Source organism: Pelecanus crispus, chromosome Z (genome assembly GCF_030463565.1).
Source record: "Pelecanus crispus isolate bPelCri1 chromosome Z, bPelCri1.pri, whole genome shotgun sequence".
Lineage (NCBI taxonomy): Eukaryota > Metazoa > Chordata > Aves > Pelecaniformes > Pelecanidae > Pelecanus > Pelecanus crispus.
Genome location: NC_134676.1, coordinates 54,328,083 through 54,389,030, shown reverse-complemented (window position 1 = coordinate 54,389,030; position 60,948 = coordinate 54,328,083). Strand labels below are relative to the sequence as shown.

General features: G+C 45.7%; 1 protein-coding gene across 4 annotated transcripts; it reads left to right on the top strand.

Moving 5' to 3' along the window:
- Positions 1 to 1,032: 1,032 nt before the first annotated feature.
- FKTN (fukutin) lies at positions 1,033 to 21,613 on the top strand. 4 transcript variants are annotated; one of them, XM_075725847.1, is made up of 10 exons: positions 1,033 to 1,050; positions 1,282 to 1,463; positions 2,776 to 2,835; positions 6,241 to 6,444; positions 7,953 to 8,230; positions 9,698 to 9,830; positions 11,487 to 11,616; positions 12,766 to 12,899; positions 13,828 to 13,955; positions 19,066 to 21,613. In XM_075725847.1, the coding sequence occupies exons 2-10, from the start codon at positions 1,359 to 1,361 to the stop codon at positions 19,277 to 19,279; spliced, it is 1,386 nt and encodes a 461-aa protein (XP_075581962.1). In that variant the 5' UTR covers positions 1,033 to 1,050; positions 1,282 to 1,358; the 3' UTR covers positions 19,280 to 21,613. The 4 variants fall into 4 exon arrangements, with proteins under 4 accessions (XP_075581962.1, XP_075581965.1, XP_075581963.1 ...); XM_075725850.1 differs by having other exon boundaries at positions 13,828 to 13,999; positions 19,066 to 19,103; XM_075725848.1 differs by lacking the exon at positions 2,776 to 2,835.
- The last annotated feature ends 39,335 nt before the right edge of the window (positions 21,614 to 60,948 follow it).

Below are 60,948 nucleotides of genomic sequence, written 5' to 3'. Positions count from 1 at the left end.
TTTGAAGGTCTGTATTTTTGCCCTGTAGTTAACACTAAGAATAATATGCCTGCTGACTTTAATACTCCCTGAGCCTCTCTGCTCTGGAATTGATGCTCTTTGGTGGCTAGACAGGAGTTTTCTTCTGTATGACCAAAATGAGATTTCTTTTTTTTTTTTAAATACTGATTACTGGTATTCTTTCAGAGTTAAAATAGCTTCAAAATATCTTGTGAGGAACTGAAGGTTTTCCTTGAGTTCTTAATATATCAGAAAACCGTAGCTTTCATTGTTCCTATGGAAGGCTGTATGAACTGCAGCAAGGGATGTTAATTTCAGAAAGGATGATTTGAAAGCATCCAAGGTGTAGGTGCTTCTCCAAATACCAAATACGGATGGCAGACAGGTTTATTTCTATAGCCACCCTCTAAGCAGAAAAAGTAGAGGCTAATGTACAAATCCCGTTTCCTCCCCCCCGGCACTCTCCCACGTTACTGCCGTTTCATATTAAGACTGGGGAAACGAACTGGTTCCCCCGGGAAGAACATGCGACTCGGCGATATTTTAGCCTGGTAAGGACCGCAGGTTACGAACGCGACAGGCAAGGGCAGCCAGTTCCCTGGGCCGCTGCCGCCCGCCGCCGCCTCGGCGGGACTCGAGCAGCCCGGACGCCGCGGGAGGGGAAGCCTGGGCGCGGGCACCCGCCGCCACCACGCCGGGCGGAGCAGGGCCGAGCCCCCGCCGCCTGCCCCGGCGCAGCGCTCCCCGCCGGAGGAGGCCTCTCGCTGGCCGCGCTGGGCTGCCTTGGAGCCCGCGGAGTGTTTCGGTGTCTTTGACTTGTGTGCGACGCGAGCTTTTTGTATTAATACAGAAATCTGAACTCTGACGTGCCTAAGTTTCCCTCATTTTATCTTCCTGCGGGGCGGGGTTGGGCCGCGGGGGGCGGGGGGGGCGGGGCGGCAGGCCTGAGGCCCGGCGCCGGGGCGGGCTCGGCTCGGCTCCCGCCGCGCATGCGCGCACGGCGGCGGGCGGTGCTTTACGGCTGCCGGCTGGCAGGGAGCTGCGCGGCGGGTGAGGGCGGCCGGGCCGGCGGGGGCCTGCGGTGCTCCAGCGCCGCGGCCGGCGGGGGGGGAGCGGGGGGAGCCGGGCGGGGCGGGTGGCGACGCCTGGGGGCCCCCGCCGCGGGTCCGCAGGGCTCCCGCGGGCCGCCGCGGCGTGCGGTTCGGGCCTGCTGGCTGCAGCTGGCGGCGCGGCCTGCTGGGCGCCCCGCTCAGCGCCCCGTTTTCCTCCGCCGGCGCGCAGGGAGGAGCTGGGAGAGCGGAGAGGATGAGCGACGCCGCGCTGCTTCCAGGCGGTGATCGATAGCGGACCAAAGACTAATGCAGAAAATCAATAAGAACGTGGTCCTGGCGCTCCTTTCTCTGACCAGCCTGGTTTTCCTCCTCTTCCAGCTGTACTATTACAAGTTCTACCTATCGCAGAAGGTAAGAGCGAGCTGTCCTGCACGGGCTTGCTTTTGTAGAATAACCGAGTGTAGCGCCTGCTCTCTTCAGAGTCCTTTAGCAGCATTAATGCCACCCTCAAGCTGCCCTCATGTGGTTAGCCATTCCTCTAATATTGACATGAAGCAGCTAGGTAGCCCGAGCACGTTTCTGGTGGCAGGGGTGCAGTCAAATTTCAGTTGTCAGACTGATTTTTCGAGTCATTATGTCAGCCAGAGGGATCTCATTAATTCTAAAATGGGGTGCCGTTCGGTGTTCTCAGCTGCGGGTTTGAGCCACCCAAGACTTTTAATCCTCACAGGCCTTCCTACTCTTGTTAAGTGACAGTGAAGTCTAATCAAGCCCTATCTTAGGGCTTTTCTGAAGAAACGAGGAAGGCAGCATTTACTGGCTGGAGGTTTTTCAACAGTGGTGTGTTTAAAAGAAAACCCAGCTTTTTCTGCAGTTGTCTTAGTGCTTTGTGATTCAGTGTTCACAATTTGCTAGATGTTATAGATTAAATCCTGCTTTTATACCACCTGTGGAATGTTTAGCTGGGTGTGATTTTCTGTAATGGAAAAAGAGACAAATGTTACTATAAATTAAATACTCTGGTTTTTTGATGGCTTCATAGTTTACAGTTGCAATGCAGATTCAACAAAGGAACTCCTTGCAACTGTATGCCTTCATTTTATTTCTACAGAAGAACCGTGTAGGTATCATTTTTCCTGAGTTTGTTTTCTTTTGGTGAGGACATTCTTAATAAATGCACGCGGTCTTAGTGCTAGGTGGTTCCATGACCTTGGACTTCTTTCTCATAATTTCTGATTGTAAACAACAAGGCTGTGAATGAGAAATTCTTCATACTTTTGAAAAGCTGAAAGCTGAGCCACTAACCGCCTTGGCTTTATGATACAAATACACTCTCTTTCACATTCAATTATCTAGGATTATATATGGAGAGGCTGAGGCATAGTCCTGCTATCTTTTCCCCAGTGGTATTTGCCTAACAGTATTTGTGTTTGTCATCTTCCTATTTTACATTTACTGGCACATTGACTTAGAAACCTGATATGCAATACTTGCATGTCTGTAAGTCCCCAGGGCTTAGGTTGTCCTTCTAAATATCCTAAGCCAGAGCAGTTGTTTATGACTTCACATTCAGTACTGTAGTTGAGTGACCAGAGGCATAATTATAAAGTGCTAACTGGATAAATGCCCCTGAATGTCCTGTTAAGAAATCCTAAGCAGGGATTCAACTGAAACTTACTTTTTTTTCCTTTTCTTCCTCCCTCCCCTTCTTTGGTTTTGATAGAATGGAGCAGTTTTTTCAAAAGTCAGAGGAAGCCAGTCAGGCCAAGACAGCACTAGATGGGTATGTACAACATCATCGGTCCATACAGTTCTTCTGCAAGTCTCAGAGAACTCAAAGGAACTGCAAACTTGGGGTCCGGTTCTCTTTCCTCTTTACTGGGGATTTTCTAGTATTAAGGACGAAGAGATAACTTTTTTCACTGCGTAAAGTTATGAAGTGTTTCAAACCATCAGTTTAAAATGGAGTTGAGAAACAGTTACAGCTTAGCAGCCTTTGCCTGTGCAGTCCTTAGTACTGTTGTTAATATTTTAAGCAGCAAAACTTGTTCTTTCTGATATAGAAGTTTTGATCCAGGCTTTGTGTTCTTTCAGACTGAGTATTGAAAAGGTTGGCTTATTTGACATGCAGCTTCTTTGATAGTCAGTAGCATAGTAAAAGGATTGGCTGCAGGTCTCGGGTCACAGAATACCTCTTTGCTTGCTCCAGTTGTTTAACGTGCTGCTCAGTGTTTTGTGTTACTTGTTTATGCTGGGTCATAAAGCTCTTCACAAGCAGGAAAATGTTACATTTCAACATTCACCAGTTGCTGCATTCCAGTGTTCAGGAGCAGTGTTAGGAGTGCCATTAGATACTTGAAATGGGGTTATTTTTTTGTTGTATCTTACTTAAGGTTTGCTGGATTGAGTGCAACCAAAACATCATGTTGGCCTCAGGGAATCAGAAGGTCAGTTATGATATTTGTAGTTAGCATTTGTTTGGAAACACTTTTACAGAAGTCTTTTGTTAACAGATCTCCCAGCGGAAGGACAGCACAGATGGTTAAAGAGAACGATTCCCTGGGAGCTGGCTGCTGTTCGCTTTGGATGCAATATGATAATGTTGCTAGTTAGCAAAATAGCCATTTAAATGCCTTGTTTCTGCTGAGCAAGAGGAAAGGTGCTCTGGTTAGGAGCTGTTCCTGGGAATAATCCAAACCAACTGCTCTGTGGACTGCTTGCTTGCACCAGGAATGTCTCACTATTCTTTGAGGTGGCACCCCTTGGAACTACCTACTAGGTGTTAGGTGACATGGTCACAGTGGGCTTCGAATCTGCCAGTCTGTGGACAGAGTTCTCATTAAGCTTTAACTTGATCTTACGGGATCATTAGTAACAAAGCAGAATGCTCCATGGTCCTGCTAGGGACCTGTTGCACTCCAAGCTTTCTTCAGAGTCCCTGCGTGATGAGTCCAAAATGATCTGTTTGAATGCATTTCTCTTAGCTGCTTGGCATCATTGCCGTCTCTTTCTACCAATTATTTAAGTTTCAACTAAAAACATCTCTTTCCCTGGAGAAATGTGTTGTGGTTTAACCCCAGCTGGCAACCAAGCACCACACAGCCACTTGCTCATTCACCCCCAGTGGGATGGGGAGAGAATCAGAAAGCAAAACTGAAAAAATTTGTGGATAGAGATAAAGACAGTTCAATAGGTAAAGCAAAAGCCGCACACACAAGCAAAGCAAAACAAGGAATTCATTCACTACTTCCCATCAGCAGGCAGGTGTTCAGCCATCTCCAGGAAAGCAGGGCTCCATCATGTGTAACAGTTACTTGGGAAGGCAAACACTGTAACTCTGAAGGTTCCCCCCTTCCTTCCTCTTCCCCAGCTTTATATACTGAGCATGATGTCATATGGTATGAAATATCCCTTTGGTCAGTTGGGGTCAGCTGTCCCAGCTGTGTCCCCTCCCAGCTTCTTGTGCACCCCCAGCCTGCTCACTGGTGGGGTGTTGTGAGAAGCAGAAAAGGCCTTGACTCTGTAAGCACTGCTTAGCAGTAGCGAAAACATCTCTGTATTGTCAATGTTGTTTTCAGCAGAAATCCAAAACATAGCCCCATACTAGCTACTATGAAGAAAATTAACTCTATCCCAGCCAAAACCAGCACCAAGTGACAGGGGGGAAAAATTTTTGCACAGATGTGCTTCCTGTTCATCAGTCTGATTTGCTAGTTTAGTTACGGAAATGATGCTAGCACATTGCTTACCTTTCAGCTTCATATAGTTGAAATCACTTAAGAGGGTGGCCTTGCCTCTGCCCATACAGCACAGGTAGTTCTGCTGCCTAAATTCTGTTTGTTCATCCACATTCTGTGTTCATGTTTTTACACCTTTCTGAAGCTGAAGCCCGTGCTATAATTGGAGGTTGGCCTGTGGAGTCTGGTTGAACAGACTCAGCAGCTGGATAGGAGGAAGGAGCTTCAGCTAGAAAACCAGGGTCAGCTTGCTCAGCAGATAGCTTGGGCATTAGGCCATTGTTTTCCATTATCACACCTCTTCTAGAAACCTTGAGATGCAACAGACATAAAGCCTGACAGTGCTGTTCTAAGCAAATTTTTTTTCTGAGTAGAACAGTACTTTAAGTCACTAAATTTAACTGTTATAGTTAAATACATCGGCTACATTTTTAATAGCATGGTGGTTATGATTGCTGTAAATCTTCTGTGTGCCATGGACATTTAAATGCACTTGATTAAAATTCTGCACTGAGTCAAGTTAATAAATCCTCTCACCAGGCACAGGACCTTCTTACTGCAGCTTTTAACCCCTTATGCAATGTTGTTGTGGTTGAGTGCCCCAGGTATACTAGTATCCAAAGACTGGATAGCACTCACTTCCTACCTTCTCAGTGAATCAGCCTTCGTATACAGCAGACATTATGCCTGAGGTTTGGGGATGTGGGTCAAAAGCCTTGCTAAAGTGAAGGTATGAACAGTGTCCATTGCTCTAGCCTTGCCCACAGACTTCTTCAAAGGGAGTCAATGTGATTAGGTACATTTTGCCTTTGGCTGGCTCTCCCAATCGCATCCTTGGATATGACTTTCCCAGGGCCTTTTGCTCCAGAAGCTTCCTGGGGACTGAGATTAAGGTGACCAGAGTTCCCCAGAACCTCCTTTTTGAAGATGGCATGAGATTTATCTTTTCTCAGATTGGAGGAACAGCTCCTGACCACCGTGGCCTTTCAAGGTGTTGCAGAGCCACCTCGGAATGACATCAGCCAGCTTCCTGAGCAACCACACGTGCATCGCATCTGATGCTATAATCTCTAGTTTATTCAAGTGCTTTCCAACTCAGTCTAGAGCTGGAAAGAAGCTAGAGTTTAGCCTAGAGTCCATTCTCAAGTCTAGCACTCTAGAGTTAAGTGCTTTAACTTGTAGAAAGTTGTAATCGAAGCTGAAAGATTTTTCCTGTAGTCTTAGAGACCTGGAAAGCCTGAGAACAGCCTGTTCTTGTGAAACAGAAGATTTCTATTTCCACAATTGTTCATGGAAGTAAAGTAAACACTCAAAAAATGTATTGGGAAATAAGATTTCCTTCTGTCAGTGGGTTGGGTTTTTTTTCCTTCTGTCAAAGACTTTTAATGTATTAACCTTTGTATGCTTAAAGATGGTGTTTGTAACTTCTAATTTTATCCTCTGTCAAACAGCACGTGGTTAGGAAGTTCCTAGGCTTAATATCCAGTCACAATATACCAGTGTATTTGATTGATCCTTTGATTCTGGGACTGGTTGATAAAGACATTGAACAGATCAGAAGTTCTCCTGATGGTCCTAGTCCGGAATGCAAGTACTTTTGTGCTCCAAGAGACTTTACTACGTTTGCACTACTGGACAAAACATGGAAACATGAAGTAAGTGCCTTTTCTTCAGTTCGCCTTTGTGTATTGTAATGCATTCAACTCTTCTGTGATTTTGTGACATAATGCTTTCATGTTTGTATTAAGGCCTCTGAACTCAGTGTATGGAAATCTCGTAAAGATACTGGTAGAGGAAACTTTTTTTTTTTAAAGTAAAAGATATCCAGGCACTAGCCTGGACTCATTAAGAGTCATTTACAGATAACTAAAAGTTTTTAGAAGCGGTCTGCAATATTCATAAACACTTATAGTAAGAGGCCACACCAAAAAGTAAAAGAAAGTGGTCTGTTACAAAGGAAGAAGGAAAACCTTAAATCTGTAATGTCAGTACAGCTGTAATAAATCTCGAGTTTGGGTATTTGTCAGGGAGGAAATGCAGGTATTGATGTGACAAGGCTAGAAAGATTATCATAGTCCTCTGCTTTACATGTCTTTTAGTATATCCTTGTACTTAATACCATTTTATTTTGTCACTTAGTGTATTGGTATCTCTGCTTTTCTTCGGTGTTCTGAGATTTTTAAATGGATGTATTAAAAATAGAGGTGTAGCATGTGATGAAGGACAAAATGGAATCCAACATTATTTCATCAATTAAGTGCCATCTGGAAATATTTATTAGATTAATTTATACAGACTAAAGATACCAGTGACAAACAGCTTTTTTCTTTTTTTTTTTTTTTTTAAAGAAAAAGCAGGAGACATTAAAATGGTCTGTGACTATTTTACTGAAGGAGTCCCACTCAAGTGAAGAGTAGTGGCACTCTGGGTCTGCTCAGGCAGTTGTTTTACCCATAGCTGTAAAGGACTTAAAGAAACTGAGAATAAGGTTGTGTGGCAGCACACTAACATAAATCCATCTCCCCATTCCATTGTGGCTCATTGATAATATCTGTAGCATCCCAAGGAGAAACTGATACACCTGTATAAAACACTTCAAAGGGAGTAATTGAAAGGGTCATCAGATGCTGATTGGTTCTTTTCTTACCAGCCAGAATTTCATTCCCTTTTCCTGTGGAAATACGAAAGCCTGTTACCTAGTGCAACATTCAGTGTTTGGTGAGATTTAGACAACTGTTTATGTACATAATAAAAGAAGATTTTGCAGTCATTGTTTTTGTATTAGTGGCATCATTATTCAAGGACTTATGAATGCCATGTTCAGCACAAGAATAACTTTAGAGAACAGTTTGAGGGTGCAGAGAAGGGTGCTATGGCAAGGAGCAAGCCTAGTCTAAGTGTGGCTTACAACATTTATTTGTTGTTTTATTGAGTAGTTTGAGGGACAAAATTTAAGAGAAGGAAATACAGTGGCTGGAATTGCTTGTGGTTTTTGATCTTTAAGGTCTTAGAAATTTTTGAGTAGTTTGTACTTAAGTCTGATTAGAAAATGAAAATTGGGAATAAAGTTGGTTAATAATAAGCATTTAACATTTAATTTTGGCTTCTCTCATCTTTAGCTTCTCTCTCTCTGTTTTTTTCTGTCTCTCCCTCTCATTTTTAGGTGGGTCTTTTTAGAACTGCTGAGAAAATGGGGTTCCAGTGGCTAAAGATTATAAACAAGGACCCCCGCTTGGACGGGATGGATGACCTGTCTGGGATCGAAATTCCCTTGCACTACATATTTAAACTGGCATCTCATGCCATCCACCTGGTGGTCTTCTATGAGAGGAGTGGTAATTATCTCTGGCATGGCCCCCTGAGGCTCAAGCAACATATGGACAGAAAGTTTGTGCCTTTCCGGAAGCTCCACTTTGGTCGCTACCCTGGAGCATATGAAAAGTGAGTTCAAAACAGAGGAGGCAAAAAGCCATAATGGCACTTCCAAAATAACTTCTTTATCCTGTATATAAAATTACTCTCTTTCCTAAAGTCAGGCTGTAAAATTTAGCTCATGTACAGTTTAGCCCTCAAAGTGCAGGTAAATTAAGGTATGAAGGTAAATCCAATTCTGTTTACCTGAAAACAAGAGGTTCCCACCATTTATAAACTAAGAACTACATTTTAGAGGAAGTTGCTGTGTAGCCAGGTCAAAGCAGGCAGAAAGATGAGAGAAGAAGAAATAGTCATGGCTGAGGTTGAACGTAGCAGAGGATCTTCTGCTACAGTCAGTGGTTTACAATTAATATATTTAAAAGTTTGAAATCTGTTGATAGCCATCTGTGCTGTCAGCACAGGGGTAAAGTAGAAGTGGGAAGAGACTTAGTGCTAGCTGATACATATTTGGTGTTCTTTCTATAACAATATGTGCCCAAAAATTGAATACAGATACGGAACATTAAATGAAAAGGGGAAGCAACAGAAATCCATTCAGTAATAGTCCAAAGAATCAGTGTTAAAGAACATGAATAAAGAGGTGACGTTGGTACTGCAAAGACATGTGCCAACCCTTGCATCTAACCCGTGCTCTTAACATGCTCGGGGAACTCCTTTCTTGCATAACTGTTTGAAATGGTGATGTTATTTTTCCATAGTCTTATGCTTAAATGTTGCATTACATTGGTGAAGGTACTGTAAATGTCTGCCTTTTCTTACAATGCTTTCAGTAGCAATATTTTAGGAAATACAGATCATGGCAAATCTTGTCACTATTTTCAAAACCAAGCACATACCAATAGCCTTCCAGAACAGTGTTCCTGTAGGGTATGTGTATATGTCATAAATCAGACAAAAACAGCCAAACATTTCACAGGTCAAAGTCAATCTGTTTAACATTTTCCTTAAAATTGACACCGTTCGTTCTTCCTTTTAAAACATGGAATCTGTACTGGTTATGTGCCTAAACATTTGAAATCCACTGTGTAAGCTGTTAAGTATCACATTTAATTCACTGTGGCAGCTGAACAGTTTTTAAATTTTAAATGTAAATAGCCTCAAAGTACAGGGTAAAATTTGGTTCTTAAGTGCATCCCATACCTTAGACAACCAAATAAATAGCCTGAATTTTCAAATGCACTGAACAACAGCTCTGGACAAATTCAGTGCAAGTCATGAGTCAGTAGAGGAATCGGCGATCTGACAAACTAACCTATAGGCATCAAATTTCTTTTTTAAACAGAATTTTGAAAGGTATGGGGAATTTGTTGAAGCTCTTGTTGCTCTTCTTTTATAATCAATTTTGGGTGTATTTGGACAGAGGAATCACTGCCACTAGTATGCATTAAGATTTTAACCTGAGCTAGAGGAAAAAGTGGGTTGTAATTTGTAAAGGAATTGTATGGGTAATGTATCATCTTTCTTTCCCTCCAGGCCAGAACTTCTGCTTGTTTCCATTGATGACTTAAAAGTTCAAATTCCAAAAAATCCATCCAGTTTTCTAGAGGAGGTGTCACGCTCTAGATTTCTTGAATGTAGGTACAGAGAAGCTCGGGCTTTCTTTCAGGTTAGTGGTAAACAGGTGGTGTCTCTGAGATGTAATGTACGGTTTCACTGATTGACCCAAACCTACGAACAGTTCATTGGTTTTTACCTAGATGGGACTGTTTGCATACATAAAGCTAAATACAGCCTCTGAGACTAAATCCACAGAGTTTAGTAAGTGGTAATAAAACTAAAACTTGAACTGAAAATCACGGTCTGTCTTTTTTACTTGTGAGCACATTTTTTCTATTTTCCAAAACTTTGAAAAGAAGAGGTAACCAACATGTCCATAGTTCTCACACGTTGTTACTGTTAAATAGATTTCATGTAAATAAGATCTTGTGTCTCTTTGTGGTTGAAAATTTTCCTTATGGCAATTCTCAAAGTTCTGAGTAATATTTCATTTTATATTCTTTTGAAACGTGTGCTGCAGTTCCATGTTCCTAGTTTGGTTTATTTGAAATGGTATATTAATTCTGAAATGACTTCATTGCTTTTTGACCATGTAAGCTAATGTTTTCACCACTTTTTAGAGCATTATTTTTAGAATATTGCTACCTGATTTAGCAGATGGTAAAAAACTTTCTGCTGCACTACAGGGAGCATTTTGTCCTAACTTGAAAAGGGCCAAGATACAAAGTGGTCAAGAGTTACCATAATTAAGGCTGTGTAGTCAGAATCAGGTCACTGAACTTGAGCCATCTCTGATTTCACGGAAGGGGAAAGAAGGAGGACAATAGAGGTTCCGTTCTTCAGACATTTGAGGTCTTGGGGAAGGGACTTCTCAGGGAAGGGAAGACCATCCTTGTTCAGTCTAGTAGGCCATAAGCTCCCCGTTACGTGTAGCAGGACGGTTACTGTACCCAGGAGTACCTGTGTGTTGTCACTTGACCTGTAAAGGACAGAAATTGTAAGCATGCTCCACTTCAGCACTAAAACCTCCAGGCAGTAATTACCACAGGCGGAGAAAATGTGCCTCAGAAGGTATATTGAACTTTGCTGGAGCTTTAATACTGAAATAAGCAGCTGGCATCTGTTTTGAAAAGTAAGTATTCGTTTCAACTGTTTGTTGCCCAAGAGCTCTTAATGAAATCAGTCGTGAAGCTGAGTGGTGCGTTGTTCCTCTGTTTGATTTGGTAATGTTTGCCCAGCCTGCCGTGTTTTGGCTTTGCATTACAGAAGATCTTGCCACAGTTGTACCTGGAAGATGGGCATGATTTTCTGTTCACGTTGTTTCTGCTCTATGGCAGAAATTGTCAACATCCAGTTGTAACTCTTGGTGGCGCCAAATAAACTAATGTGCTGGAAGTAACGCTGATTCTGTCCCTGTTTTCCCGCTGGACTGTGGGTATTGGCTTCAGTGTGTGCAGAACTAGGGTTCATCTGTGTTGTTGCCAAGTGCTGAAAGTCGGTGTTTAATACATGTACTCTTACTCTGTTTTAGTGTGACTTTACATTCTGCTAGTTCAGAAAAACTGAAGATTGATGTTTCAGAGTTTAAATTTTAACTTGTCATTCTAGTGCATGTTCTCAAACTGGGCTGTATATGTGAAAACAGATACCACCCAGATATTAGTTAAGTAAATTTTTAAAGGTCATTTTTTCTTATGACACTGAAAAATGAAGGGACAAGTTTGCTCTCTGACAATAGCTTGCTTATTCTTCCTTTGCCTTCCAGCTGTATCCTGATGATGCCTCTCTTGATGCAGTGGAGTTCAGAAAAAAAGCAAAATCCTTGCTCCATCTGGCTGCCCTGACACTGAATAACTTAGGAGTAAAGTTCTGGCTGAGCAGTGGAACATGCCTTGGTAAAACATTTGTGTTATGTTGCATTTTTAAACTCATCTGAAATTTTAAACATTTCATCCTGTATTGCTTGTGGTGTCAGCTGAGGTTAGCAGCTAAATGTACTGGGTTGGAAGGTAATATGTGGCATGAGCTGTATTGAAATAGGCCTTTTTGCTCCTGACAAAATGCTTTTTCTTTAGAAGCTTGAGCCTTGGAGATGCTGAGCAAATTTCCAGTGAAGCATTTAATGTTGTTAGCAATTATCGGTGTTGTGTTGATCACTGCTTAGAAAGTAATCAGCAGTTCCCTTAATTGTGTGGCTTAGAATTGACTGAAATGCTAGTTGGAAATGCCAGTGATGGGCACATATTTCTGTTGTCCATGTAGACTCTAACCTGACTTCCCATGCAATTTGGTACTTATCATTGACTTTTAAAATATAGTTTACATTTATTTATTTATTTATTTTAAAACACATCCTTCTAATAAAATGTCAGCCTATTAGAATAGGTACTGCAAGTTTTCAATTCTGCTGAAGATGGAAGTAGTATCTTATCACTGGTGAAGATTCTTTTATTATTGAAATAGAGTTTGAAAACTCATGTGTGTGCACATTCAACTTGGTTTTGTTTAGTCCTAAGGAATACAATTTTCTGAATGAAGTTACTAAAAGCTGCTTTAATGAAACAGACAAAAGGATGTCCCATTTCTTGTCTTACTGTTTTGCAGTGGTGCTTGAAAGATGACTAACATCTCAGATACTATTTAAAATAATAGTTTCAAATTAAAGGCACAGCTGTAGCCCTGTAACTGTTCATTGCTGATTAGATTTGGGCCCAGATAAAGAATGTTTTTTCTTTAAAGACATTTAGATTAGGAAACTGAAGATTTTTTTTATCTTTGAAAGAGTGAGTGTTTTCTCTCGCATTCTTGGCTTTCTGGAGGAAAAAGCTGGCTATAAGTGCAGTAATATTTGTTTTCTTCGATGTGGTTCATTTCATACTAGCGAAAGGCAGAAGTCTTGCTTATAGCCTCATTCGAAGATCTCTGTGTGGTGACCTTATGGCAGTTCATTTTTATGTTGCTTTTGCTTTATTGATATATTTCTTACGTTCTGGAATTAACTACTTTGTTTTTTTCCTTTTTTTTTTTTTTCCCCTCCCCCTCAGGCTGGTATAGGCAGTGCAATGTCATTCCTCACAGCAAAGATGTGGATTTGGGAGTCTTTATAAGGGACTACAAAGCAGATATCATTCCAGCCTTTCAGAAAGCAGGGTTACCACTGAAGCACAAATTTGGCAAGGTACATAGACAGTGAAAAATCTGCTTCATATGTCTTTCTGCAGGTTCATAAGTTTGAGTACAGCTGCAGATCACTTGTGTAGAACTGGGTTTCTGAAGTCGCCTTGACAGACATTTGCTCATCAGGGTTTTACCTAAATGTATAATCTTGCTGATTTTTGTGTGTTCTCTTGGCCAGTGTGTGAGAAAATACAGCTCAAAATGAAGCTCTTAATAGCTTTAGCCCTATTTGGGGAGTCTGAATTCCCCCTCAGAAGAAGGTTTTAGTAAGTTTTAAAGGAGCCTAATCTGTGTCAGTCGTGCTAGGGAAACTTAAGAATCAAGACAGAATTTAGTCTTTGAAATTGAATGGCCCTCATCATATGGGATAATTGGTGATAGCTCTGAGATTACCTGTAACCCTGTATGTAAAACTAGCAGAGAGGGAAGGATGGCTTGAGGTGGGCACTGGGCTTGTTCATTATTAGCTTATGTGGATCTTTATTTAGCTTTTTCAGAGTGTAGGCTGCAGAATAGTGGAGAGAAGAAACAAAATTACAGGAATATAAAGGTTCAGCCACAGTTCAAGGTGATATATCATTACTGGTGCTAGTGAGTGTTTTATCACAGAGGAAGTCTGTTAAATGAAGACACTTACTAATCATGTGTTTATTCACTGAGATTATGTTGCTTGTGGCAGAGGACAAGGAGATGGTGCCGAAGCTTTTGGGGCTAAAGGGAGGAAAGAGAAGGTAGTCCCACTGAGGTGCAGAAAATTTCCAGTGTTCTCAAGGCATCAAGAGAGAAATTGCAGACTTAGTGTATTTTCTTCAGTTAGGATATGAGACACTCTGCATACCTGACCAAAAGAAATTTGTTTTCTGAAATCTGCTGACATAAGTAGCTTTGTATTTTTATGAGTATATACAGTGTGTATTTTTGTCTTGCAGGTAGAAGACAGCTTGGAACTCTCTTTCCAGGGAGATGATGATGTGAAACTTGATATTTTTTTCTTCTATGAAGAGGATGACCACATATGGAATGGAGGAACTCAGGCCAAGTCCGGCAAGAAATTTAAGTATGAACTGGATTTGTACCTCTAATAGGAAAGAAATTGAAAAAGTTAGTGTTTAGTGTTGGCATTTTGTATGTTGTGTGTTGTTGCCTGGCAAAGTCCGTGCTCTTTGTGAGAAAGGCAGTTATCAGAGGAGAATCAGTGGAGATTTTGCACTTTGAGACCGGAGGAGTAGAAAGAGAACAGTACTAGGCCTTGCTAGAGAGGTGCTGGGCTTGTCAAATGTCAATTCGCCTGTGAAATCGAAAGCAGTGCTGGCATGTCATGTATCAAGCAGATCTTATCTGGACTGTGACAAGCTCTGAAATAAAGAACTGAAATGAGAAAGAAGTCTCTAAAACTCTGTTGCACAAAGTAATTTTGCAGTAAAAAATGAATCCTTAGGCATCTGTCTCGATGATGGAGCGTTATGGCAGAATGCCTCAACTGTCCTTGCAAAGTAAACTCCATAGTTTTGGATTTTGTGGTAATGATTTGGAATACTTTATTGACTGTAATGTTGTGACAGCAATGTAGATGACTACTGCAGACCTTGTTGTTGTTCATGTTCTGAAAATGAAATTTTAAATAGGATCTCACATTTCTTGCTTCACACCTTTCAGTATTAAATCAGCAAATAAATACAACAGCTTTCTAATCTACTTAGCAAACTGAATATAGGTTTTGATAATTAGATTTGTTTCTTTCCATCACCCACCTTAACTCAGAAAGAGACAGTTGCAGACTAGTTGAAAACCTTGTTGACTTCTATAGGATTTCATTATCTTTCATATTTTGCCTGAACTGTATTTGCTTATATTTAGCTAATGCGAACTTAGTAAACACAGTCATCCAGGTGGTGATAATGTCTGAGTCCTTGTCTTAGTTATCTTTGTTCTGAAATGATAAACAAAGATTGGGAAAGATATTTTGATGACCAGAGTCAAAAGGGACACTTAGAAATAGACTAACGGAAGAGTACTCGGAATATTCCCGCAGAAAATGTATGTTGCAGAGTGTTTTTCTTAGAATACAGGAACAATTTTATAGTTTTCCAAAGCAGGCTTAATGTCTATTTTTCCATAGAAGATTTTGGAAGATTTGCTGTGATGCATTCTGAGGAGGAAGCTGACCGATAAATTCCTTCCCTTTTCTTGGTGCTTCTGTTGTGTCTAAATTGCAGTCGCTGTTTCCATGCCCGTGGAGATGACATGCTCTTTCAAAATTCCGTTGTAGCATCAGAGCTTGGATACTTGAGAGCTGTTTTTTTTTCTGTCTTTGATGTGACTGGTCCAATGCATGAGAATAGAAGGTTGATGTGAACCTGTGCTATGCTTCAGGCCCATATCATAGGATATCACAGCTCTTTTGGAACTCCAGCTTTCATAAAACGCTTTCCTTTTCTTGTAGGCTAGTACTTATTTTTGGTGGTAATTTTTTTCCAAGCTTACAAACATGGCTTTCCAGTTCAATAAGAACAAATTTGCTTTTACATAGTAGCATAAGGAAGCCTCTAATTCTGAACTGGTGGTTCTTAGGCATAGTTTACTGTGCTTAATCTGTACAGAAAAGGAGCAAGAAAACTGCTTGTTTACCATTATAAAGGCCCAAGTCCTGACAGAACATGGCTGTTCAGAATGCTTAGCCAAATAATTCCAGATATGTGTTATTCCAAATACATTCTCAGAAAGAGAAAAAAGGTCACAGCTTTGTAGCTGTGAGATGTGGTGATTTAGTATGCTTGATCTGAATGCCTGCAACACAGAATGACCCTTGATTTTGCTTAGTCTTCAGCCCGTTCAGAATTATGGGGGAAGGTGAGGTGAGGAAGTCAGTCAAAAGAGAAGTGATTGTTTGATCATGCTGAATCCTAAATCCACTAACAATTTTAAAGGAATCTCACCAGCTGTTTATGTGGTGTCAGAAGAGAGATTGGTTGCTACTAGCTCATCACAGACAAGGGTGGGAGTTCTATTCCAAGATATTTGTATTTTTAAAAATGAAGGGTAAAAGGCATTTTCTTCAGAAAGCTAAATATTTGCACAGGCATACTTTCTATACACCTTGCTAAATAAAAGTATGAAGAATGAAAGTATTTCTCATTTAGTCTCTAAAATATTTTTAATTTTTAGTCTCTGTTTCCTTGGAGAGCTGGTTTCTAAACCTTACAAGTCTGGCTGTATGGTTTGCATTTTCATGTACACAAATACTTCCTCAACATTGCAGACACAAGCAAGCATGTACATCCTTCTTATCTTATCTTGGAGTTACAGCAATTGAGACCTATTTGTTTACAACATTAATGCTAGACAGTTGCAGTCTTCAACAGAGTATTTACAAAAACTGAATCTGGGAGTCAAATATATACTGTATGATTTAATCCTTAAAATGAGTTAATTCTGTAGGTTCTTAACGTAAGGGACTTTGTGTAAGCTTAAGATCTTTTCAGCACTTTTATGTCCAAAGATGATGAGACTGAAATCAGAAGAAAAAAAATGGTGAGCAGTATACAAGAATACATAGCCTTATCCCAGCCACTTGGAATAAACAAACAATGAGCAAGGATTCCAGCAGTGTGAAGCATCACTGAAAGCTACATTATTCGTCAGTGAATGTAAACATTTGATTTTAATTAATAGTTAAATAATTATTTTGGTGAAATTTCCAACTGACTTTTTAATTTGCAGATTAGTTTGTTTAAACTACGCATTGGTTCTCCTTAGAATTATTATTCAGAGTTCACTTCCTGGATTTCAGTGGTTTGCTGATAGCTTTTACATATGCATGCCCACTGCAGTTCTGATAGATGAATGATTTCCTGGGTTAGTAACAGCTAAATACCTATTTGATGATTATAGCTCCACTAATAAAGTTTGTTTACCTTGGTTTTGCCTTGGTAGCTGGCATTTTTTTGCTTTTTGGTTTAGTTTAGAGCTAATCAGTAGTCTCTGGATATATGTCCAAAAGCGCTTGATCACTTTTTTCTCTCCTTCTATTTAAGGCATAAAAGGAAGGTTGTGCAGTTGGCAGCCGGTCACGAGTGGTGTTCCCCACGGCTCTATTTTGGGGCCAGCCTTGTTTAATATCTTTTATCGATGATCTGGATGAGGGGATTGAGTGCACCCTCAGTAACTTTGCAGATGACACCAAGTTGGGTGGGAGTGTCGATCTGCTGGAGGGTCGATGGCCCAGCAGAGGCCTGGACAGGCTGGATTGATGTCCGCGGCCAGCTGTATGAGGTTTAACAAGGCCAAGTGCCCGGTCCTGCACTTGGGTCACAACAACCCTGTGCAACACTACAGGCTTGGGGAAGAGTGGCTGGAAAGCTGCCTGGCCGAAAAGGACCTGGGGGTGCTGGTTGACAGCCAGCTGAACATGAGCCAGCAGCGTGCCCAGGTGTCCAAGAAGGCCAACAGCATCCTGGCTTGTATCAGGAATAGTGTGGCCAGCAGGAGCAGGGAGGTGATTGTCCCCCTGTACTCGGCGCTGTTGAGGCCACACCTGGAATACCGTGTCCAGTTTTGGGCCCCTTGGTGCAAGAAAGACATTGAGGTGCTGGAGCGTGTCCAGAGAAGGGCAACAAAGCTGATGAAGGGTCTGGAGCACAGGTCTTATGAGGAGCGGCTGAGGGAACTGGGATTATTTAGCCTAGAGAAGAGGAGGCTGAGGGGAGACCTTATCGCTCTCTACAACTACCTGAAAGGAGGTTGTAGTGAGGTGGGTGTTGGTCTCTTCTCCCATGTAGTTAGCGATAGGACGAGAGGAAATGGGCTTAAGCTGCACCAGGGGAGGTTTAGGTTGGATATTAGGAAAAATTTCTTCACGGAAAGGGTGGTCAAGCATTGGAACAGGCTGCCCAGGGAGGTGGTGGAGTCACCATCCCTGGAGGTGTTAAAAAAATGGGTAGATGTGGCACTTCAGGACATGGTTTAATCTAGTCTACCCTTGATTGGTTTTGTGTGGACTTGGTAGTGTAGGTTAATGGTTGGACTGGATGATCTTAAAGGTCTTTTCCAACCTAAACGATTCTATGATTCTATAAGGTTGTTTTATTTTCTGAAACTGTTCAGCGTTTAGAAATAAAATTAATTTTATGCTTAGAGGAACACATGGGGTTTCTGATTCATGCAAATGCACATACTTAGTGTCGGACTTGATGATCTTAAAGGTCTTTTCCAGCCTAAATGAATCTATGATTCTATGATCTTTTAACCTTCTTTTTCAAAAGGTCTAAGTGCTTATGGTTTCATTTTAACCTGTGAAAAGGAATTTTAAGATCACTTCTTTTCTGTGGACGAATTCACAGCTTCAGAAGTGGGAGCGATCCTCTGCAGCAATAGTATATAGTCGTTGGTATTTACTTGTTTAACACATCAACTCACACTGGGCTCCTATAGGATGTCGTTCTGATCAAACTGTGAAATTTACCTGTGAACTTCCACTGTTGTAAGCATACTTATAGGTAGGGCTTATGTTGGCTCTTCTACAGAAAAAAACAGATACAGAACAGGGTCGGTTTGGTAGAATAAAATAATTTTGAAATTTGAATGGGCCGAGACAGTTTCAGAAAGTACAGGGTGGCAGCTGTATCTTAATTCTTTGCAGCTGTTCCAAGTCTGGCACCACGTCTAAACATGGGCAGTGAATGGGGAATAGCATGCTGTGTTTGGTAAGATTGAAGAAAGGTAAAAACTTGTTTTTGGTAAAAAAGGTCTGACTCATAATAGCATATTTAATGCTGCTTTTCTCAAAATCTCCCCTACCAAATAACATGTATCATCCTCTTGACACCCTTCTAAATGAGTAACTGTTAAATCCAGTTTGTGAGTGAAAAAGTAGAGACAGGGACTAAGTTATTTCCTACAGGTGGCAGAATGATATGGGAATTAGCAGCAAAAGAATTAGAATGCTCCTTCCTAAGAACATGTGGCAAATGTTAACCAGTTACTGTTGATAATTACACACCTGTCCAGTATGTAAATATTATTTCATAGATAGAAAGCTATGAAATAAGGAAAAAATGTTTATAAATGTAACATGGCCACTTGCTGCAGTTGCTTACTTTCTCCGTGAACTTATTTAGAGGTGTATTTCAGTCTTCTGCCAGTGACAATGTTCTTTTGTTATGATGCAGGTATCTCTTTCCAAAGTTTACTCTGTGTTGGACTGAATTTGTAGAACTCAAGGTGCATGTGCCCTGTGAAACCCGTCAGTATGTTGAAGCCAACTATGGCCCAGACTGGAAGGTGCCTGTGAAGACATGGGACTGGAAGAGCTCACCATCCAATGTGCAGTACAATGGTGTCTGGCCTGTTGATGAATGGGATGATGTCATTCAAATCTACTGACCACCTGACTGCTAATAGAGCATGCCTGCTATCCTTGAAACTCAGTTTGTAATCCCCTATTTCCCAAAGGCATCAAGATCCGTTCCTTTTGTAACTTCTCATCTGTTTCCTAAGGAGACATTTACCTTTTTTTGCTTAACAGCTATTTTTTTTCACCTTCATCATGTGTTTTCCAGGTAGTTAAAGGAAAAGATTAAAGGCAGGATGTGGCACCTGAAGAGAAGGGAAGCTGAAAGAAAATCTGCACAAAGGTAATAGAGAAGAAATGTTGCAGTAAACTTATGGGCAGTTGACTATTTAAATGTAAACAGTGGCCAGGTGGCTTAGACTTTCCTGGGATCATCAAAACCTTTGGGACTGTTCACTTCTCAAGCTTAAGAGAGGAATAAGATGGAAAAATCCCAAAGAACTTCCTCTTTTTTCAGAGGAGATCCTGTGAATATTCAACTTTTGAACACCAGAGGTATGAGTACCTCAAATGTGCTTGATTTGAGACTGATACATCCCTACAGTATGTAACAGGTTGCTCTTGGGAGTGGAATCTTTCTATTACACAGAACCTGTGTGACCCACCTGCTTTACATGTAGGAGGTATTGGGTAACAGTGTAGTACTAAATGAATGGAAGGAGAAACTATCCACATCAGAGATATTCCAATAACGGTTGCGTTTTTTTGTGCACTAACCACTGCATGCAGTTATGACAGGGAAAGTTACCTGCTTTTTTTTTTTTCTTTTCTTTTTTTTCTTTTTTAAGAACATGAGGGTGTATGCTACAGGGATGTCTTTCTCATGGAAAAATAAATATTCTGGTTTTGATGTCCCAATTAGTGTGTCCTCCATGTAAAAGTTTTGGCTAGATTTTAGAAAATTATAGCTATCCCTGCTTTCTTACAAGTAGATAGAAATGGGGGTATTCTTAGTTTTCTGTTTAACATGGGCTCACAGAGCAGAGATCTCAGAGAATCGCAGCTCTTTTCTCCAAGTGTAAGCAGAAGTGTGTACAAATACCAACTGTTCCATCAAATTTGTAATGGCATAATTGCAAGTGAAGTGTTAGTGTAACATTAGGCTTTGGATGGGAAGAACATGGAAGCCTGACAGCCCTCTCCTCCTGCTTCTGCTTGTGCTTTTGGTCAATGAAGTAAGCTTTCTTCTTCAGTATTTTGGAGAGGAATAATAGCTTTCATATGAGCGTGTGTGTCCAAGTTTGTTCATTCCAGTCCTGCTGTGCAGGGAAGACAAGGGCACTAGAGCTGCTAGCGAGTTACAACTGTAATATAGGGTACAGACCCAGGAGTATGTGTGAACCAGTGTCGAGGTACTGAATGGAGCTGATCTTGACTTGCAACAAACCTGTATCCGTTCTTTCCTGTCTAAAGCAGAAGGGCTGTCTGTGGGTTGCAGCTTTTCCACCTTTCACTGGGTGGAGGTGGGTTGAGTCTGTGGTTTGTGTTCTGTTGATCTGCAGTTTTCGTCTGTGTATTCAAAGGTGTACAGTTCTGGAGAGATGAAATAGGTACTGCCGTGCGGTGGTTTTACTACTGTATCATTCCGGGTGCACTCTGGGGCTTCCCTGCTGTTTTTGTCTTGGAGTGTGCTGCATGCTTTTTCCTGCCAGTCCTCTCAGTTCCAGCAGTCTCCTGCCACTGAGGCACTGGCATAAATTATTCAGCTTCTGGCAACAACTTGTCATGCTGGCTCTTCAGTTGGAACGGTAACTTTGTTAGCTTTGCCTAATTAAGAAGAGACATATGTAAAATCCTGCTAATGCCATTTACTCGGTAAAGTAAACATTACATCATACGGGATAATTTCTCAGGTAGAATTTTTTGTATTTTTTCCTTAAAATGAAAAAAGCCAATGTCCTTATGGTTTTCGTGTTCAGAACTCCTGTCATGAACCTCTTTGTTTAATAATGTACAATATGCCTGTAAGTTTTTCAAATGTGATAGATGTTTAAGAGTGAAAGAAAAGATACTATCAGAAAATTATAATCCTGTCAAATTTTTGACTTTGTATTTGTAGATGGAAAGACTGATGGAAACAAATGCATGTCCCTGAAAGGAAGGATGTCTTAAATAGTTGATTATACCTGTACATTTATTCTTCAGGTTAAAATATTTTCTCTTCAGAAGATGCAAGTGTACATTTAATACTGATTAAAGGGAGAGTCTAATTTGCAACTCAAGATGTTGTTTCATCCTTTGTTTTGTCATCTTGGGCCACATTTCACACACTTCATTGCAGTTACTGTGACATAACGCAAAGAGAAGAATTTTGACCTGTTTCTTATGCTGCTTATTGACTGTCTATCTTGAGCTTTTATTTTTTAATAAAGATACTTGACACAACAAAGACGCTTGGAATAAAGCAGGTGCCCATATGTGGAAAAAAGGATCCTGCAATTGCACAAACGCATTGGCCTTCTGCACGTCTCCTGTCATGCTTTGTGCAGTGCCCTGACTGCAGATTTCCCGCTTGTAGATTGCGTCCCAAGGAGCAGTGCAAACTTCATAGAGCTGGTGCTCTTTGAAGGCACCCTGTGAGGCTGAAGCCTTACCATTCCCCATGAAATCACCCAGATTTAGGCATTTGTTTCCTGTTAGGTTCTCCTGAATTGCCTCATCTGAAATGGATTCTTAATTCTGTGTTACCTTCCTAACTTACTACCTACCTTCATTTTGAAAGTGCTCTGGAGAGGAGGGAAATTTCTAAATTCTCTTCATGGCATGCATTTAAGGTCTTAAGCAGCAACATGCAAAGGACCTTGACTTTCATGTAGCAAACAAAGCACATTACATATGTGTAACTTAGAAATAGCAGGGCCTATTCAAGGAATACCCATTACCCAAAAAGAGCGTAGCAAGATGTTCAAAGCTCTGGAATAACTGCAAAGAAAGATTGAAGAAATAGGTTTGCCTGAGGAGAAAGGGCCATAAAGAGCCATTTTCAAAAGCCATAAAAGATGGTTACAAAAAGGAAGGGATATATGTGCTCCCTGTCCATGACTGGTAGGAAATAGAAGTAAATGGAAGGGATGCAAATTGAGGTTGCCTGCATAAAATACTGGAGTATTTTGCATGTGGAAATGTGTGAATCTGTTGACTTCTGGGGGTCTCCGAGAACAGGCAAATGTCAGCCACGACTGACTCTACTGAAGGATTGACTGTAATTAATCGTATTTTCCAGCTGGAGGGAGTTCCTATTTTCCATGATTCTGTAGCAGTTTTCAATAGCTTTCTGCTTTTACAAAATGGAAATAGGAATCATCGTTTGTATATGAGCTTAAGAAAGGTTATATTTCTAGAATCAGATACTAGAGCTCATACTGGGAGTGATGGTGAATTGCCACCCCACTGTGGAAATGATAGGAAACTGCAGGATCTTGAACACTTGAAAAATGTGATCATTTACAACAAGAGCGCAATGCAGCTCTTCCGAAGGGTATGTCTGAGCCAAACTGAGGTTGTGGAACAATCTTGTAACTCCTGCACAGAACAGACAATGCTTGGCCATGCAGGGTAGTGAGCATCTGAGGGAGATGCCCACACTTTTGATCTGTCCAGAAGGAATCTTCTGATAGAAGAAAGGCCTGTTCTACCTGTCTGGGGTATGTTCCACCCCACTCTTCTTTTAAAGTCAGAAATGAAAGGTAGAAAAAACTGATGGTACAGAGGAGAGAGTCCTAAAAATATGGTTGAGTCTTTCTCTGCTGTTCAAATGAAAAAGAAGTAGCTGATCTTGTTATGCCCTTTCCCTTGAAACAGCATCTGGGAGGTGCTGGTTTCCAGTGTTAAAAACAGTTTGCATCCTTCGCTGCTTTAGAATTCTCTCCCCTTGTCGTAAGTCTTAAAGTCTGTCAACTCAAAACAGTCTCTGCTTTGCACTGTCAGAATTGTTTCTTTTGCACAGATGAATGAAATGTTACAAGAGTAACATCTGTGTAATAATACAGACACCTTCCTTCCTTCCAAGGACTGGCTTGTCACGGTGCAATGACTTTCAAGGAACTTAGTTCTGTTCTTTATTACCTATTGGCAGAATTCTCTGAGTTCACACAGCAGTTCAAGAAATTCAGGGGCAGCTCTCTCAGTCTTTAGGCTTATTTTCTTTCTCTTCATGTAATTCTGCTGCACTATGTATTGCAGAACAAAATGTGGGAACTTGGGAAACTGCATGCAAGCACATTAAAGACTATCTAGCACTTGTATTTAATGATCTATATCCTCTGTTTTGGTAAATAGGCACCAGCAGCCATTTACATTATCAAATCTTGCTTAAATAGCATTAGATTGTCTAATGGTGAGTTCTCTACTGAGGCTAGTTTTATACATAAATGTCCTTTGATTTAGAATGCAGCAGAGTGTGTGAGTTATGAGCTGAATAAGTCTTATCAAATCCAAGTCACTGCTGTAATTAAGGGGCATGGGTGAGAGCTGTCACCTTGAAAGAAGGAAGGGACAATGAAAGTTTTGTTCTTAAAGGAGGGAAACTAACACTGTTGTGGCTGCCCCTGTTTTCCTGAAATAAATCTTTCCTGCAGCTTAAAAGAGAAGTCACATATTTTATCCAGAATTCACTAGGTGAAATGTCAGGCCTGGTGCTTTGCAGGTCGTACTGAGTGCTTGTAACATTCTTCTTTCAGCCCTAAAACTTCTGAATACCTTCTTTTATCATCAAAGTAATTAGCTTGAATGTTAGTGGGTACAATGTAACTGTATTTCAGACAATAGGACATTGGTGCCACTCAGGGCAGTAATATGTCTTGCACAGTACCATACTGTGTAAAGATATTCAGGTTAGTCCTGAAACAAAGCAATTTAGAGCTATGGTTGGTAACAAGCTGAATACATAGTAATGTAGGATGATGTTCAGACCAAAGGAAATGAAGTGGGATGTAGAAAGAGTGCTAGCATCTGCAGGAAGAGTGAAATGAAACTTTTGTTACTATGCTCAGCATTTCAGCTGGTGTATAGAGATCAGTGCAGGCCCTAACCTGTTAAGGTGGTGGGCCAGTTGAGGAGTGTCGAGAGGAAAATAGTAGGCTACAGAAAACACCTACAAGGAAATGTTGAAAGAACTGGGGTTGTTTAGGCTGAGAAGATGTGGCAGGTACTCCATCCTGTTCACTTTGTTGATAATGCAAGAATGAAGAAGCTTATATTTCATCAAGGAAGATCAGACTGGACTGTAGGGAAGGTTTTTGGAATTTAAGGAGAGGGGAATAGTTTGGAGAAGGGTGTAGTATCTCTATCCCTGGAGGCCTTCAAGAATGTGGTTGGTCAGTAAATATCTGGAAGAAACAATGTGACCGCATGTCTTCTTGCCATTACCTGGAAGAGGGCCCGGCTGAGTTTAGGAAATTATTTTCTTATTTCTTTGTTTTCTTTTGATTTCTTTATTTTCTTACTTTTTGGGTTTTTTTTCTGGCATCTAAACAGTATTTGACCTGTACAATTCAGCCTGCTGAGGGCCCTGGTGGAACATCTTTATCTCATGAGATATGGATAGTGTTATCAGGCTAGGGGTGCTATTCTCAGAAGTTTAGTTTGCTGTCCTAAGAGTGATTAATAGTGCTTATTTCAGGAAGTCCAGGTTTGCCAGGCTGGGGTAAAAGGTTACAGGTTGATACGGATCTCTAACTTGAGACAGAATCCCAGAATCATACAGTGGTGTAGGTTGGATGGGACCTCTGGAGGTCATCTGGTCCAGCCTCCTTGCTCCAGCAGGGCCACATACTGCTGGTTGCCCAGGACTGTGTCCAGGTGGCTTTTGAATATTTCCGAGGATGGAGACTCCACAGCCTCTCTGGGCAACCTATACCAGTGCTCCATCACCCTCACAATGAAGAAGTGTTTCCTGATGTTCAAGAGGAACCTCCTGTGTTTCAGTTTTTGCCCATTGCCTCTTGTCTTGTCAGCAGGCACCACTGGAAACAACCTGGCTCCTTCCTTGCACCCTCCCTTCAAGTGTTTATATACATTGATGAGATCTCCCCTGAGCCTTTGGTCAGAAGAGGAAGGTTAAAGAAAATGTACCCCCCGATAAGTCATAGAATCGTAGAACCATAGAATGGTTTGGGTTGGAAGGGACGTTAAAGATCATCTAGTCCCAACCCCCCCCTGCCATGGGCAGGGACACCTTCCACTAGACCAGGTTGCTCAAAGTCCCATCCAAGCTGACTTGAACACTTCCAAGGACAGGGCATCCACAACTTCTCTGGGCAACCTGTTCCAGTGCCTCACCATGCTCATAGTAAAGAATTTCTTCCAAATATCTAATCTACCATCTTTCAGTTTAAAACTGTTATCCCTCATCCTATAACTACACTCCCTGACAGAGTGTCCCTCCCCATCTTTCCTGTAGGCCCCCTTTAAGTATTAAAAGGCCACAATAAGGTCTCCAGGCTGAACAACGCCAACTCTCTCAGCCTGTCCTCATAGGAGAGGTGCTCCAGCCCCCTGATTGTCTTCGTGGCCCTCCTCTGGGCCCACTCCAACAGGTCCATATCTTCCTTATGCTGGGGGCCCCAGAGCTGGATGCAGTACTCCAGGTGGCATCTCACCAGAGTGGAGTAGTGGGGCAGAATCACCTCCCTCGACCTGCTGGCCACGCTTCTTTTGATGCAGCCCAGGATACGGTTGGTTTTCTGGGCTGCGAGTGCACATTGCCAGCTCATGTCCAGCTTTTCATCCACCAGTACCGTCAAGTCCTTCTCTGCAGGGCTGCTCTCAATATACTCATTGGTCAGCCTGTATGCATGTTTGGGATTGCCCTGACCCAGGTGCAGGACCTTGTACTTGGCCTTGTTGAAATTCATGAGATTCACATGGGCCCACCTCTCTAGCCTGTCAGGGTTCCTCTGAACAGCATCCCTTCCATCTAGAGTATCAACCACAACACTCAGCTTGGTGTCATCTGCAAACTTGCTGAGGGTGCACTCAATCCCACTGTCTGTGTTCCCAACAAAGATGTTGAACAATACTGGTCCCAATACAGGCCCCTGAGGGACACCACTCATCACTGGTCTCCACCCAGACAGAGATTAAGCCATTGACTTCAACTCTTGGAGTGCAACCATCCAGCCAATTCCTTATTCACTGAGTGGTCCACCCATCAAATCCATGCCTCTTCATTCTCCCAGTCCTTGCCTTTGTGTTCTGTGAACTGGGTGGCATGGCTAGAGCACTTGCCAGTGAAGACTGAGGGAAAGAAGTTGTGGAGTAGAATCATAGAATCATAGAATCGTTTAGGTTGGAAAAGACCCTTAAGATCATCCAGTCCAACCATTAACCTAACACTACCAAGTCCACCACTAAACCAATTAAGGGTAGAGTAGCAACCCCATGCCTCCTGGCTTGGTGGCTGGATCATTTATAATGAAAGTAAAAACTCATTAAGATTGGAAAGGATCTCTAAGATCATCATTCCAGTCATCAACCCAACACCACCATGCCCACTAAACCACGTCACAAAGTGCCACATCTACCCGTTTTTTGAACACTTCCAGGGATGGTGACTCCACCACCTCCTCCTTGTTGGCTGTAGCCAGGTCTCCCATTTTGCTCATTGGGGGGGGTATAGTTTCTTTCATCTTCCTTTGTTGTCCTATGTACCTGAAGAAACCCTTCTTGTTATTTTTTACATACCGAGCCAAGTTCAGCTCCAGCTGTACCTTGGCTTTCCTGATTCCCTCCCTGCACTCCCCCACCATATGCCTATAATCTCCCCAGGATGCATATCCCTGCCTCCACTGCCTATGCATTTTGGTTTTGTGTTTTAGGTTGGCTAAGAGGTCTTGACTTAGCCAAGCTGGTCTCCTGCTTCTGCTGCCTGACTTCTTGCATATTGGGATTGAGAGCTCTTGTGCCCTAAGAAAAATGACTTTAAATATCTCCCAGCTCTTGTTCGCTCCTTTATCTCTGAGGGCAGTCTCCCAAGGGATCCCATGCCACTAGTGCCCTAAAGAGCTGAAAGTTTGCCTTTCTGAGGTTTAGGGTCCTGACTCTACTTTTTACCCATCCTGTACCCCTCAGGATTGACAATTCCAGGGCATGATTGTTGCAGCCCAGGCTACCTCCAATCTTTACCTCTCTGGTAAGTTCTTCCACATTAGTGAGCAACAGGTCCAGTAGTGCCTCTCCTCTGGTCAGGCTCTCCATCACTTGTACAAGGAGGTTGTCCTCGGTGCACTCCAGTAGTTTCCTGGACTTCTTGCAGTTAGCCATGCTGCTTTTCCAGCAGATGTCTGGGTGGTTGAGGTCCCTTATCAGGATCAGGGCCTGTGAACATGATGCTTCCTGCAGTGGAACAAAGAACTCTTCACTGACCTCCTCTTCTTGATCAGGTGGCCTGTAGTAGAACCAAACACAAAGTTTCCTTTGTTGGCTTGGTCTCAAATTTTCACCCATAAGCTCTCAACCTGGGCGTTACTGTTCTTCAAAGACTGCTGTGTGTGCAGTCAATCCTGCTTTTGGCATAGAAAGCAACTCCCCCACCTCTGCTTCCTTCCCTGTCCATTCTTAATAGTTTATAGCCATCAATCACAGCACTCCAATTGTGTGATTCATCACACCAGGTTTCTGTAGTAGCAGTCAGGTCATAGTTTTCCATCTAGGCAGTGCCTGTGGGCTCCTTCTGTTTGTTTCCCATGCTGCGTGCATTGGTACAGAGGCACCTCAGCTGGGCTATTGACTGCATCACCTTTTTAGGGGAGTTTGCTCTAATTTGCTTGAGGCAATTCACAGGTGTTTCCCTGTTGCTTCCTAATGCCTCAGTAGCCCCTGGCTCCTCTCTAGTGCTTAGAACTCCATCCCTTTCCCCCACTAAATCTAGTTTAAAGCTCTCTTCATAAGAATAGCCAGCTTGTTGCCCAGGTCACTCTTGCACCACATGGTCAGTTGATCCTTGTCAGCTGTCAACAGGCTTGGTTTCTCAAAGGTGTGCTCAAGATTGTAGAAGCTGAGACCTTGAGCATGGCACCAGCTAAGCAGCCAGTCATTAGTCTGTTCAATTTGACTCCTTTTCTTGAACCTCCTTCTCTTGAACCTCCTTCTCCGACAGGGTGGATAGAGGAGAACATCACCTGTGCTCCCAGTCCATTGAACATTGTTCCAAAGAACATTAGGTCTCTTGATATTTCTGAGTTGCCTCGTTGCAGCATCATTCGACCCTACTTGGAATAGTAGGAACGGGTGATAGTCCACAGGCTTTACTGGGCTTGGCAGCCGCTCTGTGACATCATGGATGTGAGCTCCTAGAAGGCAGCAAACTTCTCTAGAGGTATTGTCTGGATGACAAATGGGTGCCTTGGTGCCTCTCAGCAAGAAGTTTCCAATAACTAACACCCTACATACTTTTCTGGTGGCAACGGTTCTAATACGAGGGGGTGGTTGGACCAGCTTTGCACGGTTGGCCTTTCCTGGGTCTTGCACTTTACTCATGCCCTCTTCATTCTTCAGCCCCAGGGCATCATATCTGTTACATAGGGGCCCTTCTGGGGGAAGGGAAAGATTCCTCCTCCTGCCTCAAGCAGAGACAAGAGTCCAGTCTCTGTCTTGTTATTTGAGTCTGTCAGCACAGCATTGGAAGCAAGCTTACCTTCCCTTTGCAAAAACTTAAGGCTGTCGCTCAGCCTGTGACAGCGCATAGTGCCATGCATTGATCTCTCACTTGGATTCCTGGATACTGTGCTGCCTGTTAAGCTCCTCTTGTAACATGGCTAATTGCTTGAAGAGTACATCCAGCTGTGCACAGTTGCACCCATGACATCCACCTCTGTCTTTGGACTCCGAGAAGACTTCCGGGTTCTGGAATGCCATGCAACTTTGGGTCTGGGCAGATCTTTCAGTTCTTGGGATCAGTCTAGGTGTAGGTGTCCACATAGGGAGGTTTTATCACTTCCATCTGGGTTTCAGCCACAGCTATGTAGTTGCGGCAGGTGGACACCATTTCGTTTCGGCAGGAGGCTGCCTCTCTTTGGCTCCCAGAATAATAAATGAAACAGTGGATGGTGATAACAGACATGGAGAAGGCTGAGGTACTCAAGAACTTTTTTGCCTCAGGTTTCAATGGTTCTCTCTCTTCCCACCTCTCTTGTGTCCCTGAATCTCAAGGCAGGGGCTGGGGGAATGAAGTCCCTCCCATCATACAAGAAGGTCAGGTCTGAGATCATCTGAGGAACCTGAAGGTAGACAAGTCCATGGGACCTGATGAGATACATCCCAGGGTCCTGATGGAATGGAGAGATGTAGTCGCTAAGCTGATCTCCATCATATTTGAAAGGTGGTGGCAGTCAGGCAAAGTCCGCAGCAACTGGAAGAAGGGAAAGATCATGCCCATTTTTACAAAGGGTAAAAAGGAGGCCTCCAAGAACTACCAACCAGTCAGCATCACCTCTGTGCCTGGTAAGATCATGGAGCACATCCTCCTGGAAGACACCAAAAATGGAAGACAGGAACGTGATTAGAGACAGCCAACGTGGCTTCACCAAAGGCAATTCGTGCCTGACTAAACTGGTGGCCTTCTATGCTGGAGTGACTGCGTTGGTGGATAAAAGAAGAGCACCTGATGGCATCTATCTTGACTTCTGTGAGACTTTTGATAGGGTCCCCCCCAACATCCTTGTCGCTAAATTGGAGAGCTAGGGGTTTGATGGGTGGACTGTGGGAAGTATAATGAATTGGCAGGATGGCTACATCCAGAGAGCTGCAGTCAACAGCTCAAGGTCCAAATTGAGGTCAGCAACAAGTGGTGTCCCTCAGGGGTCAGTACTGGGACTGGGACTGTTCAGTATCTTAATTAAGGACATTGACCATGGGATTGAGGTCACCCTCAGCAAGTTTGCAGGTGAGACCGAGCTGAGTGGTGCAGCTGATACACTTGAGGGAAGGGATACCATCTAGAGGGACCTTGACAGATTTGAGAAGTGGACCAAAGTGAACCTCATGAAGTTCAACAAGGCCAAGTGCAAGGCCAAGGTTCTGCACCCGAGTGGGGGCAATCCTCAATATCAGTACAGCCTGGGGGTCTGTATTTAAACCAAGAGAGGGTAGATCTAGATCAGATATAAGGAAGAAATTCTTTCTTATGAGGGTGGTGAGACACCAGAACAGGTTGCCCAGAGAAGTTGTGGATGCCCCATCCTTGGACCACGTGCAAGGTCAGGTTGGACAGGGCTTTGAGCAATCTGATCTAGTGGAAAAGGTCCCTGCCCATGGCCAGAGGGTTCATCTTTAGGTTCATCTTTAGATCATCTTTAAAGGTCCCTTCCAACCCAAGCCCATTCTATGGTTCTGTGATTCTATGATGTTGTGGTTCTGTGAATGCTGCACCAGAGCCTGCTCAAGGCACTTGGAGTGATGAGGACAGGAGGGGAGGGGGGGGGGGAGGGGAAGGGGGGAGGGGAGGGGGGGAGGGGAGGAGAGGAGAGGAGAGGGGAGGGGGGGGGGGGGGGGAGGGGAGGGGAGGGGAGGGGAGTGCCCTGAAGTGGGTCTGGACAGCATATTGGTCCCTCAGTTCCCTGCAGGAGGGAATCACCCACCACAATTACCCTCCTTTTTTTCTTAACACGGGCAGTTGTAATGCGTGGGGCTGACTGACTTGCCCTAGGCAGCCCCCTGGATGGACCTTCACCTACCTCCTCACTTGCATGGCCCTCAAGTTCCAGAGCCCCATATCTGTTGTGTAAGGGCAACTGGGAAGGTGAGGGAGGCTGGGAGGAGAATCACCTGACACCCCGGGTAGGGACCTGTTTCCATTCCCCCCAGTCTCTTAGGTCCCCTCCTTCTGCTTGCTGGCAAGAGGGCAGGGGATCCTCGGCTCCTTGTGGGGCCTCCATCTGCTGCCTTGGCCCCAGGGACGGTAGGGCACGGCTCCACCAGTCTATCTCCCTCTCACACTCCCTGATACTCCTCAGCCTTTCCACTTCCTCCTTCAGCTCTGCCACCAGGCTGAGCAGATCATCTCTCTGGTCACACCAAAGACATTTGCCATCTCCGCTGCCCTCCAGGACAAGCGACAGGCTCAGGCACGCCCTGCAGCTGGAGACCTGGACGGCTGCATGTTTGTGTGGGAGCTCCGTCTGGGTAGCTGCATTCCTTCTGGAGGTGGCTTTCGGGCGAGTGGTAACCACAGCTGCCAGGTCCTCTCCTGGGAGGGCGATGACCACTGCCTGAGTTTCCCTCTTGAGCTAGGAGCAGGGGGACTTGGCCTTCCCCATATACCCTGCCTGCACGAACTGTCGGGACAGTGCTGCCTTTCCAGGAGGTAGATGCCCATTTCTGCACAGACCCTGGGCGTTATTCAGTTATCACACAGCAATTCAGATTAAGTCCCTCTCCAGTCCACCCTGGATTGTGAGTCCCAGGGGAAAGGCAGAGACACAAATACAAACTATTAACAACACAAGCTCTTCTACATTTTGACAGCCAGCACAATTACAAAGTCACTTAATGCGTGTAATCTGTTGTTTCCAGCTGCCATTGCTGCACACACTTTTATTAGGATTCGTTGGCAAAAAGACCTTAGCAAGGCAGAAAGTACTCTGGTAAGGCTTAGCATTTCTTAGTGTTGGCCTTCACACTAAGCGAAGGTACTACAAGAGGACAACATACTGAAGAGGTGCTTGATATTGAAGATCCCTTGGATTACTAACAGAATGAAACAGGATTTGGCCTGAATGAAAATTTGGCTTGCTGGGCTGCCACGTATAAAGAAAATAGACCACTATGAAAAAAATGGACCACTTAGGATGGCTTTACAGAGTAAGACAGCCGCCATCTTATAGCTGGGTAAGGTGAAATGAAATATAATGGGACACTCTCAAAGCTCACTTCTTGTTTGAGAGTTTTCTTTTTTTAAGTGTTACAAAATTTTTCCTTTTCACTGTAAGAAATAAAGGTGATAGAAACAGTGCATGTGAGTTTTTACTGTATAGCTCTGTATGAAATGAACTTGAAATAGACTACTTGACTGACATACGATTAGTGCTGTTTGCTGTCTACTCCTTGGGCCATTCCTTTTGTGGTGATGGGTGCAGCTAAGGGAGAGAAGCATTATAATGGGACTTGAGTTTTAGCTGGCACTGATAAAAAAGCCCCACAAGCACAGAACATTTTGGAGGATGGAGGCTTGAAACGGGTATCAAGGCACTCTGAACTAGGTGATGTCAAACTCAAGTGTCGGCCATGGCTTTACACAGCTTTAGGTGGCCTTCATCTGTGTGTGAAAGATTTGCTCCAGGTGCTGGAGGCAAGCGACAGCAGAAGCAGGTGGGATCCCCTCAAAAAATCTGTGCCCTTCTGCATCAAGTACACCATTTTATCTAAGGCATAGGTCTCTTGGCCTTGACTATAAACATTTCCAGGATCTTGGATACTGGCTTTGTCCCAAGGATCAGGCTCTACACTCCTTCAACACTACAGTCAGGGCCCTGAGTCCACCAGCAGCCTCTAATTCCCATGCTTCGCCTACAGCTGCCTGAGGAATGTGGATGGAACTGGCTGGGGAAACAAGCCGTCGTACTCTCCTCTTCCCTCTGGTGTCTCCAAGCCCGACGCTGCACCAGGATGGCCTCTTTCGGACAGACCTTGGGAAGGGAGAAAAGCGAGAGCAGAACGGTCTTTCTCTCAATTTGTGATCTCGAGCAACGTAGGCGAGGCAGAAAGGGTAGTCGAGACCCTAAAGCTCAGGAAAGCAAACTTCCAGTTGTTCAAGGCACTGGCGGATGGGACCCCCTGGGAAGCTGCCCTCTGGGATGAAGGAGCAGAAGAGAGCCGGCAGCTCTCTAAAAGCTCTTTTCTCTTCAGAGCACAACAACTCTCGCTTGCCATGGGCAAGAAGTGGGGCAAGGAAGGCGGGAGACCCGCATGGCCGAGTAAGGACCTCCTGGTCAAACTGAACCGCAAGAGGGAAATGCACAGGCCGTGGAAGCTGGGACACGCATCCTGGGAAGAATAGAGGGATGCTGCCCGGGAGCGCAGGCATGGGATGAGGAAAGCTAGGGCGCAGCTGGAGCTGAATTCGGTAAGGGACGTGAAGAATAATAAAGAATGCGAAGAATATCCCTGCGTTATCCTAATGCCTTGCTCCGTCCCTGACCCACAACGCTCGCTCTCTGCGAGCTGCAAAAGGCCATCCACGCCAGGCCTCCACGCAGACCTCCCGGAAGCACTTGTAACACCCGCCGATCACACCGGGGTGGGGTTTGCCCAAAGAACAGCAGCTCCGCCTATACCAGAGCACCCCTGAGGAAGCGGCTGGTGCAAGGCATTGCCGCCTTTTGCCGGGGGAACGGAAGCAGAGAGGCCTGTGGCTCTGCTCCTCCATGGGCCTGAGCCTCGTCCGGTCTCCTGCCCCCAGGGGTTCCTCTGCCCTGCGGCGTAACAGGACCCACAGCGGGTGCACCCCGTCCCCGGAGTCCCATAGCCCAGGAACATGGCACTGCCGGACCGCAGGCTCTGTGCCAAGTTTGCAAGGCTTCTGGGCGGAGGAGGTAGTAGGGCCCAGCGGACACGTGAGGCAAGGGTGGGCGAAGCACCAGGAGACGGGGGAGAAGGCAGCACGGGCAGGGATAGCAACGCCACCGAGATTGATCGTAGTACTGAGACTTTTTCTGCTGTTTCCACGCCTTTATTTTCTTTTCTTGTGCAATACAGCGATGTAGGGGCCCGGGATCTCTTGCAGAGCAGCTGCTGGCCCAGACAGAGGTGGTTTAGGCGGCCCCTGAGGCAGCCTCCCAGTGTCACGGATGGCATCAGCGGCGTCGCTTCTTGGGGGGCTGGGAGGAGTCCTCAGGGCTGCTGGCCCTCCTCTTTGGGGCTCGCCGGGGCCTGCCAGGGGAGCGTTGGCTGTGCCAGCTGGCAGGAGAGGGCCCGGGCACCGGCTTCTCTGGGTCCTTGCGGGGGTCTTCTTGCTCCCCACGGAGGCCTGGGCTGTGGGCAGGAGGCCCCCCTCGGGAGGCAGCGGGGCCGGGGGCAGCTGCGGGGCTGCGCTCCCGCTCCTCGGCACCACGGGCGTCCCCCAGTCCCATCCACCCTAGGGCCTCCCAGCTGCACCAGCGCTCGATGATGTCAATCAGCCGGCGCACAAAGCTCCTCGTGTACCTGCCCAGGGCCTCCCGCAGCCGCCGGAACAGGTTGTCCTCATCCAGGCCAAAGAGCTGCAGGCTGGAGAGGATGAGCCTCTGTGCGGCTGCCGCTGCTGCTGCTGCTGCTTCCCGGGCAGTCTCAAAGATCAGCCCCAGCTCCAGCTGCAGCCAGGGCAGCAGGGGCTGGAGCAGAGCTGGGTCCTCCACCTGGAACGCCCAGACGCGGGGATGGAGGCTGCCCACGACAAGAGGCCTGGGCACCAGCCCCGCCGCTGACGGCTGGGACGATGCAGGGCCATGGTTATCGTGGGCGGCTGGGTGTGCAGGAGCTCCTCCTGTCGGGTAGGCGACGACCGACGGTGCCGCAGGAGGGGTGAGGACGTGCTCCTCAAAGTCGTCGTCCCCCCGCACCGAGTGCACGATGGAGGTCAGCCTCCTCTTGCAGAGGGGGCACTCGGGCTTGCTCTCAACCCACTGCAGGATGCAGCTGTAGCAGAATCGGTGGAGGCATGGCAGTACGTAGCTGGCCTCGTCCCAGCTCTCCAGGCATATTGCACAGGGGTTCTCCAGCTCCGCGGCCATGCTGTGCACGTGCTGCGGTGGGCTGGGGGGAGCTGGCGATGTCGAGATGCTCCCTCTCAGGGGTGATGCAGCAGCGGGTGTTGAGCTAGAAAAGGAAGAGAGGGGCCCCGGTCACTGGCCGGTCCAGGGAGGGGTGGAAGAAATGCCCAGGTCCCTCCCAAAGGAAAGCCCCCCAGCTCCCCAGCCCAGGGTGAGGTGTCCCCGCACAGCTCACGTCTGCTGCTGCAAGCGCGCCTCCTGGCTGCCCCGGCTGCCTGAAGCTGGCAGGGCCACGGAAAATCCTCCGATGGCTCTGGGGTTGGGCGCTGAGAGCTGCAGTGAGCAACTCTAGCACGACACCAGCACCAACAACAGCCTTGCACAACACTCCAAACCTCACGACCTCGCTCAGCTGGAGTGCTGGCACGAGCTGGCTGGGTGAGACTGGGTGCCCGCATATAAGCAGCGAGGGACACGTGGTCACAATGCATGGCTCGGTGACGTCATAGTCCATGGCTTGGAGATGTCACAGCCCATCCCTTGGTGACACGGAACCCGTTGCTCAGTGATGTCGCTCGCCTGCGGTGCTCTCCCTCGCGCGCTGTCCGGCGCTCCCGCAATGCCAGTGCCCGCTCCAGTCCCCCACCCCTTGTCTTGTGCTCGGCACCAGTGTTTCACACCAGTCCTCGAGGCCTCGGCCGTGTGTCTTCCTTCCCAGGGCCCCGTCAGTTCGCTCTGGCCATGGCAGAGGTCTCCAGGCACATATGGCAAGAGGGTTTGCTTGGTAGCACTGTGTGCCTCCGTGGCAGGCTGCAGCACAAAGTCCCGCAGGCTCTCCCCATGCCCCAGCACTGCTGGCCAGCCCTCGGGGCTCCCCTGCTTCCTCCCATGGTGGGTCACAGGCAGCTTTCGGAGATTTTCTCGTGGGATCTGTGTTTGGTGTCTACCAGGACCCCCAGATCCCTTTCTGCCAAGGTGCTTTCCTGCCGGCCAGTCCCCAGCATTAGCTGCTGTTTGGGGTTGTTCCTCCCCAGGTGCAGGAGTCTGCACTTCCCCTTGTCGAACTTGATGAGATTCCTGTCAGTCCATTTCTCCAGCCTTCTCATGTCCCTCTGGATGGCAGCACGAATCAACCAGTCCTCCAAGTCTGATGCCATTTGCAAACTTGAAATTCCAGCAGGGACCCTGACGTGGCAGGACATGTCCCATGGGTTTTCATTGTGTTTCAAAATCAGTTCAAGGAATTTTTATGATTAATTTGTTGTGATTTGTTTTAGGCTCTCAGAGTGGTGTCACAACTCAGAGTCCCAAAATTATGCCCTTTGAATGGTCATGGTGCTTCAGTGTCTTTGCTTTTCACCAGCTCAACCATTTCTGTTCCCACCACTTCAAAACCAAGATAAACCAAGCGGCCCTCCTTGACATAAAGCAACTAATTACAGAGCCTTTTACCCAGTCACCTTCTCTCAGAAATGTTAAAAATCTTGAGTATAGCAGCTTCCACATAGAGCTACTGTTGAACTCTGTGGCCTTTCATCTTGAGTTGACGCTAGCTCTTGTTTATCACTGCTGCTGTCTGGAGTGGTATCTCAGAAGCCCATCAGGGCAGCAGGAGCATCTTCTGTTGAAAAAATCTCCATGTTTGCTCTTTGGGCGCCTGTAATCATCTCACATTACCAGCATTCAGGCTTGCTCGTCTGTTAGTAACAACTTTTCCAGCTGCACTGAAAGAGAGGGATTTCTGAACAAACATGGAAAGGGAGAGAAGATTAAATAGGTGAGAGCCGGTAAAGACAGGAGCCAGGCCAGAGCTGGTTTTTTAAATTAATTATTTTATTTTGGGAAGCCAAGATACATTTGTGGCATGGGGGCAGGGGCCCTGCATGACTGACTGGACATATAGTGCCTTATTCCCTGGGGAAACTGTTTTTCTTTATCTATACACATGGATGCCTTGCAAACTTATTTTTACATGTTCCTTTCCAGGCATATTCATAGAGGAAACGCACAGAAATCCCAAGGTCTTGTCTGCATGAAAAGACACTGCTTGAAATAAGCAATAGTATTCCCAAGCACACCCGTTATGACTGTAGCTATACTGGCATGCAGGCATTTGTTCCAGAGCAGATATGCTTTAGCAGGAGAGGGAGCAAACCAAGAACAGACCTGCAACCTGAACTCACATTCTGGTCTACAAAGGAGGAGTTATACCAATACAGATTATACTCCTGTATCCCCCCAGGTAAGGGGATGTAGTGGGTTCTGGTACCTTATTTGGAAGAAAAGGAGACATTTTTCTTGGTGCATGGGCCCAGGGGCTCACTTCATCTGCAGCAGTGTAATGTAGCTTCTACCCCTCTACAGCGAAAGGACATGGTGTCCCGCTTCACACTTGGAAAGAAAAGGAACTTTTCTGTGACTCGTAGTCCCAGAAGAGACAGGAAAAGGATGTCAGTAGGGCTTTTGGGTGGGAGTCGGAGGTGACTTTGTGGTCGTCTTGGGTACTGGTGTATTGCTCTGTAAGCCTAATAAAGACATGTAACATACCTGGGAACACAGGAACACCACCAGTGAAGGAGCTTGGGGCCCACCTCCAGCAGAGTCCTTGGCATGTCCTGCCTGTAGCCATCTGTGATGACTTTCCTGCACTGCTGATGCCTTTAGCACCCGGTGGCTGCTTGCTGTAGTGACTTCTCTGGGTTCTCTTGGCATCTGCATTGCAGATGCCTCTGCAATGCATTCATTGTTTGTTCAGAAGAAGTACCTGTTTTTTCCTCCTGAGATCAAACTGTTGCTAACAGACAATGTGCTGAGACCATCATTAGTCTCTTCATTACTGGTATTTTATGGCCACTTCATTACAAGCAGCTAGTGAAGTCAGCCAATCAATCCGCTGCCCCCCGGCCCTCCTCAGATCTGCCTTTCCCTGTTGTGTATGTGGAGTAATGCTGGAGGTGAGAGACATTAGACTTAGATTTACTATTTTAGGAAAGGCACAGCATTGAAGAAGCTTTCCGGGTGGAATGCAGCTGGATGCAAGGAATCTATCCCACAGGAAGTTCCCTAAGCCTGCAACCTTAGATGTCGGCAACACCAGGGGAGCCTGGTGCACTGGCTCTAAGGGGAGTTGCCCAGAGGGAGGAGTGGTGTGGAGACACCATGCCAAGCTCTGTGATAAGGGACTCAGAGGAGCACCACAGCACCGATAAGCTGCATAATTGATACCCTGAGCCAACAAACTGTCATGATTTTGACAAAATGCTGTCCTTTTGGTAAACTTTGCTCATTATAATATCATTATAATATCAAAACACACCTCCATCCCAAAAACTACCTGCCTCTAAGGTGAGACCACTCCTCACTGAGCCCGCACTTTGAATTCTTCCGAGCCTATACCTTTAAAACAAAGCGAGAAAGTTTTACACCAATCATAATAAAGTATGTATGACTAGAGTCCATCAAGCTCCACCTGAAAGGTAAAAAAATACTATAAATTATACTAAGAGAGAGGGGATGTTAGGGAAGATACCATCGTGTGCTACTCTGACCTCTGGGATCAGTCGACGGGCTGAGCCTCTCTTACCCCCCATTGGGACGCCTTTGGGTAAGAATCTAACACTTAGTTATACCAAGTGCCTCCCTGGGAAATTTAGAAACCTCTGTAGAGTTGCTTTTATGTCTTTTGATGCATCTGTATTATCCAAAGCTTTGGTATTTGCATGTGCCTTCCAGTCAGTGAATTTATCACTGGTAATCCAAAGAACCTGTGTGTCTGTTGCTTTAATAAATTGCTTTGATATATTGGTCTAGCCGTGATAGTGGTCATTGAATGTGATCAGACGCTTTAAGTGTGGCCGTGGTAGTTCATGCAGCATGACTAGATGAAAGGTGCCTACGTTATTTGTGAATCCGTAATCGTGATAGTTCAGTGTACTGAATCCAACTGCACTTAGAACTATCAATTGGGTACCTTCCAAAGCCCTCTTGATGCAACAGTACAGTAGGGCTGTTCTGACCTAGGAGTAATGGTCCACACTATCTCCTGTGAGCAAGCCAAGGAAGGGCCCAGAAAATAGCATTACCTGTTTTTGTTTTGACTGCCCCATCTTCCAAGCCTTCCCCAGTAGCACTTCTGAGAGTCTCTGAGTGATAACCAGTCCTTACTAATATCTTATCTGGCACACTGACACAAAGCTGGTTGAAACCCAAAGCTGGATGCTTTTGATTTTGTCCAGAGTGGTGACCAGACTGCTACATGTCTTGTTTCACTTGAAATACGGGTTTTCAGCAGAACTTGCACTGAAGAGATACAAGGCTTTGTCACTGGGGCCACACAAGATTTCCCCTACATACAGGCTTGAAATGGAGAAACCTGTGTTTGAAATGGGGCTAATGCAACTTTTGTGCATGGTCACTGGCGCTCATGTGGAGGGTTGAAGTCCTTAAACAAAAGGTGTGAGTAAGATAGAGTTGTCCCTATTGGTCATACTAATTGGTGCATTATTCCATGATGTTAGCAACTACTAAGGTAGAAATGCTAAGCCTTACCAGAGTACTTTCTGCCTTGCTAAGGTCTTTTTGCCAACAAATCCTAATAAAAGTGTGTGCAGCAATGGCAGCTGGAAACAACAGATTACACGCATTAAGTGACTTTGTGATTGCGCTGGCTGTCAAAACGTAGAAGAGCTTGTGTTGTTAATAGTTTGTATTTGTGTCTCTGCCTTTCCCCTGGGACTCACAATCCAGGGTGGACTGGAGAGGGACTTAATCTGAATTGCTGTGTGATAACTGAATAACGCCCAGGGTCTGTGCAGAAATGGGCATCTACCTCCTGGAAAGGCAGCACTGTCCCGACAGTTCGTGCAGGCAGGGTATATGGGGAAGGCCAAGTCCCCCTGCTCCTAGCTCAAGAGGGAAACTCAGGCAGTGGTCATCGCCCTCCCAGGAGAGGACCTGGCAGCTGTGGTTACCACTCGCCTGAAAGCCACCTCCAGAAGGAATGCAGCTACCCAGACGGAGCTCCCACACAAACATGCAGCCGTCCAGGTCTCCAGCTGCAGGGCGTGCCTGAGCCTGTCGCTTGTCCTGGAGGGCAGCGGAGACAGCAAATGTCTTTGGTGTGACCAGAGAGATGATCTGCTCAGCCTGGTGGCAGAGCTGAAGGAGGAAGTGGAAAGGCTGAGGAGTATCAGGGAGTGTGAGAGGGAGATAGACTGGTGGAGCCGTGCCCTACCATCCCTGGGGCCAAGGCAGCAGACGGAGGCCCCACAAGGAGCCGAGGATCCCCTGCCCTCTTGCCAGCAAGCAGAAGGAGGGGACCTAAGAGACTGGGGGGAATGGAAACAGGTCCCTACCCGGGGTGTCAGGTGATTCTCCTCCCAGCCTCCCTCACCTTCCCAGTTGCCCTTACACAACAGATATGGGGCTCTGGAACTTGAGGGCCATGCAAGTGAGGAGGTAGGTGAAGGTCCATCCAGGGGGCTGCCTAGGGCAAGTCAGTCAGCCCCACGCATTACAACTGCCCCTGTTAAGAAAAAAAGGAGGGTAATTGTGGTGGGCAATTCCCTCCTGCGGGGAACTGAGGGACCAATCTGCCATCCGGACCCATCCCACAGGGAAGTCTGCTGCCTTCCTGGGGCCCAGGTTAGGGTCGTTAGTAAGAAACTCCCTGATCTGGTGTGGCCCTCTGATTATTACCCACTGCTGGTTGTACAGGTTGGCAGTGATGAGATTACAGAAAGAAGTCCTAAAGCAATGAAGAGGGACTTCAGGGCACTGGGGCGATTGGTTGCAGGATCGGGAGCACAGGTAGTGTTTTCCTCAGTCCTGTCAATGGCAGGGAAGAATGCTGAAAGGAACAGGAAAACTCACCTGATTAACAAGTGGCTCAGAGGCTGGTGCCGCCAGTGAAATTTTGTTTTTTTCAGTCATGGGGAGGTTTACATAGCACCGGGCCTGCTGGTGGCAGATGGGGTTCAGCTATCTCCAAAGGGAAAAAAGGATTCTCGCTCATGAGTTGGCAGGACTCATTGAGAGGGCTTTAAACTAGGTTTGAAGGGGGAAGGGGATATAAACCGGCCCGCTAGTGAGGAGCCCAGGGGTGGCATGGCAACATTGGGGGTGAAATCTATAGCCCGGCTCAAGTGCATCTACACCAACACACGTAGCATGGGCAACAAACAGGAGGAGCTGGAAGCCTTTGTGCAGCAGGATACCTATGACATAGTTGCCATCACAGAAACGTGGTGGGACGACTCTCATGACTTGAGTGCTGCACTGGATGGCTATAAGGTCTTCAGAAGGGATAGGCAGGGAAGGAGAGGCGGTGGGGTGGCTCTGTATGGTAGGGAGTGTTTTGACTGTATAGAGCTCAACAGTGGTGATGATAAGGTTGAGTGCTTATGGGTAAGGATGAGGGGGAAGGCCAGCAAGGCAGACGTCCTTTTGGGAGTCTGCTATAGACCACCCAACCAGGATGAAGAGATAGATGAAGCATTCTATAAGCAGCTGGTGGAAGTCTTGCTATCGCTAGACCTTGTTCTTGTGGGGGACTTCAACTTGCCGGACATCTGCTGGAAATACAACACAGCAGAGAGGTGACAGTCTAGGAAGTTCCTAAAGCGTGTGGAGGATAGCTTCCTGACACAGCTGGTAAGTGAGCCTACCAGGGGAGGTGTCTCACTTGACCTGCTGTTTACAAACAGAGAAGGACTCATGGGACATGTTGTGGTCAGAGGCCATCTTGGGCTTCGCAAGCACGATACGATAGAGTTCTTGATTCTTGGCAATGTAAAGAGAAGGGGCAGCAAAACTGTTACCATGGACTTCCGGAGGGCAGACTTTGGCCTGTTCAGGACACTGGTTGGGAAAGTCCCTTGGGAGGCAGTCCTGAAGGGCAAAGGGATCCAGGAAGGCTGGGCCTTCTTCAAGAAGGAAGTCTTAAGGGCGCAGGAGCGGGCTGTTCCCATGTGCCGTAAGACAAACTGGCGGGGAAGACAACTGGCTGGGCTGAACAAGGAGCTTTTGCTGTGACTCAGGGAAAAAGAGAGTCTACCACCTTTGGAAGAAGGGGCGGGCAACTCAGGAAGAGTACAGGGATCTTGTTAGGTCATGCAGGGAGGAAATTAGAAAAGCAAAAGCCCAGCTAGAACTCCATCTGGCCACTGTTGTAAGAGATAATAAAAAATGTTTTTACAAGTACATCAACACTAAAAGGAGAGCCAAGGAGAATCTCCATCTTTTGCTGGATGTGGGGGGGAACATTGTCACCAAGGATGAGGAAAAGGCTGAGGTACTTAATGCCTTCTTTGCCTCAGTCTTTAATAGCCAGACCAGTTATCCCCAGGGTATTCAGTCCCCCGAGCTGCAAGACAGGGACAGGGAGCAGAACGGAGCCCCCATAATCCAGGAGGAAGCAGTTAATGACCTGCTACACCACCTGGATGCTCACAAGTCTATGGGGCCAGATGGGATCCACGCGAGAGTACTGAGGGAGCTGGCAGAAGAGCTCGCCCAGACACTTTCCATCATCTATCAGCGGTCCTGGTTAACAAGGGACGTCCCTGATGACTGGAGGCTTGCCAATGTGATGCCCATCTACAAGAAAGACCGGAAGGACGATCCAGGGAACTACAGGCTTCTCAGCCTGATCTTGGTGCCAGGGAAGATTATGGAGCGGTTTATCTTGAGTGTGCTCAACAGGCATGTGCAGGTCATCCAGGGGATCAGGCCCAGCCAGCATGGATTCATGAAAGGCAGGTCCTGCTTGACCAACCTGATCTCCTATGACCTGGTGACCCACCTGGTGGATGAAGGAAGGGCTGTGGATGTCATTTACCTGGACTTTAGCAAAGCCTTTGACACAGTCTCCCATAGCATTCTCCTTGGGAAGCTGGCAGCTCATGGCTTGGACAGGCGTACTCTTTGCTAGGTAAAAAACTTGTTGGGTGGCCGAGCCCAGAGAGTAGTGGTGAATGGAGTTAACTCCAGTTGGTGGCTGGTCACGAGCAGTGTTCCCCAGGGCTCCATTTTGGGGCCAGCCTTGTTTAATATCTTTATCAATGAGCTGGATGAGGGGATTGAGTGCACCCTCAGTAAGTTTGCAGATGACACCAAGTTGGGTGGGAGTGTCGATGTCCTGGAGGGTAGGATGGCCCTGCAGAGGGATCTGGACAGGCTGAACCGATGGTCTGAGGCCAGCTGTAAGAGGTTTAACAAGGCCAAGTGCCTGGTCCTGCACTTGGGTCACAACAACCCTGTGCAACACTACAGGCTTGGGGAAGAGTGGCTGGGAAGCTGCCTGGTGGAAAAGGACCTGGGGGTGCTGGTTGACAGCCGGCTGAACATGAGCCAGCAGTGTGCCCAGGTGTCCAAGAAGGCCAACAGCATCCTGGCTTGTGTCAGGAATAGTGTGGCCAGCAGGAGCAGGGAGGTGATTGTCCCCCTGTACTTGGCGCTGGTGAGGCCACACCTTGAATACTGTGTCCAGTTTTGGGCCCCTCAATACAAGAAAGACATTGAGGTGATGGACTATGCTCAGAGAAGAGCAACAAATCTGGTGAAGGGTCTGGAGCACAGGCCTCATGAGGAGCAGCTGAGGGAACTGGGGTTGTTTAGCCTGGAGAAGAGGAGGCTGAGGGGAGACCTTATCGCTCTCTACAGCTTCCTGAAAGGAGGTTCTAGTGAGGTAGGGGTTGGTCTCTTCTCCCAAGTAGCTAGTGATAGGACAAGAGGAAATGGGCTCAAGCTGCACCAGGGGAGGTTTAGGTTGGATATTAGGAAAAATTTCTTCATGGAAAGGGTGGTCAAGCATTGGAACAGGCTGCCCAGAGAGGTGGTGGAGTCACCATCCCTGGAAGTGTTCAAAAAACTTATAGACATGGCCCTTTGGGACATGGTTTAGTGGGCATGGTGGTGTTGGGTTGATGATTGAAATGATGATCTTAGAGGTCCTTTCCAATCTTAATGATTCCTAGTTTTATTGTCATTAAAAAATAATCCAGCCACCAAGCCAGGACACATGAAATTACTGCTCTACCCTTAGCTGGTTTAGTGGTGGACTTTGTAATGTTAGGTTAATGGTTGGACTGGATGATCTTAAAGGTCTTTTCCAACCTAAATGATTCTTTGATTCTGTGACAGAACAGTCCTGGGTCTGGTACGTTCCCTGCTAATGCCGAAGGCGCTGAGATGAGAAAGGGGAAAGGGGGAGCACAAGGAGCTGTTCTAACAGTTTTCCATTATTCAGCAAGGCTTGTTTACAGCAAAACACCTGACTAAGGCCAGTTTGTAGGGGGAAGAGAGAAGACTGCCAGGGGTTTGGGAGTCCCCACTACTTTGCATGTTAGGGGCCATTTTTTTTATATGTGAGGAAAGGGAAAAATGTGAAGTAGAGGGAAACTCCTCCTTCCTGATCTGATCCTTAGCTGGTACCAAGAGGGAAGGCTGCTGATGCCAGCCCAGCTGCTCTGGTTTACACCAGAAGGGGCAAATCCAAACCACTCACCAGGTGGGCATTGCTGCCCTCCCACAGTCTACCACGGCTGTAACAGTGACCAGTAACAGTCACAGCTGGGAGGTTTCAGGATGTTCTCCCTTGTCTTCCCCAGCCCTGCCCCCACTGCTTCTCAGCCTTGGGCTCTGCTGTGTCCCAGAGAGCTGGGACACAAGCAGGGAGCTTTATTTATAGAGAAAAAAAATATGTCAGTGGAGGCGGGCAGAGGGGTGTGAGTGGAAATGAGTTGTGCTGATAAGCCTTCTGACTGTATGTTATTTTACTGAGGTTCTTAACAAATAATCTTTATGAAATGCAAACCTAGCTTATCAGGCTAATGCAGATTGTCTGAAATCCTTATCTCCACAGGCCAGTTAGCTGGAGTGATCCCCTTTTCACAATGAATAGAGAATGAAGAGCTGCACACAAGCCTACGCCTCCCTCCTTCCAATCATTGCCATTTACTGGCAGTGAACCGAGCGGTTCTGATTTCCAAACTCATAAATAACGCAGGGCCTTCAGAGCTGAGCTGTCCTGTGTTTTGAAACAGTTGTTCAGCTGTGCAGGGAGCCTGCGTGGGCCAGGAGGGACACAGGGGCAGGGCTGGAAGAGGAAAAAAGGAAGTCCCTGGTTTGTTGCACCTTTCTAAGAACAGTCTATGTTTAAGCTGACTTGTAATGCTAGAGGGAGCGCGATCTCCTCCCATGCACAGACGCACCCCTGCCTCTAACTGTTGTCAGTGGCCCTGACCCCTGACATTTGAATATGTTTTCTTGGCATGCTTTTTGCTCCATAGCTTTGCCCGCTGTGTGCTGGGGAGAGGCTGCTGCTATTTGTAGGTTGAAAATTTATGGTGAGAAACATGCACACTGCTCAGGAGAAGGTTTTTTCTTCATTCTGTTCACGCTGTATATGTATTTTCTGTATCTGCTGTGGGTCAAGTTTGTGTACATGGGGAAGAGATGACAGCTAAACAGCTCTGCTGCCTTTTCTGGGGACAGAAGCATGATAAAAACTAATAGCAGCTGTGAGGAAGTTTTATTGTTCTGGCTGCTGAGCTCTGGGGAATATTTATATAAAAGTCCATCTCTGGGAACACACGATGAAACAAACAGATGCTACTGTTGTCTCTGCGTGTTTGTGACCTGTGACAATGTTCCGCCTTCCTGGGACACCATGAGATGCCAGCTGAGCTGCACCAGGTCCTAGCCCTTTAATTCTAAAATACAGAACAGGCCTGTACTAAAGTGACAAGACGTAGTGAAGAAGGGGCCTGACTTTTATCCACCAATATGTGCAAGTTCCCCCGCCTCTATTTTGCCTCTTTCCCTTCTGAATCTTTTTCTGTTCAAGAGGCAAGGGTCTAGATTCAGCATTTGGTGCAAGGGGACCTCACTAAGCTACAGTTGTACAGAGAAGTAAGGCTCTGTAGGAAACAGGTTTCCCACAGCACGTGGCACAGAGAAATGCTAGTGGAGTTGCTGTCAGTTCCTCATTCCTCTTGGCATCTGGGCAGATGCCAATATGAAGGATTAGTTTAGCAACAGAGATTAACTTCCTCAAAGCAGGAGAGCTTTTGTGCCCCAGGACACAGTTTATCCCTTTGTATTGCCACTAGTTAACTGCTAAATCCAGGAATATGAATTACACCAAAGCATGGTAATATCTTGGTGATACCTCTACCTTGGAGCATGGAGATACCGCTACCATACGGTACATTTGGCACCTTGCATGACATGCTACATCCCACAGGTGCAATTGCTGTCTGGCTTTGTATATTATGCAAGCCAAATCACATCAGCCAGCAGCTGGGAGGAGTTACTGTTTCCAGGCAGCACTAAGGTTTGAGCCCCGGTCTGTGTGCAGCATAGACCAAAAGGGCAGCTGTCTGTGTCACAGCTACTTGAAAAAAAACCAGTCAGTGGAGATGAGTGTGCATGTGCTGTCAGCACACACAAAGTCTCATCTGGTGGCTGCTTCCCAGCTGTTTTTTCTTGTGTTTTTTTTCCCCAAAGTCAGGATTGGTTTCCCCTTCTTGCTTCGAAGAGGAGGAGAAATTGGAGAAACAAATGGGCAGGATGATTTCATGATACTCTGCAATCTCCCTATTTAACTAGACCACTATGTAGCGTTATTTGTTCATTACTGTTGGTAGGAGTAAGACAGACACATTGCACTGCAAATCTGTTTAGGTGGTATCTGTGAATGGCAGCTGTCATGCAGGTCTTCAGAGACCCCCAGACAAATACAGCAGGCATGAGTGAATATGTAAAGCAACAAGCATCTCCAGACCTAGCTGTGAGGATGGAGTGTGCTCCTGGAAACAAAGACTCAGAATTAGTCTTGGGTGATTATATTGCAGCATTTCTACTGCAGGATTAAATTTAGTTGTGTCTCTTTTCTTCTAGAAACTCAATTTTTTGTTTCCTTGGAAGTCTCAAAAACCTCTTATAGTTGCCTGGCCTTACAGATGTCCCTCTGTACAATGGAAAAATGTCCAAATTCTTCTTCTTTCCCTGTCTTTGATGTGAATGTGTGTGGGAGGGTCTAGCTTATGCTACCTGCTATTTCTCCTAATCTGGAGATCTGTGTCCCCAGTTCTTTCCATTCTACAGTTAACATGTTTCTCAGCTTGGAGTTTCACCCCTTCATCATAGGTGGACGTTTGGGGTGCAGACCTGGTTCTGTTGAAACCAGTAGCTTGTCTTTCTGCAAGAAAGACTCTACTTGTCTTGCCAGGACCTGAAATTCATCCTTCTCCCCCTCCTTCTGGGAGAGCTTGACTGAACGCCAGTCAATGCCCTTATGCGCTGCTGAGGTTCGTAGCATGTCCAAGGAGCTATGGCATTCACCTTCTCTTCTCTTCGTGTTTTTTTTCACCTGCCTGCTGAGTTGCTACAGGAGAGCTAGCTGCTCTCCTGTATGGGACGTCTTGGATTGTGCTTGTGGGAGAGCTGTTCTGCAGGCTTACTCCTTCTCCCCTGAGCGTACAGCTGGGTTGCTCTGGTGGACCTTCCTGCCCTTCTCACAGTTGCCACCTCAGCCAGGTCCCTGGATAACTGGACCATGTGGCAGCTTGCGGGCAATGAAAAGACAACATGTTGCGTGTGAGGCTTTGCAAGCCCTGAGCATACTCACCCCCATGTTACTACATTGTTCCTGGGGGAAGAGGTGTGGGCTACAGCCTGAGAAGCTCTCTGGTGATGTTAGAGCAAGGGTTGGGTCTGGTTTTCTCTCAGCTGAGTGGGGTACTAGTGAGCACAGGGGAAACTGTGTTTTTGGTTCTTGCATGTGCAGGACCCTTCTACCTAGCTCCTTTCTGTGGCGGGTCTGAATGGGCCCCACTGAACTACCCACAGGGAAACCAGGAGGAGCCACACAAGCTGGTCCTTTTCAAAGGTGATGGCTGTTCCTGATAATGCCAACTGGCTCAGCTTTCATTTCAGCTTCCTGAAGACTAATGCAGACAGATCAATTAGGGACTGTACACAAGAAGCTGCAGCTCCTCAACCCTCCCCCAGATAATAATAAAAATATGCCCCCGCTTTTCTCCTTCCTTGAAGTCCCCAGGAGAGAATTAGCTGCTGCTGCAGGTGCAGCCATCCTGCAGGGTGGTGAGAGCAATGAATAGTAAGGTTTTTAGCTCAAGCACACTAAGGCTGTTCAGCAGCCATTGGATAATCCTCTGTTAATCAGATTATGTAAATTACTACTTCAGCATCCCTATCCCATCTCTCGTCCCCCTGCTCTCCAAGCTGGAAATAAAAGGCACTCTAAAAAGAAACATTTAAACTGCAAAAAGGCAGTGCTGCTGAAAGGGATGGGCAGAGGGTGCTGAGATGAGGAGCAGTGGAGCAGGGCTTTGTTTCTGTGCAAATGGGCAGTGGGAGACACCAGCAAATAGAAGGTCAGGAGTGGGCGCTGCCTGTGTATTAACAGTGTGTTTGAGGAGGGCAAAGCTGGTGCATTCCTGAAGGCCAGCGCTTTGCCCTGGGATGTTACTTTTCATGCACTGAAAGAGCATCCCTGACCTCCTTGGACCAAAGTGATTTCCTGCCATTTCTTTTGTGTTCATGAGGTGTTATGAGTTCATTCACTCATGGTGTAAAGCCCAGCACCCCAAACAAGGTTTGGGTTGGGAGATGCTGTCAGGAGTCTGGACTTAGTCACTGAACACAGTGACCAAACTGAATGAAGGGACAGATTATCAAAAATGGCCACTGAAGCTCTGTCTGCAAAATCTGGACATGCAGGAACTGTATCATGTAAAACCTGCACTTGTGCTTTAGTGCATGCAAAGTAATCACATCCTCTGGCTCTGGGTTTCATATAGGATTATGTCTTCCTGAAACACTTGTCAGGAGCCTGGGCAATCACAACAGCATCTTACTCAAGTTCCACCAGTACTCAAACTGTGGCTTATGGCATGCACTTGGTCTCTGAGGCTGTCACATTTTCACCCAGGTAGGAGTGGTGGTGGTTTTTTTACAAACTGGAGTAGAAAGCTGAGGAAGGCAAGAGAGGTCAGTTATAACTAAAACAGAGGAGCTGAAAGCTTATTTATTCTTTGTGTGGCCACTGAAAGCCACCCAGAAAGCTGAGCTGACCTACATTTGCTGTATAATACTCCTAGCTGAAAGCAATTCCTTTTGTTTGTGACAAAGATGAGGCTGCCTGTCTCATGGCAGATGCAACACACTGGAGATGAGGTTTTCCACCCCAGACAGGGTTTTCCACTGGGCTCTTGGCAGTCACAGATGATCAAGAGAATTTGTTCCCCAGACCTTCTCCACACTGTTGAACACACATCCTGATACTTAGATCTTTTCACAGTGGGTAGGCAAAGGTGTCTGAAGGCCTACTAAAAATATTACACATACAGAGCTCAGACCCTGCTGGTTTGATGGGTCAAGCTAATCACAGGGCACGTCTTGGTTTCATGGGCTCAGGTGACACAGCTCGGGTGAAAACATGCTAGTGTGTGCATAAAGAACTTTATTGGTGTTAATGGAGCTGCTTCTCTGTGCTGTGACTTGAGAGGCTGGGATGCCAGCTCTGCAGGAATGATACACATGGTCAGGTGGGGAATGGACACCCTGGTCCAAACTATTAGGAGCTTCTGGCTGATGTTGCAAAATAATTTTGAAAATGCAGGTGGTCAGATATGCAGATTGCACAGTTCTCACCTTGAGGTATTTTGCCAAAAATTTGTCTTCTTTCCTCTGGTTACTGTTGGCCTTTGTAGAGCCAGTGGAAAGTAAAGAGGCATATAGCAGAGTCATATGATGGAATACAGGTGAATTGAAAGAGTAATGGAGTGATTTCTGCATGCTGCGGATCAGTGCTGTTCTATGGCAACTGATGAAAGTACATCAGTTTACACCAGCTGAGCACCTGAAATATAGGTATGTATTTAAAAACAATGGAAACAAAGCAATTGAAAATGAAATTTGAAATTAATCATACCATCTGTCCATCATCAAGGCAGCAATAAGGGCATACATTCATAACTGAGAAAAAATAGGATTGCAAGACTTTAAATGCAAAGGAAGAAAGCTACCTTTCAGAGTCAGAATAGTGGGCATGTCTGTTTTTTCTATGTGAAACAGACTACGTCATCATAATGAACTCCTGAGAGGCTGGGTTTCTTGGCGTTTCCCTTTGCACACACATGCACTGCTGGTCCTGCAAGTGGAACAGTCTCAAGCACCATATATGGGACCTCTCTTTCAAGGATTTCAACCTCAGCCATTCCCAAGCAACAACCTGCACTAAGAGATGTTAGGGAGATTCAGAGCAAATTCCCTTGTTCCTTGCAAGAGCTCACCTCAAAGGGCAAGCCACATGGTTTCAAAGACTTGCATATGAAGAAAGAGAACTTGCCAGACTGTGCAAAAGCCTGGCGACTCCCAACACATGGAATACACATGGCTCGGGGTTGAGTGTTTTGCTTGAAGTCATACTGGAAATTAAATCTCTCGGTTCCTACTTTTTGTCATTAGTTAAGAGACTGTTGTAAGAAGGCGCAAACACATCTATGGCAAAGATACTTCAGGGCTTATAATCTGGCCAGGAAGGTTTTCTTATATTCAAGTCTCCATATTTCTTTGAATCCCTGCTTTGAGTGATACTTATTTGGTGGCCTTATCGCTGCATGCAACCTGGCTGAGCTTAGCATTGTGTGACAGAGAACGTGGCAGCTGCTGCTTCTCTGAGATGACTGGCTTGTATTTCTCTGTTTTAGGTGATTTCCAAAGAACTTTTAACATCTAGGTAGGTCTGTGTAAAAGGGAAAATGAGCTGCTTGTCTCTCTCGCTCCCAGTGGAAGGTTTACAGAAACATTAGGTTTTCTGTGGCTAAACATTTTCTTCAAGGCTATCAGCAAGTTTCAGCATTAAAAAGGAGAAGATTTTTTGGCTTCTGGAATTAAGCCAAAAAGTGTGGCCAGAATTTAAAGCACCCCCTGATGTGAGTGTTTTGTTAACACTAATAAGAGATTCAAAACGTTACAAAAAGCTTCAGATGATGGAAGTTTAATATTTCAGCAGTCTGCATGCAGCTGCTGTTCTGAACCTCAAGCAGCCTCCTCCAGCTTGCTATGTTCAAAATCTATTGATCTAAATTTTGATTTTAAAGGGCAGGAGCCCAGATGTGTATAATTGCTTCTTATTGTTCCCATCTGTAGAGCATGGCTCTCAACTCACAGTGATAATGTGGCTGTGTGTTTGCAGCCTCTTGCTGTCCTTTTTCTGTCCATCACTTTCTGTGTGCTGCTTTCATCAGATGGAAAGGGGTCACCCCACAAACGGGGAAAAATAATTTGAACCCACGCCCATCTTCTGAAATCTCTGCCCATATTTAGGCAGGATTCTCTTTGATTTCCTGCTCATCTGCAGTAAGAGTTTTGCTTGAGAAAGACAGGGTTTGACATCTGGCCCAGTGTGAAACACAAACTTTTTTTTTCCCATCTGACCACTACTCTATCTTGGAGAGGCTTCTGTTGGCCCTGGAACCTGTGTAGCAGCAGAATAAAGCCTTTTGCTCCTGCTTGCATACCACACAAGTCACATATGCCAGGAACAGATTTTCTCCCTTTTAGAAAGAGAAATAACTAGGGTTACTCCCCTAGGATGTTTCAGGGTCTGGAATTTAAATGCTGGCATGCCAGATTTCAAAAAGGGACATGAGAAACCCAGTTTTGAGGACATTGACACTTTGCAACCACCCACACGTTCTTGACTTCTTCAGAGTGGCCAGCTCTCACATCTTCCACTTTGCAGAGCCACACATGTAAATGCTGTTGCATAAATGACTGCCAATGCAGGGCGTCTGTTGCTTCATCCAGGTCTAACTGTTACCAGTATCTGTGGTGCTGAGGCAAGCTGATGAGCTGACTGAAGTGTGGTTCTTCAGAAAGTGAGTGCACTAAATGTGAGTTCAGCATTGCCTCTGGTGCCTCTGGACAGGCTGGGCATGATAGCAGAAATGGGGAAAAAGTGTCCTCCAGAGGTGGTCCATACCTGTTCTCCTCTTCAACCTCAGTTCTTACCCACGAGAGGGCTGAGACTACATTTTCTTTTCTCTCCCTGTTTTTGTTTCATCAAACTTGCCAAGGAATGCCTCTCTGCTAGGAAGAATGTGTGCCTGCCTGGCAGAGTGGGTCTGCACTTCAGAGGGCCCGCCAGCACTGCTGCAATAAATCAGTGGTTTCTGCATCTGCAGACACAATAGCTGTATGTCCCTAGTTACAACGCTTGCACACACAGTGTTCCCCACTCTCCTTTCCTTGTTGGTGCTGTAAGGGCACTGGGGCTCCACTTTCTGAGAGAATTATCTGAGGAGGGAAAGTGTCACCATTATACAGCAAACATGCTCATATCAACTGCAGTCTGGAGGCGGACTGCAAGTTACAAAATATATTGTTTCTCCTTGACTTTTCATGAACCGGTGATAGGAAACTGTCAGGATGGATCCCAGCAGAAATTTTTGTGAGGCAGAGCATGCCCAGGATTGCTTTCTCCACTCTTGTTCCCCTCTCCTTGCCCCTGGCTGAGCTATACTATCCTGGCAACTATGGGTTGCTCTAGGGAAAAGTAATCCCAGGACTGAAAGAGTGTATTGATAATGTATTCCCCTTACTGCCATGTCACTGCCAAGCATGGAGAGCAAGCTGAATGAGACTGGTGTGGTTCATTTTTGCCAAGTAATCACAGTTCAATAGGAAGCTTAATAAAGAGACAGTGAAGCAGACCCTCATGTATGACCCCTTTAGAGCCATCTGACAGGGTGGAAAAGACCCTTAAAGTTGGCATAAAAGTCAGCGTGCCCATGCCATCTCATCAGCATTTGCAATGACTTGACATCAATGCCAGCTCGGCACCTGGGACCTCCTGCCCAGGGTCTGACAGTGGGTCATGGCGTGTCCCAGCAGTGCAGGAGAAAGGTCCACTGTGATTGCAGCAGATGCAGAGCTTTGCTGCGGTGGCCTCTCAGAGGAGAAAAGAAGTTGGGGCTGCAGGGTTCCAGGGGACAGTGGGGATCAGGAGAGCAAGGGGAAGGTCAGGACCTCCTGGGTGCTGTGGGTTGCGCAGCCTCAGATGGGCTGCCACAGAGGTGCTCGGAAGGACTAGTTCCCTCATAAAACAGGAGAGAGACAAGGAGACCTTGGGATGTGACTGAAACACTAAACAGATGTGGAGGTGGCTTTTCTGAAATACATGGGAGGGGGCTACGATGTCCCTTTTTCTCCTCCTATTTCCCCGGTGAGGCAGGTTTCTCGCCATGAGCCTGCCTCTGGAGAGGGCACATACCTGACAGCAACAGGAGCAGGATCCAGCTCTCTTGCATGGACACATGAGTGAGAATTAATAATAGCAGCCCATCCAGCCTCTCTCCCTGCAAGGACAGACACTTTCCTGGCTGTATATTTTACAGTGCTTTGTCTGGCCAGGTTTTGAAAGCTCTAGGCAGTGAAGTATCCAAGCAGTTAGGGATAAAGAGCTACATCTCCCACCCCTTTCTGGACTGGCAAGCCCCCTTCCCTACATTGCATGCTGGCTGGAGCATCTCAGGGCAGATTTTGGGTAAATAATGGGTTGGAGGAAGTAACAGAGAGGAGGGGCACTCTGCAACTTTCCAATGTAAATTACATGGAAATTAGGCTTCTGTGAGGCCAAAGGCCCCTCCGGAATAGGGCCTTTAGTTAACATAACACTTGTGCTAAATGAAGCGGTTGACACAGCTTTCAGGCTGTAGTGCCACTGTTAATTTACCGTGTCAAAGGGCTGAACCTTTAGTTGAGCTCTGTGGGGAACGACTTGCCCTGCCAGGGACGTGGGGCTCATTCTCTCCGGAGAGCAACCACATCATTCCACTGCTGGGTTGCTAATATTTATGGGGGCAATCCTGTTAACTGAAACATTTGCAGTGCTTTTAAAAGCCTGGTAGGTGAGCCCTACCTAGCCAGATTGCTGGTTTGGGTGAGGTGGTCTGGGTAAAGAGCTGAGCTTTCTTGGGGCTTGGCGGAGGAAAGAAGTGGAGTGTGCTTGAAGCTGCCTTATCCTGGATGCAGATGTTTTCCTCCCCCATAACTGTAACGGAGTGATTAGCTGGGGCTTCTTCCCCATCCTTTTTTTCTCTTTAGTATCCTGTTGTTCCCAGTGCATAAGTAGATATCCTGCTCTTGTTCTCCCTATTTACTCTTATCTTCACCCAAAGCAAACTCCTAGCACCAAATGGAGAAGCCAGGGAAAAGGCAGCCACCCCAGCAGTGAAGAAGTCTCTGTTTCACCAATCCTGCATCCTAGCCACAGGGGTGCAGAGCTGGCTCATCTTTGCTGTAAAAGCATGAACTAAACCTACCCTTAGTGCACTGTGTGGGCCCCAAAGTGAAGGGCAAGCTGGTAATATGTGAATTCACACCTGCAGTCTCTTGTTGTCACGCGGACTCGGGCAGAGGGCCAGCGTGGGGCTTGGGGCAGAGCTGAGATTGCAGCAGCTGTAGCTGTCCTCTGGGATGCAGGAGGTACTACCCATGACTCTAAGTGAAAAGGAGTTTTCCCCCAAAAAGTTAGTGCAGGATCAATTTGCCTGCACATCGTCACCCCCACAACCTCACTGCGCTTACTGTCAGAGCAGAGAGGGAATCTCCTGCTTAGGAATACAATAAATACACCAGCCTGTTCCTCAGTACTGTGTCATGTTAAAGCTAGCTTTTGAATGAGCACTGCATCTCTGTCTCTGGAAACATTTACAAGCTCAGAGCTGACTAAATAAATTTAAAAAAAAAATCCCCCCTCCCCCCCCAACAAGTTAAAAAAAAGAGAAAAAATTTGATTCTTGCCATGAGCAGCTTCCATCCTTTCCAACAAAGTGCACCTGACTTAGCTGGAGTCACTCTAAGGCCAGTACGCACGGTCTCAGCTACCACCCCATACCAGCCCCAGAAAAGGGCAGAGGGCATGTGGTGAGAAAAGGCAGGATAGAGAGAATCTCCTGGGAGATGCAAAACAAGCTCCCTGGATTGCTAGGACTAGTGGTGACACGCGCCAGACAAAGGACCTGCTACTCTATAAATGAGGCAGCCAGGACCAGTGCTAGGCTGACTCCAGTGAGAGCAAGCTCTGAGGCCAGGCACTGCGAGCGCAGTCGGAAGAGAAAAATAGGAAGCGTCCGATTTTGCTGTCTGTTCGCACGCTGACCAGGCATCAAGAGCCACAAGCACCTGTGACCAGAAAAGTAAGTGACAACAGCCTCTTGTCTTTACAGTGTTGCCTCCCCTCTTTTGGGCTTATCCTGCAACTTTCTTAGGAATGCTGAAGTTTCCTCTCACAGCAGGGAATATACTTAAAAGAAGGAATTTCTGCAATAGCCTTTTACCATCCACTGGATTTTTATTTCTTATCATGGCACCTCTGGATCTTGTCATCAAAAAGTTAAGAGTAAGGCACCTGATCTGACAAACAGAATAGTTACAGAAAAGGCCACTTACAGGTGGCTGCATTTAATCAAGAGAATAACCATGTTGCCCTATTTTTGTGCCTGGACTTTTCAAATTCTTAGTATCTGCAGAGACCCAGTGAATCAGACCTCCTGCCAGGAGAAATTATTAATTGGTTTTAGTACTTTTGAAAGAAATGTTGATGCTTAGATGTGGAGCAAACTAATATGATTTTAAAATCACTGTTCCTACTATTTTACATCATAACTGTATAATTACACACTAGGTAAACTCATTTATACTACTGCAAAGTGCTGTAAATCAGAGTTATTGCACTCGTGCAAAATGATTGCACAAAGCATCACAGACTCTCTGAGTTTAGAACTAAAACTTAACAGAATTCTCCAATGGTGTTTGATATTTAAAACAAATTATCTGCAAAAGCACAGATAATCATGCATTCATCAGACTTTACTGTATGTTTATTCACTAGACTGTGTGGAAATCCTATGACAGTGTCAACAGGTAAAGATGTAAAGAAACAGTTTTAAATTCCAATCCTTACATATTTAAAAATATCCCCACTACTTTATTGGTCATCTGTCTTACAGCTGATGCATATGTAAAATACATAGGCAGCATTTGAATTTTGATCAGTTCAATAGTTCACTTAGGAGGAAAAGTTTAGCAATTTTATTCTTTCATTTCTGCCAGTAAATATTAATAACTCTCAGATTTGTAAAAAGCTTTAGAAACTGCCAATCTAGAACATGTGTATATTTCCAGGGGTAGCCTTCTGCATAAAGCTGTACTTGCCTGAGAAAGTTAATAAACAATAACACAAGCATTTTTCTGAAGTAGCTGTCTCTATCCTTTCTGATTTCCATATAACAGTATAGGATGACACTTGATTTTTAGAATCTTTTTCCACCATGCATTTCTATATCATTTCACAAAAAGTAACTAAAATAAATGCAGCTTGTTTTTACTGCCTGTTTACATAAATCACTGAAGTAGTTGTGATATGAGCAGCTGATCCAAGAAATTAAGTGCTCACAGAGTCAGTGTGCCAGGTAGGAGGCTTGGGGACTAAAGGCAGGTGCCCACCAGAGTGTGGTTGAGGCAAGGATGATCTTCATGCTGATCCTTCTATCAGGCGTAGCCCCATGGAGGTTACCAGTGTGACATTTAGGGGAAAACAGGATTGTGGTCCTTGTCTTGCAGTGGTTTGTATCACTTTTTTGGAAGTTACAATTTGCCCTGGTGGTTATGTTTCTCTGTGCTTATGGTGACCTCTAGTCTTACACATAGTAGACCCAATTAATTCCTGGGGTGATGTCATGGTGGTCAGTAGACTGGTTTTAACTTGTGTTTGGTAGGAAGACAGGGCACTGCATGCTGCTATCAGGATGCTGTCAAACTTTCAGTCTTGCTTTTGCTGAAGTCACAGAGAGATTTGCTATCAGCCTCAGAGCAGACCTGGACAAAATGCAAAAGCAAATATTCTCTGGGGGCCATAACCAAACATAATACAAGATCTAACTTCCCCCTGATGCAAATGTCCCTTACAGCAGTGCATTTTCCCTTCTCTGCTCCTAACAGCTCCTGTAGCAGCGTGAGCTGCTGCAGACCGGTCTTTGCTGAGTTGTAAGAAATGCAGCATCTGGTGCTGCCTTTCCTACATATGCAGGCAAGGCAAAGAAGTTAAAGCAAATGGACCTGTTCCTGCTATTAACAGCTGCCTTACTGCCTCGTAGTGGCAGGTGCAGAGAGAGGCATGCAGGAATGAGTGCTCTAACGAGGTGGGAGCAAATATCTGTGTGGAACAGGGGTTTGCACACTGGGTCTGGAAAAAATGAGTCCCTGAAGAACTCCCGGAAGACCACCGAGCTGCTTTTCTTGTCTGTGTTAACCTTGAACCACAGGGATAGTGTCTGTATGTAGTACTTGGGAAGTTAATTTGGCAGAGACTTGTTTTTAAAGGAAACCCACTGGAATTGTAGTTCAGACTTTGACACAAGAGGGCCTTACTGGAGAGATGTCCAGGAGGACAGAGAAGCACTTTTCCAAGAAAGACTCTCAGATCTTCTTGAACAGAAAATAACACAAGTGCAAGTTTAGCAAATAAAGGCTAAACCTCCTGGCAGAGTGTTCCTTTCTCAGCTTTGCCAGCTGTCATGTCCATGCCAATACACTAGACTTCTATTTAGCAAAAGCTGTTACAGCAAAGGGTTCTTTGTTTTGCGCAGAGCTGTGGTATAATTCAACTTTACTGCAAAGGAACATAAAAAGCATTGACAAGAGGTGAGACACAGGAAAAAAAAAAACCCACCAAAACCACCCCCATGTGCAGAATAAACTTTTCCTTGAATAAACCTCTTCATCACTATTGGTACGTTCTTAACCACGCATTTTGTGCTCTCCCAAAAGCGTGCTGGGTGGCAGCCCATTGCTTTACAGACCTACATTTCCTGAGGCAGCCATGGGGGACACAATGCCAGGGTGTCCAGGTTAAGAAGTCTGCAGGCTAGGCTGATTTCTCAGAGAGCAGCGAGGTCTCTCCCCCCTGCTGAAGATCTGCACCCTGTAGGAGGGCAACTGGAATACAAAGCTAAGCAACCCAGGGGCAACACTGGGTCAGGCGAAAAACTTGCCTTTTGAAACTGTGATCACATACAGACTAGTATCCCCAAACATGAAGGCTGACTTAAGCTTGAGACCTTTACACAGTTGCTTTTGAAGACTCCAGCGATTTCCTTTTTTCTAAAGGTTCAACGAGAGCACAGTGTAGCTGTGAGAGTTTCTGTAAACGCTGCCCTTAGACAGGAAGGTGCCCAGAAGCAGAGATTCCGCTATGTGCATTTTATCCTAGATTTACAGACTCTAAAAAAGGTAAATCAGTCTGTCAGCACTGACCGGTTTTTACAGTGCTTTTGCTGCTCTGCTGTACTTTGTACTGTGGTATGATTGTCAGATAACACTCCCAACAGAGGCGTGAGGCAGTGAAAGGAGCCCTTGTTTACTCCTGAAGTAGCTCCTCTTCCCACATCTTATTTGAAATAAAATGAAGTTCACTGCTGGTGTTAGGAATCACCCTGTGAGAGCTGGGAGAGGCTCTTCTCTTTAACTACACAAACGCAGCACCTACCAATGCCAAGCAAGGCTGGACCACCATGTGCTGGTGGCTGCTCTAAAACAAACACACACACACACACACAAATGTTTTTCTTTCCACCAACCTTGCGGCAGAGACACACTAATTACAGGTAGGAGGGACACAGAAGTGCAGCAAAAAAAAGGAATTTGCCTGAGGCAAAGGAATAGCAGAAACAAGGACAGAGGTTCAACTCCCTGATTGCCAGCCAACCGTTCAGCTCACTGCACTGTGCTCTCTGTGTCCTTGTCCACCAGCACACCAATGGGATTTCAGGTGGGAGGCACTTGGGGAGGGTGTATAGTGCTGAGATACAGGGAGGTGGTGATGGAGAGAGGGGGCTGAGGAAGGCTGGGAGGGAAGAGCCTGTACCTAAAGATGTGCTGCTCCTCTTGCAAGCCGCCAAACTGGGGTGCATTGTCCCCTCTCTTCTTCCTTCCTCTCCCAACCCAAAGGAAGTCCTTGGAATCCAAGCAACCATGCAGCAAACAGAGCATGGTTCAGCTGCAGAAAGTTTGAGCTTATTCCTCCTAGGGGGTGGGGGAAAAGAAAAAGTCACATGTTATGGACAGGCAGTGTAATGCCTTGTGACATCCATGCTCAATCTTCCCCTCTGCATGGAGCCAAGTCCCATGCTGAGACTCGCATGAAACTGAAGAGGGAAACAATGAGCTGCTTCTTTCTCCTTTTCTCCAGATCACACTGATGCAAAGTGAACAAAGCACAGCAGCAAGGAGTGATAGCTGGGGAATCTTTGCTCCCTGTGGTAGACCAGGCTCACGAGAACCTTCCTGATACAGGAAACAGGCACCATCTGCTCTTCTGTTGCCATTTACTCAAGGGCTGAGGGGACTTCACAAAATCCAATGCAATGTGTTAAATAACCAATTTTAGCAGGCACTAGGTTTCCCCTATGGAGTAACAGTATGGCACTGCAGGTTTACTACAAGCACTCCAATTCTTGCTGGCAGCAGGCATCTGCTGTCTGATTAAGATTTGCAGGAGTAGGTCTCCAGTGGCCAGTTTCAACATGGATTTAACTTCACTGAGGTCAAAGGTATAACTTGAGGGAGGAACTTTCTCATCCAAGATCTTTATTTAATAGCAGTCTGCTAATTATGACTGAGTGCTGGGCTCCTGGTGAGTCCCCTGCCAGCCCTGAGACATTAACCGCTGACTTGGGGGCCATTTGCTGGGGAATGCCCTAGCAGAGATGGTGCTTTGTGCCTAAGCTGCTGTGCTGCTGCTGCTTGAATTGCTGGAATAGCTTTTGCATAGAGAGGCTGTGAGAACTGCTGCTACCAAGGGAGAGATCTTCATCTTTTGTAGTGTTTAGTCTTTTGTCTGGTGACACTTGCGGCTGCATAAGCCACAGCCAGTATTTTTTCCCTCCCTATTTTTATATTTTTCAAAGGGGTAGGCAGGGGGGTGGAAAGAGCTTCAGTTGTCTGTTTGGTGGGTGGTGGTGTTTTATTTTTCTCTTTCTGGCTGTTGGAGCAGATTCACTGCTGGACTGGGGTTATTTCTTTGCACAATTCGCTTTACACGCTGCAGATGTGGATGTTAGCTGATAAAACTGCACTTACCTACTACTTCTGGATGTGTCTTCTTGATCTGAGTTGAATCCTGTTCTCAGTGGCAACATTTTGCCCTTCAGAGTAATTCCTCCAGTGAAAATGGTGTAACCTTCCAGATTCACATTCATGAGAGTAGAATTAATCCTCTTGAAATTAAGCTGCTGTATTCCTGGGTTTCTTTATTGTCAGCTAAATGTGGAGCTATTAACCTGTGGTGAGGGAAGGTGACCAGAAACCACAGAATCCAGGCTTGCAGGTTAATGCAATTTATCTGTCCGTGATATGTACAAACAGGTGATTTATGCACACAGCCTCTAGACAATACATAGTTTATACAGTGCACCAGAGAAAGCTAAAGAATACATTGCTCAGATGTGCAACATTAGCAAAGACCTGAAGCTGCAAATAATATCATATTGAAAGACAAGCTTGGTGGGGAGGGCTGGGGAAAAGGAGGGAACAGGAGGAAGGGAATGTGGCAAAAGGAATGGAAATCAGATGCCTTGTCAGTTAACTGGCTGCATTTTAACTGGAAGGTGCTGTGGTTACAGAGAACTCGAAGGATGTGTAGGTGATGATACAAGAAAAAAAGCTGTGCTGAAACATTACAGTTACTGCAGGGTTGGACCAGGCTTCTTTTTTTCTTATGTTTCTAGCTGAAACAGGAAACCCTCACCAGTAAAGGGAAAAAGGAGAGAGGAATTTAAGGTGGAGAGATGTACAGAGGTGGATTACACCTGAAATGAAGCTCCCTATAGAGCTAACAGCGCAAGAGGAGGCACTGGGAGAGAGAAGGAGCTGTTGTTTGCTGATCTTGAATAAATGTCAGAAATACAAACACATGTTTTTGAAGT

Coding starts and splice junctions, on each gene's coding strand:
- FKTN (XM_075725847.1), top strand. CDS start 1,359: ATGCAGAAAATCAATAAGAACGTGGTCCTGGCGCTCCTTTCTCTGACC. Junction 12,900..13,827: donor TGAAGCACAAATTTGGCAAG/GTACATAGACAG, acceptor TTTGTCTTGCAG/GTAGAAGACAGCTTGGAACT. Junction 13,956..19,065: donor AAGTCCGGCAAGAAATTTAA/GTATGAACTGGA, acceptor GTTATGATGCAG/GTATCTCTTTCCAAAGTTTA.